The 60,948-nt window shown below is 44.9% G+C and overlaps 1 protein-coding gene across 1 annotated transcript; it reads left to right on the top strand.

Annotated features, from left to right (window-relative positions):
• Positions 1-246: 246 nt before the first annotated feature.
• LRRC74A (leucine rich repeat containing 74A) lies at positions 247-20,913 on the top strand. The gene is made up of 14 exons (XM_054197953.1): positions 247-340; positions 4,010-4,123; positions 5,467-5,642; positions 6,283-6,390; positions 7,127-7,223; positions 7,637-7,686; positions 8,477-8,558; positions 10,262-10,347; positions 10,698-10,892; positions 13,749-13,844; positions 17,423-17,566; positions 18,714-18,821; positions 19,455-19,540; positions 20,838-20,913. The coding sequence occupies exons 1-14, from the start codon at positions 247-249 to the stop codon at positions 20,911-20,913; spliced, it is 1,512 nt and encodes a 503-aa protein (XP_054053928.1).
• The last annotated feature ends 40,035 nt before the right edge of the window (positions 20,914-60,948 follow it).

Genomic DNA, 60,948 nt, shown 5'->3' with positions numbered 1-60,948 from the left:
GGTGAGGTCACAGAAGGGTGGCGGTGGCAGGATGTGGGGTTAGGGTGGCCACAGGCTCCGAAGGGCTTTCTTATGACACCTGGCCAGCTCCTGCAAGTGGAAAATGGGATTCTCTTGTTCACAAGCAGTGTAAATCAAGAACACAGATCTTACAGGTGTCACCATTCCTCCTGGAGATTTTTTAATTGTAGCCAAGTGGCTGTGCTTTTTGCGTGTAGGTGTGAGGAACTTAACAGGGTCTCGGAGATGGCTGTGAACTCTTCATTTACAGAAGAGAAAAACCAAATGAATCCGCTGCTCGCTGGTGGTGAGATGGAGAATGAGACTGAGAAGGACGCAGGTGCGCCATTTAGTTACCAGCAAACTCACTTCAGAATAGTTGGGAATGGCCAAAGGAAAATCTCCAGCACTCAAGAGGGACACAGGTTGCTGCAGGCTGATCACCAGGTGGGAAGGCTTCCCTTCCGCATGCCAGGCAGCAATGAGGAGAAACAGGGTGCCAGTGCCCTGAGACAGGAGCTGCCATCCAGGAGCAGCTCGGAAAAAGTAAAATGCATCAGAAGAGGGCTTGTCAGTACCAGCTGCCAGGCAACTCCACCCAGCTGCCCCTAATTCCTACAGGAGATGTTGGAGCTCAGCACTTTCTGAGACCAGATCCTGTTTGAGCCCTCCATCGCCCCAAAGGACAGGCAGGGATCGAGGGGCAGAAGAGTTTTCTGAACCAGCTGCTGTCAGGCCATGCTTGTGCATAGCAGAGTCCGCCTCCGGGTCTGCTCGCAGCATTTTGGCCTGACTTCCTAGCTTAGCATAACGCTTCCTCGCAAAACCCAAAGCCTTCTTTGGCCTGTCACTCAGTCATTACAAATTAATTTCTTATTTTCCTTCATAATGCAATTACTGTAAGGTAGTCAGTTATGTGGGACTTCTCCTCTCTTTGGTTCTTATTTTTCTGTATTTAAATAGAATATAATGCAATTTATGAAGTGTCACATAATAATTTTCCCTAATAGGTTGTTCTAATAGATTATATCCTTTATCAGATATTTTCCATTGTTTCAAAATATTTGTCTAAATATCCTTTCTTTTTTTTTGTAAAGGTAGCTCTGGGGGGTTTTCTGATCCAGCAATAATAATTCATTGCCTATTTGGGATTAGTCGCTTTTAAATAGCTTTTCTGCAAACAAGGTTTCTGCTCTTGGCTATGAACTCATGAAACTTTCACTCCTTAAGTGGGATCTGACAAAATTAATTACCTGCTATCGAGCCCAAACAATTATATTAAAATTAGTATTTCTCGTGGGTTTTTGACACTATTAAAAAGTATTATCACTAGGAAATACCTGGTCAGTTAATAGTTGGTTGGCATTTTCCCTTACATACTGGATTAAATAATTGTGGGAAAAATGCTGGCTGAATTTGACTGACAGTAGCAGTGAGGAGAATGGTATCATTGTTAATTCTACCCTATTCCAGAGGCAAAATGTTGTCAAAATGTTTGGTTGGTTTGCTTTTTTCTTGGTCTAAATTATTTATATTAGGATGGAGAAAAAAAATATGCATTCTATTTCTTTTTTTCCACAGATGTCTAACATATTTGTTTATAATTTCTCTAAAAGTCTTTTGGTATCCACAGTGGCATGGCTTAAAATAGGAGATAAAGATGCGATATTCTTGACCAGGTGACCAAGCTAAGGCACACACAGTTTTTTCCAAACCACAATAAACCTAATTTCTCAATTTTTCAATAAACGACAACATTTAGGATATTAATTCCTAAATACTTTGCTCAGATACTTTTGCTGTATCATTTTGTCTGCATACTGCAAAATACTATGTATGTTCCATTTTATGAGTTGCCCCAGTTGAGCTGTTATTCTGATGTATTTCTTACGCCAGATGTTTAGAATGAAGAAGTGAGGACAACCTTCCTTTCACAGCTGAAATTCCTTAGTATATATCAATTAGATTTTATCCTGGTGGAGAAGAACAATTTGTTAAAATCTTCATCTGACCTTTGCTCCTAGTAATGAGTGATTCTAAGAGAGACCACTTCATTAGTTCAGTGCCACGAACTAGGACCTTGTTGCAATGCTAGGCAAAAGATAAGAAACATTTTCTCCACCCCACAGAGCTACTGAAGTATAAATTGCTATTGTGATTTATTGAGTATTTGTACAACACAAATGAGGGGACAACCTAAAGCAACATACCCAGACAACAGGCGTTGTTAACCTAGCACGAGAGGAGGGATTTGCAGTTACCTGGATGCATCCCTCACAAGTCACACATCAAAACATGGAGTGAGCTCCCCTCCTTACTCTTGGTTTGCGACTGGTAAAAGCCATGCATGAAGCAGGCTGACCAGAAAGCTGCGTCTGTAGCCCCAGCACTGGGGAAAGGAGAGGGTGACAAAGGAGTCGCCAGACCTATCACTTTCCACTGCATTGGTTTTAACACCAACAATCATGATTCAACGCTTTTCAAATTTTTGCTTGAATTACAGTATTATTTTCTGTATCAGTGCCAACTTCTATAGCTTCACAGCGATGGAGGGACCACTTCTGGATCTATCTCAGAAGGCTCAGCCCACACACTTGCAGGACTGGCTGACGTACTGAGCACGTCACAGACACGTTATTGGGGGATGATACAGTCTGGATGAGCTTTGTATAGCGTAGACAGTCTGTTCCCCAGAGTGGGAAGTTTATTTTCATCAGGATGTCCAGCACTGTAGAGCCATTAAGCAAAGAGGATCAGTGGGTACTATCATAATGTCCCAAATCTTTGGTTCTACTTGTTGGTTCCACTTGTCTCACGAGTTCTTTACATGGGATTTAGACCTATTTGTGCCCTTTCTTTTGTCTTTCTCACACTAAAGTAATGCAAGTAAACACATCATTTGAAAAAATAAAGTCTGGCAGAAGGAAAAGGTCTTAATCATAGAACCATAGAATCACAGGGTTGGAAGGGACCTCTGGAGATCATCTAGTCCAACCCCCAATGAAGGAGCTGCAGCTGCAGGGCTGGTTGAAATGCGGTGATGTGGGTGCCGGCTAGCCAGTCTTTCCCTCACATAGGTCTGAATGAACAGCCAAACTGCAAGCTCCATGTCACACATCAATGCTAAGTGACACCCAAGAAGGGTACAAAATTACAGGTCAACAGCCTGGAGCTCTAAAGGGAAATAAGGGGTAAGGGAAGAAGGTAGTAAAAGCAGAGACGAGGGATGAAAAGGAAGATTCAGAGTAGGAAAAAATATGTATTATGTTATTAGCCAGAAATTATTTTGGCAAAATTACTCTTCATTATTTTTTTATGGATTTATTCCTCTTAAAAAGGAATTTTCCAAATTCTCCTTCTCTCTAACTGTAAAATAAATTATGAATTGTGGGCAAGAGAAGCTGTATCACTTCCAGTGGGTCTAGTTACACTCAGTCCCAATATACAATAGCACTCAAACACTTTCTCTTCTGCCATGCTGGAAGAGTACTACAAAGCATTCCCAGTCTGATCACAAAGTCAGCCAACAGTGTCCTGCCTGTGTCTGGGGAAGTGTGAGTCAGTTCAGGACAGCTAGGAGGAACCAGCATGGGTTTGGCTTGTCAGTCGGTGGGGAAATGGGATGAAGAGGGGAAATTTGCTTTGCCCGGTGGGCTCAGAAATTGAGAAAGAGGAGAAAGGCAGCTCATGAAGGAACAAAGACCTAATGTGGGTCAACTGTGAGTCCCCCGCACACGGGCTGCAGAGTTTGGGGAACACTCTTTCCAAAAGCTGCCAAGCCATGGCCGCTCTGCAGATCTGCAGCCCCAGAGCGAGCCCGTCCCCACACCAGGGCCAGCACTGCATGAGTACACAATGCACAGGGAGCGGCAGGCATGAAGCGGGGCTGGGAAAGGGGTGCATCTGCAGCATGTCAAAGAGGGGCATAGGCTTCAGTGGGAGGTCTGTCACATCCAGGGAATCACATCTCTGCTGGGCTTGCATTGACAAAATGAATCTGTTTGGATAGCAGACCAGAATGAAGAGGCGTCCAATACCAGTGAGTCTCCAGTGTCTGTGTCGCTGGCTGACGCCTCAGCAGAGAAGGACATAGAAGGCTCTGACACCGACCTAGAGGTTGAAGGTGAATGTTTTCTGACCATGTGCCCTCACTAGCCTTTCCCTTACAGTCAGAGCTGCACCTACCAACTGGTATGTAACCAAAATGGAGACCAAGGACACACCCCTGCCAGGGTCCTCATAACCACACATAATCTGGCAATTCATAAAGGGGGGAGGGGGGTGAATTTCCCTCTAGAATCATAGAATCATAGAATTGCCTAGGTTGGAAGGGACCTTTCAGATCATGTGGTCCAACCATCAACCTAACTCTGACAAAAACCATGACTAAACCATATCACTAAGCAATAGAATCATAGAATTATAAGGGCTCTCCCTTTGATGTCAAGCATCTTCCTTCAGCTGCTTTCTGTAGACCATGGCTATTCCTTTGTTCCTTCTTCTCTCCTCTAGTCCCTAGTAACCAACATTGCCAGACCAGACCGCTGAAACCAGTGGTGGGACTAAGGCCCTGGTTTTGTGCTCCCGATGAAACACTGCATAACAATTGTGGTCTGTGTACCATAGGTTTGCCACAACTGTCCTAGCCTTTTCTGGTGTCTCTCCTCTTATCTCCTGCCTAGTGAAGTCAGTCCTCTGGCTAAACAAGCCTTGCACTCATTTTCTTAGCAGTAGGATTTGACCATAATTTAGGATAAGAAATTTTTAACTTATTATAAATGGAAGGAAAATAAAAAAAAAACATAAGAATGCAAGAAAAAAAGACTGTTCTGTTAGAGGCCTCGGATTGAACTGGAAAATGGCTTTGACGAGAGGGGAATTTGTCTTGAGGTCAGACCATTGAATGCATATAACAACATCGAGAAATATGAGCTCGAAGTATGGGGTTTGATGAAGGAATTCCAAATGACAGGTTTTTGTGGAAATACAGCCGCCAGCTGCACTGATATGTCTCACTGCAGCTGTGTCAACAACACCCAATGGCCAAGATGAGAATGCTGGGATTCTTTCTGCTGGTTGTAAGCCAAAATGTTCTGAGCTGCCCTAGCTCTGTTGGCAATATCATCTGTGTGCTTCAATTAAGAGTTTTAAGGAAAAAAAAAAAAGATGAAAATGTTTCTGCCTGATGTCAAGAATTCTCAATTACACCAAGAAAGGTTTAGTCACATTGCAGACTGGTGAGAAGCTACAGCAAGTCACTGGATGCCAAGTGGAGAAGCAAGGAGGATACATTAACTCTTGGAGGTCTCGGATAAAGGGCTGGGGAGAACCAGGGGGACGATAACCCTTTAAGAGTAAAACCCTATTGTTGTTGCATGGTGTTAATTTTATTAAGTTACTTAATTTATTTAAAAGAGAAGGGAGGATACTGAATGCACCACTCATCAATACACATTTTCTCTGTAGATCCTGAGAAGACCTTTGTGTACATTATGGGCACAGAGCTGTACCTGGAAGCATGCAGGCTGATGGAGGTGGTGCCTGTCTCACACTTTATTCAGAACTTGGCCAAGCCTTATATAAACCTGAACCACCATGGTCTAGGACCCAAAGGTGTCAAAGCCATTGCTATTGCTCTGGTGGTGAGTAGCCAGTAAGAGTGGAGCCACTGTTCTCAAGAACGATAGCCATTTTAGGACTCTCTCAGGCCTGGAAGCCATCACTGAGTACACAGTGTGGGCAAGAAAGTCATATATCTTCCCCATAGGAGCTCTGAGCATCCCTAATGTTTCTAATCCCCTGCACAGGAAAGCCTTGTGTGGCAACTGCTGGCCCTTGCTAGAGTTACCCCCAAAAGCAAACTGATGCTTTTTCATGGGACACAAGTCCCCAGTGCTCCTAACCCCTACAGGGCCAGAAGTAGGGCTGGAGGGTTTGCTATCCCAAACTCTGAGTCCTGCATAGGGATGTGCTACACTCACCAATGGACAGGCCCAGGATGCTTGAATTGGAGCTTGGATCTGAACCTGGGTCTCCAGGCTGGCAGAAAGCAATGGAAAGTCCTACCCACTCAAAACCTCTCCAAAAAAGCATCTCTCTTGTATGCCAACTCCCACTGCCATGGCTCTGCCACGTCCCCTGATCACTGTCCTACTCAGCACCTGGAATGCTTTCTGAGGTTTGGAGGAAATGTCCAATGTCTGTTGAACTGAGGAAACTATCCCCTTCGTTAACTTTTCAGCAGTTTTTTGTGTGTCTTTGTTTACCTTTGTGTCTTCCCAGTCCAATACAACCATCACCCATCTAGAGTTGGAAGACAACTGCATTCTGGCAGAAGGAGCCATATGCATAGCAGAGATGCTACGAGAGAATTCCTCCCTTCAAAAACTGGTACCCAATCTGACATAGTTTGTAGCCAAAATTATTGTTCACCAAGTTCAATCATCTAACAGAAAACCAATTCGTTCCATTACGATTTTAACCAAATAACCATTGTTCCCATGCAAAAATATTCACATTCTGAGAGTCATGATATTTTATGCTGCTCCATTTTTAAAAAGTACAAGCTTCTGAAAAGCAGAAGTGTGCATGGAATGGCAGTCTGGTGAGTCTGGAACTGTTCTCTTCTTTAGCAGATGTGACAATAATTACCATAACTAAGTCTTTCTAGTTCATGCTTAGCCAACGGAAAAAATGTTTTGGTTAGGAACTTTCATTCTCCAATATGACATGGGGAAACTTTTCTAAATAGATTAAGGGAATAATGCAAAACTTTCAGTTAGGAACTGGTAGGAATGTTCCTTCGATCTGAAACTGGGGTATACAAAATGCATTTTGATAGTCTATGGGATCTGTGTTACACTGGAAGAAAAGATTCTTGGCCAAATGCCTCTTGGTTCACTGAAGACAAAGACCTACGTGAAACTTGTGGCTGTAGGGCTTTATTCCTGCTAGGAAGGATACAGGGTTAGACGAACCTATAACTCACATGTTAATTACTGTCTGGCTGTCATTTCTCATATTGCTCATCTTGCATTATTCCCTTGATAATTTGAGCATTAAGACGACAATAAAGCTAATTCATTCTTTGCACTTACCCTTTTTATCCTCCCTTCTTTCCTTCCAGAACATCTCCAATAACAACCTAGACACAGCAGGAGCTAAAGCCATTGCCAGTTTGCTTTTGGATAACATGTCCAGCCTCCATGCTCTTCAGCTCTCAGGTGGGCCGTATGTAACAGTGATGGCGGTGGAAGTGAAATAACACGTGTGTCATTCCAGTCTCTCATCCTGAGAATATTTGTCAGATTTTGGGCAAAATCAGTCTCTCAGGTATGTCTCTGATGGGAACCCAGAGTAACAGTGGAAATCCAGATTTATAGTGATGTGATTAAATATTTGGCTGGTTCAACCTCCAGCACCTCTGAAAATCAGTCCCTGACTAGAAACTTAGGTAAGTGCTGGAGTTTGTCCCACATCCTGGGGTAATTCTACTCTATGGAGTGAAGTGCAATAATGACTAACTTCTTACAGCCTGATTAACTGGAGGTTCCACCTAAAAGCACAGCTTTCTGCAGACCCCTGTACAGGACCAAGGGAGAGATCAGTGCACTGTTAACATACTTTTCCTCCCCAGGAAACAACTTTGGAGAGGAGACTGCACCATACTTTGCTGAGGCATTAATGGTGAGTTACCTGAAATCCAAGGTCATTTGCAGCCCTGGCTGTATAACAGGCTCTCCTCATCTTGAAGCTGCTGCTCGCTTGGCATGATTTCACTTGGCAATGCCCATACGATTTCCTGGCATAATTCTGCTAAGTGCCTCTTGCTTACTTCAGAAATGAGAGAGGCTGGGAGGACACAGAGCAGGATGAACTTCATTAACGTTTTCTCAAGACAGCTGTGTGAGTCTGGCTGAGAGAGAAACCTTCAGGACTGCGTAACGGAACAACAGAACAACATCTGGGTGACAGAAAATTTTCAAGGAGCATAAGTAACCCAACTTCCTGTCACTGTGCAATTCTCCAGTAAAAAGAAGACGCTTGACTTCTCTGGTTAATTCCTGCCTCAAAGCCTCTGCATCATTCGGCACCACCAGAAGCTGCCCTGAACAAAGGCCTGGACCTGATATCCGAAAATGCTCTTGGTTAGGGTGCAATGGTGGGAGTGAAACGGGGGCAGGAACAGCAATGCAGGATGTGTTGCAGGCCAGACATGAGCTGCGTGAGGGAAGTTTGCACAACACAAAATCCCATTGCTTTTGCTGTTTTGGGAAGATAAATGCTGTGATGTTATATGCCTGACAAAGCTTTGTTTTGGGACATGCAGTGCCACAGTCTCCATGCTGGTGATCTCCCATGCACTAAAGTGTGTCTGATATCCCTCTGTTTCAACCCCATGTGGGGGCCTTGGGGCGGCAGCTGGTTACAGCTGGCTGGAAGATCTCATTGTCTCTGCACATTTGTCTCTCTGCAGGGCAATTACCAAGTGAAGGAGCTGGATCTCAGCCACAACAAGTTCTCTGAGAAGGGAGGCCAGCTCCTGGGACAGATGCTTGGTAACTTAATTTATTACTCCCACAAAGCCAGGAGTGCAGGCACTGGGGGACTTGATAGTATCAGCACAGTGTACATGTATTTCCTTCTCCAGCAAAAATGCCCCATGGCCTGGTGGGTCACTACAAAGGATGGGGCGCCCAGATTTAGAGCTTTCTGCCGGGTCCACAGGCTTGCCCTCATCACCACAGGTGACTCCAGCCACTATGACCAAGGTATCAGAACACAAATGCAGGGAGAGAAACCACAGTAACAGAGCAGTCTGGGTCAGAGAGAAGAGGCCTGAAAGAGAAGTCCCTCAGGGAGTATAAAGCAGAAAACTGCATTTTACTAAAATCTAATAGGATTAGAACTGTTGCTTGTTTTAAGCTTGCTTTTTTTTTTTTTTAATTACAAAGTTCAGGTGGGATTTAAATTTTTCTTAAGTAGCCCAAACCCTAATGGTTTGAGCCATTGCACAGCAAGCAGCAAGGGAAACAGATTAGGAAGAAATAAAATTAAGCTGCCTAATTTATCTGTTCAGACAAAATGTGCTATTAGCCCTGAAAAGGGAAAGCAAACAAAACAGTTGCTGTGCTTCAGTAATCTCAGGTGCTGTTAGTGCACTGGGAAAGACGAATGAATATCTGATGGCTCGTCTTCCCTCTGAATGTCCAACATGCCTGCTACCATAACAGCCACAAGCCTGTTCTGTGGGCATCCAGTGTTAACACAAAGCCTTCAGTTTAATTAACGCTTTCCTTCTCCTGGTTCAGTATTTCCACTGATATGAGCCTCTTTCTAATTACAGTTCATGTCTTTAAAAGATGGATCAATTAAAACTGCAGGGAGGACAAGGCACTGTGCCCCTGTATCGGACAAGCCTGCAGGCAACGCAGAGATCAGTACTAAAACTTGTGACCTTCCTCACCCAGAAAAATGCCTCTCAAAACCTAAAGGTCTTACAGCTTTTCTCTCCTTCCAGCTCACTTGAGGCATGAGTAGCAGAGATTACTGCAGAATCTGTTACTTTTCTGTTTTGTTTCTTAAAGGAATATTTTTAAGTCAGCTAAACTCACCATCTGCCTCCATCCAACCTCCCATCCATGGAAAATCTGGATAAGAAATTCTCTCTGAAAATGAGAAGCAAGTGTTGGCAGCAAGTGCTGCCCCTCCCAGTGTCGCAGTAGACACAAAATTAATTCACACATACCCTGCTCTAAGTAGAACTTACACTGCGAGGTGTGCTATGCATGTGAATTGGCACTGGCACATATACAGCTGGGCACAGCTACCATATGAAGCTGAATTCCTCTCTTCTGCTAATCGAATATACGCAGAGTGAGTCTTGATATTTTAGATGTGTCAAGGAGAACCCAGCCATTTTTCACAGTGAGAAACACAGACAGTGTCTATTAATATAAGAAACTCTCCCTCTCCCTACCTTCCTCCTTCACAACTTATTTTTTGATTAAGCCAGGAAAAAAAAAACCCGTGTTCCCTTTCTGCTTGTGATCAACAGCCCATTCTCTGTTCTTTGCATGCTGTGGACAGCAAAGACTCTGTAGGTACAGGTTCCTCCTCCTGCAATCAATGAAGGCTGTTGCTGCATCCCCAGCAAACTTTCTCTGAACCCCCAGCAATCTTTCTCTTAGTCCCTAAGTGTGTGTCAGCAGCTGTGTCCAGACTACTCTCATGAGCTAACATCTCAGTTTCTGTCTCCTAGCCAGCAACACAACACTGGAGATTCTGGACCTGAGCTGGAACCACCTGTGGAGGAAGGGGACAGAAGCACTGGGCAGAGGTCTCAGGGTAGGAATGCCCCTGTTTTGTGATACCCTTCACAGTGATTATTACCAGGAGCTGCTTGAAACACTGATTGGAAACTCAAATCCCTGATGTCTGAGCAGGATTCAGTAGCCCTAGCAAGGCTCGTCCTACTGACAGTGGCAGTAAGCAGCATGAGAAAGACCAAAGCAGTGAGTAGGTCTGTTGACTTATGTAGATGGAGAAACCCTGGTGACATTGCAGAGATGTTGGATTCATTGGGATGCCTGGGTGTGACTTGAGGGATGCTCCTGTCTCAGCCAGGCAAGAAAGGATAGAGTGGTACAGAAGATGGGCAGGCAGAAGCTAAGATCCCTCTTCTTCTCTCCCTGGAGGGCAATGGTGCACTGAAAATACTCAACCTTTCTTGGAATGGTGTTGGCAATGAGGGAGCGCTGGCCCTAGGAGAAGCTCTCAAAGTCAATAAAGTGCTGGTTCACCTGGATATCAGCAACAACCAGATCAACAACGAGGGAGCCAAGAAGCTCTGCAGGGGCCTTGAAGTCAATGGAAAACTCCAAATCCTGAAGGTAAAATAAAGACCAGGCATGACTGGAGGAATAAACAGAGGGAGTAGAAAGATCTGAGTCAGGAGGGACAGAAGACAGAGGTGAGCTGTCTGAGCTAGAACTGGAGGAAATTAATATTGCTCTGCATTGAAGGTGAGAAGAGCAGAAGGAAATTCTATCCCGTGAATTTCTTCCAGGGCAACTAAGTTCCACTCTTCCCTCAAACAAAACCCCAAGGACTGGCTTGGCATAACCCCACACCCGTTATCACCCCAAAGTGTCCTATCACCTGTTACTTGGGAGAAGAAAGCGATCCCCACCTCACTACAACCTCCTTTCAGGTAGTAGCAATAAGGTCTCCCCTCAGCCTCCTTTTCTCCAGCTCCAGCACCTCAATGTCTTCCTTCTAGTGAGGGGCCCAAAACTGAACACAGTATTTGAGTGTGGCCTCACCAGTGCCGAGTATAGCAGGACAGTCACTTGCGTAGTCCTGCTGGCCACACTATTTCTAATACAAGCCAGGATGCTGTTGGCCTTCTTGGCCACCTGGGCACACTGCTGGCTCATATTCAGCCAGCTGTTGACCAACACCCCCAGGTCCTTTTCCATCAGGCATCTGTCCAGCCACACTCCCCCAAGCCTGTAGCGCTGCATGGAGTTGTTGTGACCCAAGTGCAGGACCTGGCACTTGGCCTTGTTGAATCTCATACATACCATTGGCCTTGGCCCATCGATTCTGCCTGTCCATATCCCTCTGTAGAGCCTTTCTACCCTCAAGCAGATCAACACTCTTTCCCAACTGGGGGTGCACTCTATACCCTCATCCAAGTCGTTGATAAAGATATTAAACAGAACTGGCCCCAATACCGAGCCCTGGGAAACACCACTTGTGACTGGCCGCCAACTGGATTTAACTCCATTCACCACAACTCTTTGGGCTGGCCATCCAGCCAGTTTTCTACCCAGCGAAGCGTACACCCTTCCAAGCCATGAGTAGCCTTTTTCTCCAGGAGAATGCTGTGGGAAATGGTGTCAAAAGCTTTAGTAAAGCTTAGGTAGACAACATCCACAGCCTTTCCCTCATCCACTAAGTAGATCATCTTGTTCATAGAAGGAGATCAAGTTAGTCAAGCAGGACCTGCCTTTCTTAAACCCATGCTGACTGGGCCTGATCGCTTGGTTGTCCTGTATGTGCCATGTAATGGCACTCAAGATGATCTGCTCCATAACCTTCCCCAGCACTAAGGTCAGACTGACAGGCCTGTTATTCCCCAGAACCTCCTTCTGGCCCTTCTTTTAGGTGGGCATCACATTTGCCATCTTCCAGTCAGCTGGGACCTCCCTGGTTAGCCAGGACCGCTGATAAATGGTGGAAAGCAGCTTGGTGAGCCCCTCTGCCAGCTCCCTCAGTACCCTTGGGTGGATCCCATCCTGCCCCAAAGCCTTGTGTGTGTAAGTGGTGTAGCAGGTTGCTAACCATTTCCTCTTGGATTATGGGGGGTTCATTCTGCCCCCCATCCCTGTCATACAGCTCAGGGCGCTGGACCAGGGAACAGCTGATCTTGCTATTAAAGGCTGAGGCAAAGACAGCATTAAGTACCCCAGCTTTTTCCTCATCCTTGATCACTGTGTTTCGCCCACATCCAATAAAGCATGGAGATTCTCTTTAGTCCTCCTTTTGTTGTTAATGTATTTATAGAAACTTTTTAAATTGTCTTTTACAGCAGTAGCCAGATTAAGTTCCAGTTAGGCTTTGGCCCTTCTGGGGGCCAAATGCATATGTACATGTAATATGCATTTCAACCTAAGGCAAAGGTTCACACTGAAGTTTGCGGGTGGGCAAGAGTATGCCTTTCTCAGTGTGTTAATAATTTGCTAAAAATTTATTCAAACACAGGACAAACTGTCATTGTCATATCAGGGCAATGCCACAGCACTACCTAAAGGAGAGGAATATTATCAAGTCCTAGAAAAAGAAAGCCAAAACTGCCTTCTAGTAAACTAGGCATCAATAATTCTGGAAAGGGCAAAACTGAATGGCTAGCCAAGATGACTTCAGGGGTTAGAGTTGAGAGCTAACATATCTTGTCAATCCCAGATCATTCTCTAGGAATTCATCTCAGAAAAGTCAGCTTGCTTAAGAGTTGCATTCTTGGCTAGATCTAACATCACCATCCTGAGAGTCTGAAAATGGCAGTATGGTGGTTGAGGGGGCATCTTTAAAGCTGTTCAGGTAGGTGTGTCTTGGGACACCCCTGTCCTTGTAAATCACTGCAACCACACTAGTCTTTGGGACTGCTGTTTTAGATTATGCAAATAAAAGCGTCTGTCTGCTCTTAACCCTACTTTACACCAAGGTATTCCTCTCTCTGTGTAGCTGCACAGATTGTTTTAGGAGCTGGTAACACAAAGGACTTAAAGGAGGAGCTTGAGCTCTGATCTGCTGTGCTGCTAAAAGGACCCAAGGGTATGGGAAATGTCCCGAGGGCACATCCCCATCCAGAGGGCCCTACTAGCAAGCACACATTCAAATGCAGTCCATTGCCTCAGCCTCTCCCCATCACATGACTGAATATAATCCACATCACATACTCCTGGGTGACAGATATAAGGGACTTGGTATGTGAAATTTCACACAAGGAGACAGAGAGAAGCTGAGAGGGCAACTCCACTAGGAAGCTGTATTGTAGAGTTTTGTGGGACAGAGACAAGAGGTTGTCAGATAACAGACAATCCCATCGAAAGGATTCACCGTTATTCTACCGCCCTGCTGAAGAATGGGAAGTAAGGGTCATCCTTGAAGTTACAGCATGCCTTGTACCAGGGCATGAAATCCTCATTCTCACCATGTCTGGATCTATGTCTCTTCTTCTACAGATGGCAAATAATCCCCTGACCGTGGAAGGTGCCATTGAACTAGTCATATCTATCAGGAAGAACCCCCAATCCATGATGGAGGAGATCAACATCTCAGTAAGAGCTTATGTGCTGGAAAGCCTCCAGGACCATAAACAATACATTCTTGGGAACTGGGTGGATCACAGAGCTGCCTCCTGCCAAAACTGTTTTGAGACTTACTGTTTGTTTCATTTATGCACAGCCATTAATAAAAAGAGGCTATTATTTGACAGCCCTTCTAGGAGACATGTGGAAATTACAGGACTTTGGTCTAGCTCTAGAGAGAGGTGCCTCTAGTATCACTGCATTTCACTCCCTTTCATTTTGCAATAGCAGAACAAGAACAAGGAGTGAATTCCCACTAGAGGATGAATTCTCTTCATCCCCTGAGCCATCTCCCTCCAGGGTAGCCTAAAATGCTAGATACTGTGAAGTGCTTTGATACCCCATCAGTATGTATGAAGAGTAGAAGATGGATGCCTCAAGGCATTGAAAGCAAAGCAATTTTATTAAAAAAAAAGAAAAACAAAAAAAACCCAAACACCCCAAAACATTAAAAGGCTGGTGTGGAAGGAAAAAAAAACATCAAAGCGGCCAAATCTTAGTATGCTACTGCGTAGCAAGTTGTGAACACGGCACATATTGTTGTAACCTCACGTGCTGCTTCTAAAATAGGAGACCCAGAAATGCTTCTGAGCTCCTGAGTGAGGGCAGGGCTTGCATTCCAGACCAGTGCTGGGGAGAGACCTGGCCATACACCAGCCCACTCCTGACCTTCCCATCCATGCAATGGTGCTTCATGGGAGCAGTTACAGAAAGTGTCAGGGGCCTCAGGGCCCTCCATCTACCTTTGGGACCATCATAGTTAAAAGAAAGAGCATTTTGACAAAGATTAGGTTTGGGAGTTGGAACATAAATAATATGTTCACACTTGAAACAAGCTAAAAAAACCTTCATGGGCAGTTTTGGAGACTGACGTAATGGGCTGTAATTAAGTTACATCTGCTTGTGTATCTTTGTCTTGTGGTTACTGTATTAAAGAAAGAAACTAAACCAAAGCAGAATAAATAATGTGCATCTATGGTCTTTCCTGAGATTATCGAGGGCTTTCAACAGACATCATCTGAAGAACAGGCATTCCTCTAGGGCAGGCAATTTTTCCTGCATAAATTAAGATCAAAGAGAATTATTTGCCAAATCTGCAAGGAGTCAGGACTCGTTCTGCAAAGGAAAACTAAAACGGGCTGTGTGGGGGTAAAGGAGGACTTCATTACAGTATATGTGGTTCTGCTAGTTTTATTACTAATAACCTAAACAATTCATAAACTTGGAAAGAGTAATATATTTTAGCTAAATTCTGAGAAATTAAAGAAATTATTGAAATGCATTTATTTAAAAGGAGACACTCAAGGAATTTTGAGGCAAAGAGTTAATTAACATTAAGAATCTTCAGTCCAACCTAAATCTCACTATGCATTTCTGCTTTTTAGAGTTAACAGATGCTCTCTTCACTTCACCCTTCAAGAAGCCTAAATTACCTGGCATTTCACAAGATAAATGGTCAATGGCATAAATTTACAATGACATTTCAGTATCCCAATAACATGCTTGTAGGCAAACATCTAATCTGTCTGACAGACTTCATTCCACCTGCGATGTAGGGAGTCTTGCATTTCAATTCAGAGTATTTGCAAACATACAGCTCCAAAGATCTTATGCTGTCTTAAACCTTTAAGAAATTAGTAAAGGTTTTAATCTTTTATAGGAAACTTAAGGGAAGACATAAACAAAAGCCTCTTCTGCCCCTTTTCCTAGTGATAAAAGTTTATCTTGACTTTTAAAGAATGAATAATTAATGTGTCTGTAAGAGGAATTTTGAATGAGGATCATATCTAGAAATCTTTGCCTGGTTTTGACAGCACCTAGCAAAGGCGAAGCAATAGAAAGGTACATTTTTAACAACAGTTCATTATTTCTGACAACATATCTAAGCATGACTGTTCCAAACATTCTTTTCATAATCTACTCTTTATAGGGTTTCAATTTGCAGATACTACCAAATACTTTACAGAAGTCATAAATCAACATAGCCAGCACACGCTCATGTTAACCAGCACAGTGCAAAAGCAAATACCATTGTTTTTCTTTTCTGGACTGTGAACTGACTGTGTGAAAGATGCAGAAACGCACAAGCTGGCTCCCTCCAGGTGCTGCCTGACCAAGGCGCAGTTTCTTAGGCCAGACACGGTGCTTTGGCTATGCTGCTTCTGAGGTCCACTGGCTTTCTCATGGGGTCAAGCCCAGGCTGGCAAGCTTTGGAGAGAGCTGGCAGCCAGCAGGGCCAGCTCGAGATCTCCTGTGCTGAGTTCTGAGGACCAGGACATTCTGCTAGTGGGACTGGTACAGCAACGTCTGACTGGCTTCTTCAGAGAGACACTCTGCATCCATAAAGCTGTTGGTGCTGAATGCAAGATAGTAAGCCCAGCCAGACCCAGACTCATGTCTTCGAGTAGTAACAGTCAAGAACTCCCTGCACAGTGGATCATAAGCTTCTAGATGGATCTTAAGAACTGTAGGTCTTAAGCTTCTAAAAAGAAGCTATAAGAAAGTATTGGGAGACTTTGTATATAAACTTTGGGAAAAATACAGTGCTTGATGCCTTGGGAACCTCCCACAAAGACAGAAAACAGAAGCTTTCATGAAGTTCCTGAACTGCCTTGAAATTTCCAACAATTAAATATATAACTAACATAATAAATGAACAATGGGAACATCATGGGTATGAACAAAATAATAATAATGTTTTTAAAAGATCAGTTAAGGCAAATGCAAGTTTGTCGTAACTTAAATTTAGAAGAATAAATTACAGTGACATCAACAATATTTGCATTGATAGTTCACTTTCTAATATCCCCAAACCCTAAATCAGGACACTGTGCTGCTGCCCATTCTTTATGTGCTAAACCAGAAAACTCACAGTGTGAGCTCTGAAATGCTGAGCTGTCACTACCCGGTTTGAAATTCTTCAGAAAAAACAAACGTCAAGTCTTGTACTGCCGACTGGAGCTTCCTATTAGGGTTACGCAATGAAACAGAGCTTTACCAAAAGTTCTTTTCATTTGGAGACACCCCAACCCTTTCCAGATAGGTGCATCTTTCTTGTCTGGGCTATAAAGCTACATTCCTGGACATACTAATAATTTTAGCCCTTAGATGATTTTTTTAATTATTTTTGCAGAACTCTATGGTACATTTTAGCCATTGACTGTGCAACTTACAATCTGCATCTTAACCAAATGGAGAGGAGACCCATGTAAAACTGTCTCAGGGATGAATATGAATCACTTGAATCACCTGGCATAAAAGGTCTTCAGTGTAGACATTTACCTGATTAATATATCTAGCTGCATTAAGCTAATTTCTACATAAATTGGTAGGCCCTTTTTTGTCTCAGACACTTGAAAAGAGAAAGCATAAGACTTATTTAGAGTCAGGCCTCCATGGGATTCCTGAAAGCGAAGAGATAGGAGAAGACACCATCCTCGGGAGAGAATGGTTAATGTTGACTTTAGATGGATTTGTGAATACAAACAAGTCTTTGTTGTTCTTTGGGTGTCCACACTGACTGCACTCTCCTTCCTCCTATGTACCAGAATGTGTTGGTGGATGAAACTTTCATCAAATTGCTGAATTTGGTGTGTCAAACACGTCCTGAACTACATGTCATCTATGGTGAGATCGAAGGCTGTATCACCAAGATCCCCAAGCAGCATCCAAATCCCATGAAAGTGATTCAGGTGAGCTGCTGAATTTGGGTCCTGTACATAGTACACACACTCCCAGTATTTGGAGGGATGGAGGTTGGAAGGGGTAAGCTTTCTTCCAAGTGGGAAATTCAGCCAAGTTCCTTCAGAAAATTATATTCACAAAGACTGTCACAATGTTCACATATCTCAGTCCATGCAAACTGACTAAGCAAATCCTTTGATCTTCAGGAGAAGCTAATGTCTTGGGATCTGAAAGCACCGCAGCGGCGGGGGGGAAATCTGAATAGACGGTTACTCACTGTGTAAAACACACCGATTTATTTCAAGTCTGATCCAAATGACTATCCATCCTCATCACAAGCCCAGCACAACAGCTAACTTTCATAGAACCCTTCACTGACAGTTGTGCTTTAGCATCAAAATTAATGTGCTTCATAAAAGTAGGATATGTCCTAAATAGAAATTAGCTTTTCAAGGTCTGTAATTTCCATGGACAGCAGCAGATGGTGCTGTCCTCCTTGCTGGAAGGCAATGCAAGCACTTGAGCACTGCTGAGTTAAATAACACACTTGCACTACCAACTTCACCGTGTTTCTTAGCTGCTGTGCAGATTTTTAGCTAATTGGGTGAGACTTTACTGTAGATATGGTTTCAGAGGAGCTTAAGCAAAAGCTTGGGCCGTTAGCTCACATCAGACAGTGCTGCTGTGCTTCGCAGCTAGTGACGCTCACACTAGCATGCTTTGCAGTTTTTAACAGCAGTTAAGGTACTCAGATGCATCTTCACTCAAACAGACAGGAATTCAGAGAAGATCAACTAAAGTGATCAGAGATCTGGGGGAGAGGACTGTCTCTGGACTAGACAGCCTAGCCAAGCAGTGGCTGCTGGGATAAGGACCAAATAAGCATATGCAATTATCAGAAGAAACAGGTTTACTACCGAGTCCCGTTCCAAGGTAAGGGGAGAAGGAGGTATAATTGAGAAGAATGGGATTAACCTGAACACAAGGATTTTGTTCTGACAATAGCGTGGCTGCACAAGGAGTTATGGACTGATATATCTCAGTGATAGGCCAAGGAAAGGCGGGGTGACAGATGGAAGAATAAGGGGAGAGCCAGAGGCAGGTATGAGTAGCTGTTGCATGGTTATGCCCATGTTTTATCTCTGCTTCTCTTAGAACTACTTGAAAGAGCGCAACCTACAACTCTGGGACTTTTTTAGGACTATTGACAAGGATGGAAACATGAAGATCCCTGTGGCAGCCTTCCGGAGAGCCATGATGCAGGTGTGCCTCTGGAAGCACAGCCAGGATGCTCTTCTGGCAGGGAGCTCCTCTGCTGCAGCACAGCCACCAGCCAGCCTTGCTGGTGACATTGTTCAGACCGAAAGGTTAAATTCACCCATTGCAAAAGTTGAACCGTGAACAAAAGTTGAGACCCAACAGAAATGCTATGACATTCAATAAATACCTCAGATGGCAACAGTGATAATGGATCAACTTTAGAGCATCACAGGCTTTATAAAATCACAAAGGTCAGCTGTTTGTATAGAATATACAGGATCTTGATAGATAATTACGTTACTGCTATGGGGAAGTAAAAAAGAGGCATTTAAACCCTTGCCTCTACACACTGAGTAGACAGTTCTCTTCCTGCCAAAACCACCATGATGCTCGGGTTGAGGAGCAATAGTCAGCCAGCCATGATGCTGTTTTACCAAAAAAAATGCAAAACACTGTTATTTTAATCCTAAAAGAGTGAAATTGCCTCTCCAGCCCCACTCTGGATTTTTTCCATCCCTTCTTCCATGCACCAGGCCATCTGCTCACCTATTAAAAGATGACGGGTCCCAGTATGATATGGAGTATTTTTCTACTTGAAAATACCCAGGTTTGATAATATTTATCTTATCCTCTTAGCAATCAAGCATTCCACTGAATCGAGACCAAACTGAGGAACTAGTGCGCCAGTTTGACCGGAATCGGACAGGGGTTGTGGACTATAGGTGAGCGAGTGCCTTCACTTACTGTCCTGGCCTGTCTTTTTTTGGTTTGGCTCAACACCAAATAAACATATCCTTATTCACTTTAGAAAGCGAAGGCACATATGTTTTTGGCCAGTCCGTTGCTTACCTAAGTAAAAGGTAAATGAAATAATACCTTGCATGCTTAGAAGCCCTGCTGAGTCAAACTACAAGTCAGTCTAATTTTTCTGTTTGATAAACTTGCTGTGAGAGCGCGGGGATCTCAGAGCTGAATGGCATTTTCATTCATGCTCATAAGCCTGTGTGAGAAGCATCAGCTTAACACTGTCCTCCCCCTGAAGCCAGTGTAAGGTTTGCAAAGAAAGCATATCTGTGCCTTCAGACCTTTTCCTCCATCCTCAGGGATTCTCATTTTTTTTCCTTCTCTCTGATCCTTCTTCTTAGGAGACCTAGTTTTCCCTGGAAACCCACCTTCAAACTACAAAACTTTTCATTCTCTTGAAAGTGCTTCTTCCTTAGTGCCTGTAGCAATCATGTCCAAGTTCTGAGAGCCTGAGCAGTCAGCAGCAAACTCCTTGGAGGTTGTCAGTCGCTGCAGGCTAAACCGCTTGTCATTGGACCCCAAATTCTCCTTAGATTTCCCATCAGTTCTGACATGTGACTAGTCAGCTGAAAGCCGTATTAATCATGCCCAAATATTCCCATCCCTCAGGACATATTGATGGGTTTAAATATATGCTGTAGTCTAGTTTTAAGGCTAGAAGCAATGGGTCAGTTTTGCATATCTCTTCACTTCTTAGCTTCCTAATGTTTTCAAAGAGAAGCAAATTACTTTACTAGATCCGGTCTTTATTCCTTCTTATACATTGGTGCCATACTAAAAGCATCCATGCTCAGACGCTAGACAGGCTTTAGCCTGCTTAATCTTGAATCAGAGATTACATGGGGTTCCCAAGTACTTTAGGCACAAATTAGAGAACTGTGGTTAAGTAGTGAGCAAATTAGGTACCATTAAAACCCAATGGTCAGCAAAGACTGCATTTGGTGCTATTACTGCTGCTGAGTTGATATATGGGGAAAAAGAAGTACCAATATCTACTCTTATCTAGCTGCTTAATGCATTTTAGCACTGTAGAATGTGTGCTAGTGGTAATATTCATCCTACAGACAACAGCCAGAAGAGTTGTGACCTTTGCTGTCCTTACTGTTCCCACCTCAGGCTGTTTCCTCAAGGTCCTCTCAGCAGCTTTAAGATAGCTGACAAGGAAGGTTCACTTTACTAGATTAATATTGCTTCACCCTTTTTCTTTTCAATCAGTCACTTAAAAGAGCAGAAGCCAGCAATGAAGCCTGTGGAAGGGGAAATTGAGGAGGAAAAGAAGGAAGAGCCATAAAAATGAAGCAAGGAGGCAGGTCAGACAATGGAAGACTGTAGGAGAAATACTGGAAGAAAGCTCAGAGTGGCCCTGGTCTTGGGGAGGCCCAGCATTAGGGAGCTCAGAAAGTCTAAGTTATTGAATGTAGAAATAAAGTTGACGTTCCACTACACAGCAGGTCCCTGTACAGTCTGGTCCTTTTGGTTGGGGGCAGAAGAGATTGGTCCTTTGGAGCTGGTTACCAAATCTGTCTCACTGCATGCTGACTACTGCTGGCTTATTTGCAGAAACAAACGAAAAGCAAGAATGAGGAAACCAAGAGAACTCATGACTTTTATTATCCCCTTTTGAGGGAGAGCAGATGGACAAAGAAAGACTGAAGGACGTGCTCTGCAGACAACCCCTACCAGACTTAGCGGTTCTGACACAGGGGTCTTTGCAAGAGAAGAATTAAATTCATACAAAAGTACAGCTAATGTTGCTCAAAACATTATGGGTAATAAGAATTGTATTAAATATCTCCATGGGAAAAAATATGCTAGAAGTGTGGAAGCCATAACAGATTTTAAATGGCTCAGATACTAAACCGCTTTTTTAAAACCAATGTTTAAAAAAAAAGGAAAAGACTTCAACAACTCCTAAGAAAGAATGAAGGCCTTGTATATATTAATATTTCTACAGAAATAGAATTTATAAAATGTAAAAATACACAGATGAGCAGAGCCACAGGAAGTATATTTTGACATGTGCAACTGCCAATATAGACTATGCCACCAAGAAACTTAGAAAACTGTGAAATGTTGTCCCCTCTGGGAAGACCAGCCTTCAGTGGAAAGGAAAAGAAGCTGGTTACCATCTGGTAAGGCTCTGGGTGTTCCTGTGTGTTTCCCAGCAGAATAACCACCTGGAAAAAAATCTCTGAATTAGAGTTGGCTGGTGGCGGCACTGGTGGCTCCAGTGCCTCATGAGAGGTCAACATGACTGTTGACATGATGGTGCTGGTATAACTGCTGAGTAGTTATTCTCAGTACGTGACCAACTGCTGGGCTTTAACTCATTAGTCCAGCAGGTCTGTGCTCTCTGATGTCTGTGACTTCCCGAATTTGTGCCTGCAGTCAGTGTCCCCTTCACATATGGAGTATGTGGGGTTTGAGACAAAGAATCAGAACGGCAGAGAGCATTTGAGATGTTAGGTAGTTTGCACATGCTGGGCATAACACTATGGGGTTTTCTGTTCTCTCTCCCTTTCCTCATCATTCCTAAAATGTAATTAGCTTTTCTTGACTGTTCCTACGTACCGAGGAAGAACTACTTAGAAGTGTACACCAAACCCGCAAGATTTTACTCCAGAATACCAAGGCTTGGGGCCGGGAGGGCTCCGTGCCCATCATTTTACAATTGGAGCTCACTTACCGGTAGTAAAGCCCTACTAACCCACTGAGCCCGGGGCGGCCGTGGCGGTGCCGCCGTGCGGGGCCCGGGGGAAGGCGGCAGTGCCCGCACTGTCCCCTAGGTGTCAGGCCAGCCCCGGCAGTGACAGCGGAGCGGGCTGCGCCGCCGCCTCCCGCCCGATCCCCCCAGCTCTGCGGGGACTGACCCCCTGCGACCCACCGGCCGTGCCCGGAGCCCCCTTGCAGCTCCCCTTCTGAAAACTTCTTCGGTGCTTCTGTCCTGAAATGAACGACCAGCAGGAGCATCATTTTAATTGTTGCGAGACATTCCTCCACCATCCTGCTCCAGAAGCTGGTGGTTGGTGGGCAGTAGATGTGGTATGTTTTGTGCTGGACTCCTGCATCGGCAGCTGAGGGACTGGAGATACCTGACAATTGGTCCCTACCCATGTGGCAACTCTGACATCTCTTGTTGGCCCGCGTTTGGGATGTGTACAGCATGATACCTTCACTGCTGCAGGACCGGTTTAGTACCTCTTGGATCCACTGAAGTTACTGCACGTGATCCATGGATCGCAGTGTAGTCACTCATCATTTCTGGAGGGGGCTGATGTTTAAAACAGGTCATCTTCTAGGATGTTCTTCAGTGGCTCCAAGCCTGTTGACCAAGTGTTCACCACCCAGTGACCATGCCAGTGTAAATTATCTATGCGTCTCTCTCCCCCTCAGTCCCAAGAAATCCTTTTTTGAGTCTTTCAGCTTAAGAGGCACGCAATGTAAATACCAACACGTGCAGGCTGAGAATTAAGGCCAGGGAGCTGGGAACACCTCGTGATTTTATATTCGCACAAAAAAAGAGTGGGGTTTTTTGGCATGACCAGCAACTATTGTTACCTGACAGAGAACAAGATCCCAGATTTTCCTCAAAAACGAGCCTCTTAGTTTATCAGCAGGCACATGCTCTGTGAGTCACTTAAGCTGGATCAGGGGTGAGAAGTTTCTCACTTGTTTTCAGATTGGAAACCGTTTAATAGAGAAGAATGGGATCTTGGGGTACCCGATGGCAGAGAGCAAAGGTCGTGCTTCACTGTCCCTACATCACTGTATTTGTTCTGCAGAAAAGGGTGGACTTCAGGGTGGAGGAGTAGCGCGTATATACTGTTAAATATCTTTGTCTTTTCTTCCCACAGTGTCTTGGGTTTGTGTTGCATATGTTACACATGCATGTTTATCTCATGCAGAGTGCTGTTGTGTATTAGTCACGCATTACTATTCAGCTTAGGTTTACATAGAATTGGCTGCCCAGCTAAACTGATTTGTCCAATTATCGCCCTTAAGATTCTAGATTAGCTACAGCCGTCAAATATCTTCTGTAAAAAAACAACATAATCGAATAGGGATGGGTACTGGCCTGCGGCAGGTGTGGCTTTTATTTATTTGAGTGTCCACTTAAACTCCAGACTCAACAATGATGTAGCAGCTACATCGTACCTCTACACCAGGAAAAACCTACAGGGAGATTGGATGGTTTCTTTCAGCTGAAGAGTCTGAGCCCAAATTTCCATTCCAGAAGGGCTTGATAAATAAAAATTATCTACTTTGCCAAACACGAAATCAAAAGAGATTACATCTCTGGGAAGGAACGAGATGAACCTTCTGTCCTACTTTGTGGCCTGATGCAACTAAAATACTAGCAAAAAACCAGGAGTGCTGGTGGAAATTTTAGTTCTCCAAATTCATACGCAAGCAGCATGGGGGAGGGATGTAGCTGCAGTTTGTATTGTTGCAGAGTCTCTCTGAGCACACTCAGATCAATAAAGCTTTTTTAAGCTTGGTGGCAGCATTTGTCCCCTTGCTGGGAATTCAGGGATAAACTGTGGTAGATATTGAGCAGGGGCGGTCGGGGAGTGGAACATGAATTGCTCTGCTGATCCCGCACCTGTGAAGTGCTGCAGAAGGAAATGGTTTGGCCAGCATAAATTAAGGCAGCTCTGAGACTCATCTAACATACCTCAGGAATTCAGCCTGCCAGCACAAAATTAGACAGTGCAGAAAGCTGGCTAGACATAATCTCTGTATCTTCCATGGCTTGTGAGAGTGACACAGTCGAGTGACATTGTCAGATCGCTTCAATATTACAAAGAAAATAACACTGTTTAGGTATCATGTTTTGAAAACACAGCATGCATACCAGAGTATTTAATGTGTTAGCTAGTTTAGATGAACCTTTGGATCTCTTGCAGGGGAAATAATCTTTTTGTCATTCAGACTGATTTCCTAGGTGCCACCGCAACACTTAGGACAGCATATCATTGCATTAAAAAAGACATTGCTAGTCAGAAATCTCTGGAAATCTCAGAGTAAGTATGAAGACTAACGTTACATGCCAAACTATCTCAGCTTATTCGCATTGAAGATCTTTGATCTATCTAGCTGATCTGGCCTAAAGGTTTTTGGCTTTACTTTCAAAGGAGAAATCTCATGGGCTGCTGAAGTGGGTACACTGATACTAGTCTTCATCTTTTAAACTTGCATCAATAGTTCTTTGTTCCAGTGGCCTCCCATCCATATAATCAGTATATCAAAAAGTGTTCAGTGCGTATCAGTGGATGTACGCCTTATGCAAAGGGGCATTCTGCAGCCATGCACAAAATCAAGCATCATGGGACTGGGAGCATGCCATGCACAATGCACTGGTCAGTGTAACTGAGATGCGTAAGTCCCCTGTCCATTCATTCACTGAGTAAAAGCTCACCTGGATCTGTCATAGCAATGTTATAGAATCTGAAGAGATGATGAAGTGAAAGTTTTCAAGGACAAAATCTAATTTTTTCAGCATAAGGCAGTGGATTCAGGTCAATTGACTGATGCTAATGGTTTTTACAAGACACTGGAAAAGGTCAAGATCATAATGGATATCTCAGTTCCTGAAAATGTATGTTATAGTTGTTCTTTTCTTCTTCTGTGGGTGACTCCTTATCTATCAACAATACTGAAGCTATTTCATAGTTTCTTAATCCAGAGAGCCCAGACAAAGGATTACATTCCAAATTTGGCCCACCAGAAGAATGCAGTCAACCCACAGTCCATTCCTTGCCACCCTCTTTCTTGCAGGTTGCTGAGATGGCAGCCAGACACACATCGCAGGCTGGACAGATTGCTCTGGTAGCCTTGTCTGTTCCAGACACTTCATGAGGACCTTAGTTCCTCCGCTGACATGCTATTAGCTGTGCATCTCTCAAGGGACAAATATGCTAGCTTTCACACCCTCACTGGAAGGGGCACCTGATCATGTCACAGGAGGACGAGGAAATAATGTACTGACAAATAACCTTATTCACAGGATCCTCCTTCCAGGAAATTGGGTATGTGCGGTCCCTGATGGTCTGTGTTTGCATTTGGGGTCACAGTATAAAGTGGTCACATGATGGAGAAGGTCTCCAGGATACGGTCCTCCATAAGGGACTGAAACCAGCTCCAATCGTGATCTTCCCCAATAAGGGAAGATGAAGTCAGTTCAACAGTTTCCCCACCCCATCTTTGGATGGAGCTGGTGTGAGAGCCAGTTACACTGGGTACACGTGCCGAGAAGTCCAAGCAGGGCAGTTAGGAACAGGCTTACCGCTGTTGTACAACTTACAGCATGGCTACCAAACTTCCCATCGAGTCACCTTGAGGGCACTGATGGTGTCGATGCACCATGCACTGGTTTCTCTCAGTGTGCAAGTGCCTAAGGAGGACCTACGCCTTAGAAGCAGCAGCAAGAAACGTGCTTCTCCACCCTAGAACTGCACCTTTGCCTGCTTTTCCTCCCTTCCCACCTAGCAGAGGGCGCTCCGCTCTCAGAAGTGGGTCCTCGGCATACTCCTGGGCTGCAGCTTAACCACTGGAAGGAAAAAGTCCTGCACACACACGCTGCCACACATACACACCCTAGGAGACAAAAAAAAAAAAACAAAACAAAAAAAAAAAAAACCACCCAAAACCTAAGCTCCAAACGAACTGCGCGCTGCGAAAAGGTTTGTTGAAACCCTTGAAAAGGCAGCCAGGCGAGAGGCTGGCGAGCCAGGGCGGGTGCGGGAAGCCCCCGGCTCTGCCCGGGCCAGGGGCGAGGGCTGGCGGGCAGGGCTCGACCCCCGCCAGGCCGTTCCCTGGCAAAGGGCAGCCGCTGCCTCCCCGCCGCCGCTGGGCGGGCTGGTCCCGCTGCCACATTATTGTGCAGCGCAGTGGAAAAGCCACAATGCGAGCTGCTCTCTGGGGGGGTGGAGACAGACACAGGCGGAGTCAGGGCTCAAATTCTTGAACCTTTCACATCCTTTCTGTAATTTGAAACATACTTGTTCCCATTCCAGAGCTTTTTTTTTTTTTTTTTTAAATTCCTTCCTTCAGGCTGTGGAAATACGTTCAGAAAAGAGAGAGAGAGAGAGAAAGAAAGAAAAGAAAGGAAGGAAAAAAGCAAGCCCACTACTTATCAGAGGCTCCAAAACAAAACAGAGAAACGTGAGAGCATATCCCTCCCCAGCACAACTGCTTGCGGGCTCAGATTTCCCTTCAGAGGGGTCATGGCTGCTGCAGTCACGGGTTTGGAACGCAGCTGGTCCTGCCTGCAACAAGGCAAAAAAATCCCGTCTCTTCTGCAAATGGCATTTACCTCTGTTAGCTTTGCAAGTTCTTGGTTTTCAGAGAGGAGGAAACCATTTTCAAAAAGCTTGGGGCACTGGTTTGTGTCTTTACAGTTCCTGGTTATCTTTAGTGGGTAATTCTCCCTCCCCACTCCCAGCCCCTTCCACCCCTGTCCCAGTTGGCCTGGGAGGGAAGGGACGTCAGCATGTCCCTCTCCTGCACACTTCAAGTCACGCACCTCTGAGCACTTCCATGTATCTCCTTCCACAAGACCAGCAGGGAGACAGTTCCCATGTTTAGGGTGGAGTGTACACATAGGGGAGAGGAAAGCTGGCTACTGCGCACTCAGAAAGGTTTTGAACGTCCCTAATCTTTCCAAAAGGCATGGGGCAGCACGGAGCACTCTCTTGCATCAGCCAGGCCATCACTGCCCACTCCTTCCCCCCTGGGGAAACCACAGCAGGTGACTGTGCTGGTGCAGCAGGACTTTTTGTTTGCTTTGTGTAAGTAACAATTACCAGTGACACTAAACACCACCCCGGGTCAAAAGTGATCTGAAGCTCTTGAGTTGCACACAAGCAGTTGCTGTGCAGCTCTGCCTTGCCAGTGCTGGGCCAGGCGGTGCTGGAGCACAGTTGCTAAGGAAGAAGCACCTTCAGAAGCTTGTCAGGAGGAGTACCTACCCCTCTCCCATCCACTCAGACACTCACACCCTGCTCTTTCAATCCAGAAAAACAAGGATGAGAGGAGAAGCTTTCATGTTTCATTGCCATTATCGTAGGTCTCTACTGCGTTAATGTGGTATCATGCTGTTTACATGTGTATGTATATGGATGGGTGTGAGCAACCCTTAAGGAAGGTGTGAGGTTTTCCAGGAGAGAGTCAAGTGGGCACATGCACCTCACCTGAAGCAGCTGGATGACTGCGTCATGAGGAGTCACCTCTGCTCATGGGGGAGGAATCTTCCAGAGGGAAGGGCAGTCTGTGGGCACAGGACATAGCCCTTACATGCTGTATTCTTCTCTGTTGCAGCCCCTGCTCTGCACAGCTGGGGCGAGTTGGGGAACTTGGAGAGTATTTCTATTTCCTTGGGTGTATAGCTAGAGGAGGAGGAGGAGCAGGACTCTCTAGAAGATGGAGATGGGGCAGACACATCTATTTATTTTTTTGGAAGGGACAGTGTGACATTTCAGGGTTTCCCCATAGCCGAGTCATGCCTTTCAGCCATGTGCCCCATGTAGGAAGGCAGCTAGGTTATGCCCACTGGGGAACTCCTCTCCTTAACCCAGCTCCTGGCAGCACAAGTCACCACACTGATACTTTGCAGATTGGCAGGAAACGCCACAAAGCCCATGTGTGCTTAAATATTTCATGTCACACAGCACATGTTATTCTGGCTGCCTGCAACACTGCAGCATTTGGGCTCCCTCCCTTCAAGGAGATAAAGCATCCTGATAGCTTAGCTGTGTTTATCCAGACACCCTCAAGACAGTCTTTGACTCTGAAGCTGGACATTTGGAACTCACAGCATCTTCTGAATGTTGCCCTCAGATGGGAGCCATCCTGCTCAGGGCACCCCCACCATCTCTCTGTGTCCATCCTTTGCCCTCTACCTGGATTCCTGCTTTTTAGCCAATACAACTGTAGCACGGTGTCTGGTTTACCACATTTCTATCACTTATTGCAAATAAGCCTTTGCTATAAATACAAATGTCCTGCTGACTTCTTTCTTAGGCATCTTGGATACGAAAGGGTTATTAGTGCTCTATTCAGGCCCGTGTTGGCGATCCCCACCCTTCTCTAGATTGTCATGCAAGCCCAGTTGGAGTTGCTATTAAATATGAGACAAGACCTCAGTTAAATATGTGTTAAGTTAGTGACTTCTGGGGTGTTACCAACTTTCTAGAGATACCACATGTGACTCACTGAACTAGATGACAGACTGGGTAATAAGTTATTTCACACGGTCATATTTATAAGAGCAGGTTTGTCCTGCCTTTTTTACAGGGATCCCTGTCTCACAGGTAGCAAACAGGCCAAATTAAATCTATTCCTACAGGCATTGCTCTCTGCAGTTTGTTTTTACTCTATTCCAGTCCCACTTACTTAATTCATGGCCTGGTTAGCTAAAATGAAACCGCTCAGTCCCCTCTGATTCAAAGACTTTTGGAGGAAGACACCTAGATTTCTTGGGGTCATTGTTCAATGGGCAAACTCTGTAGATGGGACTCTCATCCTAATCCAAATGGTGTGTTAAGAAGTGATGGAGAAAAATCAACAGTTTTCCAGAAATGAAAGTGCCCCAGGCCATGCGCTTGCTCCCCGGCTGCTTCCCTGTACCCAACACAACTCCTGGGCACCATCTCTGGACCTCTACAGAGCTCATAATCTAAAGCGAGCAGCATGTCAAAGGTAAGGGGGCCAGAGCCTTAGTCTGCAACTTGTCACTATTGTAATATTGGGCACCTCTAAAGGGATATTAAGTGCCTTCAAAACAGTAGCTGAAAATTCTCCTTACATAGGGACATTTCTCTGAGAGGCTAGCTAAGGGAGACATCTTACCCATCTAGCCACACTGCAGAGACAGGTGGCATTTGGGCCATAATCCATGATCTCCTTAGCTGCTCAAAATGGGGACCTTCATATCTGCAAGACTGAAGGAAAGTGAGAGAAGCTCTTACCTGTCTTTGCCCCTATCTCAGATCCTATTCTTACGGGATGCGGCCGGGATAGACATGCCAATATCTGCAGGCAGATAGAAACCTTCTGTTTTATAAATACCAGCTTGTATCCAACTGTCCTTTACATACTAGTCTGGTTATTCATTGCTGAAGTGAGTTTGAGGAAGGGGCTGGGACAGCAAGAGGAAACAGCCCACGGAGAGAGGCAGCAAAGAAGAAAGGACGAACACGGTCTGGAAGAGAGCTGAGGCTCTCTCTGCTGACAGAACTTTGCAGGGGCTGAAAGGACACATGTTATAACTGGCTGGCTGGAGTCATAGTGGTGCTGGGACACGGAAGGGTGCAAACATATGCTCTCCAGTGACTTCAATCCCTGTGCAAAGGCGTATGCACTGCTTCACGAGGGGTGAGTGCGGGGGACTGCTTTAGTAGCCTCGCCTTCTCTGCTAACCTCTAGAAATTGGTTCCTTTTGATGAGATGAGAGCACATAGGCAGACTTGAAACGAGGACAAGAATCCTGAACTCAGTGTGATTTCTAACTGCTTGTCCCAGACACAGGCCAGGACTCCATTCCAGGCTCTGGGAAGCCCAAAGGAGGATTTAGCTACCCAGGAGGGAACCTCCCTCATTCCTGCACAAAACAGAAGCAGGGTGGTCTCTGGGTGACAGCAGGGTGCGGGGAGGCAGGGATTGCTGAACACCAGCCTCTCTTGATACTGATTTGCAATGAAACATTTTGCCTCCCGAGTCTGTTTCTCCCTCTGATTTTATCTCCCTTTTTAGAAAATGGCGCAAATAAAGCTGAGCTGCCTCATAGCTTGTGGATGTCTGTACTATATTAAACAGCCCTCCAAGGAGAGGAGTAAAAAAGGGTAAAGGACTAACATGAGTCTTTGCAAGAACCTGTGTCCATGCCAGGAAAGGGTGTGATACATAGTTCTTCTCCTGTTCCATTCCCCAGCCTGTTCCAGTCGGCTGTGACTTTTGTTAATCCCCATCCTGGGGCTAGAAGAAAGTGGGACCAACAGTTCAGTTTGCTCTGACAGGACTGAGCCCTGCTTGAAAATACTAGGAAACCTCCTGAGTCAGCAGCTCACTTGCTCCTACTCTTGGAATAGCTGAGATTCCCGGACACAGTAACTTGACTCTACTCCTGGCTCAGGGCAGCCACTAGCTGAAAGGCAAAATAAAATCCCCTCCTGGCCCATTAACGAGGCCTATTCTGGGTTCAGGAGAAACCAGTCTGACTGATGAACTCCCCTGGCTCAGGGGCTCTGGCTGGGGCTGGGAGAGTTATTCTTTCCTTATTCAGCAGACAGGAGGATGTTAATGGAGAGCATATGGGAGGGGAGGGAGTACTGTGGATATTGCTGGAGGACAGCCAGACTGAATCAAAGCCCCAAGAAGCCTATTCTCCATCCGGGCAACGTTAAAACAGGCCATGGAGAGACGAGAAGTCCAGCTGTGATATGGGGGAGTTGGGAAAAACGCCTTCCCCAGCGTTTTTCCTCCCACTCCAAGTGGGACAATGGCACAGTATTGTCACATAGTCCTGTAGGCATGGTATTCACAGTGGAAGCCTTTCTGGGGAAGAGCGTGCCCCAGCCAGGCACCCCGTACTGACAGTCCTGCTATAGCCTTCAGGGAAGCAAGAACTGCCTCTGTGCTTGCAAAGCGCCATCTAATTTATGGTGCTATAGAAATGATGAATTACAACAGTCCTACAGGCTAGAGATGGAAAAGCCCTGTTAACTCCTCCAGCCCATCTCCCAGAGCTCACGCAGGACTGTTGCCTCTCACACATTTCCTCAGTTTCTGTCTGGACATGTTTTCAACAAGCAAGCAACCGAGGTTCCTGTATTTTTCACCTCTTAATTCTATTTTTAAAATCAACCCCGATGTGATTAATGTAGTATGGATTACCCAGCTGCTTGGATATGTCAAGCAGGATGGAACAGGGTGCATCAAAGGCAGCCCACATCTGCCTTACCTTAAAGATAAAATGGAGGACTGGCTAGTAAAGACTTGATCACAGCTTGAACTAAGAAGCTTCCTATTAAGTAGGAGGGCAGTTAGAATCAGCTCCAGTAAAAATTAGGTGTGTCCTTTTTGGCTCCTGACGATCTGTTAATGTAGCCCTGATTTTGGGCATCCGCGATGCTTGGCCTTGCATCATTCACCAGAGCTTAATTAACTAAGGAGCCTGGCTTGTTTAGCCTAGCAAAGGGGGATATAATTGCAATCTATAAATAAATACTTCAGGGGGTGAACACATGGGGAGGAGGAAAGAGCTATTTAAAGATAAAGGACAATGTTGGCACAAGAACAAATGGGTATAAACTAGCCATGCATACATTTAGGGCTAGGGATTGTCAGGTTTCTAATGCTGAGAGCACTGATGTTCTGTGAAGGCCTCCCAATGGGTTTAGTAAGGGCAAAACCCAAGCTGGTTTTAAGAGGCAGTTAGACACATTTACTCAATGGATTTTATGAAATGGCTGGCTGTGCAAGCAAGGAGGTGGACTTGAGAAGCCCAGAAGGAATGTCCTGAGGTTCTCTGGGCTGCAGTAAGTGTAGGATGAGTTTTGGCTAACTAACTGCAGGGCCCGGTAGGAGCAAGTTGCAAAAGAACTGGAAGACTAATAAAACCAGGGAAATTTAAACTGCACCTTCGTTGCAGAGCGGGCAGATTATCAGCCCAGGTAAAACTGCAACCTGAAACTAACCCCTCTCCAATGACTAGGCTGGCTGGCTTGGTTTAAAGAGGTTTGTGGGGGCAGGAGAAAATTATCAATAGCAGTCAGTAAAAGGAGTCTGTGATTAGTTTTTGTAAAGATATAGGCAAGAGAAAAGAAGAAAAGAAATAACAATTGATTTTGCTGTGAGCAGGTTGAGGTTGGGAAGCCCATAGTTGTGTTTTGCCATCCTCAGAGGCAAAAAAGATCTCATGAGCCAGAAAACCTTCAGCTATGAGAACATCTTGTCATGTTCTCCAGTGGAGTTACAGCTCAGCCTGACCTTAGACTGAGACCACTACATGGTGCCCCTGCACGCAGTAATCCTTCTCTACCAAGTCATTTGCCAAACAGACAGTGGGTGTCTTTCCACATGGCTATCCTGCAAAACAGTTACAATAAGAGAGACCTTGACCCTTGACTAAGGCATGCTGGAGAGGCAGATGTCCAAATCTTAGCCGCCTTATCCAACTGGAAGCTATAACAATAAATCACATACTCCAGTTTACACCACCAGCACAAACAAGATAATGGACCTTATACCAGAGAAAGATCTGTTGTAATATAGCACTTTGTTTCATCCTGCTCCTGCTGGGAGTAGAGGGATGAGGGACAGCCAGCAGAGATGAGACAGCTATACAACTGGCACAGACGTCCCTTGTATTAAGGGAATTTTCCTGTGGGAATCTCCTGCCTGTTTGAGTTCTCTCTGTGCTCCATAACCAGTGCAAAGCAAATTTAGCAGAGACCAGAGAATCCATCTTAAAATGCCTTAGGGGGGACAAAGAATATGGTATAAATGGAACTGCAGCAATGTCTCTTCTAATTCTTGTAATCTGTCACCTAGCTGCAGCAGTGATAGGTGCTTCAGAAATCCACAGACAGTCTGAGTATGATTTGATCACATTAGTGGTGGCCCATGCATCATGAGATTCAAAGGTTTTATTCAGAAAGACATTAAAATAAAGATGGTTGTGCTTCCAAATCTCTTTTGTCTGGGAAGAGGATATCTCCTAAGGCTGGCTTTACTCCTGACATTTCTCATTTCTTGCTTTTCCCTACAGATCAGAAATATAACACGAAATGCCTTGCCTTGCTATTTTCATCATTCTGCCGTTGGTCTCAGCAGGAATGTGAGGCAATGAGGGTGGGAGGTGATGAGCTGAGTCAGGTCTGAAATACGGTTCCTTGCAATAGAAGGATGTAGATGTGGCTTCTGTTCAAGTCACCGGTTCAGGTCTTCTCGATGCTGAAAGGTGACAGCTGTTATACGCTCTCTTGAAATGAGGTACAGGGTTTCCATCCAATTACTAGCTAACTTTATGCAGTAGTCCAGGAAGGTGAGAACTGAATGAATGAAAGCACCAACACGTTGGCTGGGGAACAGCACACAGGGGAAGCTTGTCCTGTCACTACTCGCATTTTCCTGGCTGTTGTGAAGCTTAGACATTTTTCATCCTCCAGGTCTAAAGTTCTAGGCTTGGTAACCTTCATCAAGTTGAATCAACTTTAAAAAATAGGAAAGAAGATGAGGTAAAAAAACTATTTTCCTTTGAGGGGGGGGTTTATTTGAGATGCAAACTAATACTTTTTCTTTTGACCTCCCAAAACTGAAGAGAATTTATTGGTCATTTTCACATTTTTAACTGACATTCTAATTTTCTTCACAAAAACACTTCAAACATAGAAAACCTCAATAAATCTCTAAAGCACACAGTTAAAAGTGTTCACACAGGCCGTAAAATTGTAACTCTGGATTTGTACAATTCATGCTTATGGTCAGTCATGTCAAGCTTTAAAGAATCTACCACTTCAGCCATCTCGAAAAGGCAGTAAATCTAGGTTATGCATTGAAAGTGCTTAGGGAGTCTGGGTATTTATACCAATGAAATGCCAAAATATTTTACTGACACGGTCCATTTTTTACATTCTTTTACTAGCAGTTAATTTTTTTATGTATATATATATTTTTTAATGCTGACAGTTATATTTTGGCTATTCTTAGTTTGCAACTGGCTAGGCCTCCTCTAGTCAAAACAGGAGTCCGAACAATTTCGCACACATGGCACCCTGGGCAGAAGGCAGTGGAAACCTCACAGATATGTGCGCGGACTGGACTGAATATAGTTAGAGCTACATCTTTGGAAGCTCTGCAAATGTTTCCATAGGAGTGATTCATTGGAGTGCTGCTGCTAAAGAGTCTGTGTCAGTCCCTGGTGTCCCCACACAGGACCAGAGCTGTGGCACTGTGGAAGTGAAAGGGGTGACTCAGTAGGGAGTATTTCTTCTGCGTCAGAAGCACTTTAAAGCACCTGAGGGATGTACTCACCTAGAAAGGTAAACTGAAGCCTCTAAGGGGTGTCTACCATATAGGGCAGTTAAGAGATGTCCAAGTCAACATTAGTACCCAAAGCAATACACTCATATTAACGTAGCTCTCTCACTGGGCTCCTTATCCTCTCTTTTAAATGTATGCACCTAACACAGCTACATTTCTTCCCTGACCCAAATTAGCTCTATCTAATTTTGAGCATCTCTGTATGATACTGCTTGGTGCTACACCAACATCACCAGTAGCTCTCTCTACTGGAAGGGTTCCAGGACCACATTTTATTTACAGATGGAAGTCACTTAGAAGAGGCCAAATTCCTTCTGAATTGACAATGAAGCCTCACAAAACTGGTTCATAAAAGATTTAAATGTAATTAACTAACTCAGACCAAACCCATTCAGACTAAAGGAAGAGTGGGAGCATGCTCAAGGAGCCCAGATCCAGCCCCAGCCACTTCGCGACCCCAAACCAGGCAAATGGCATGAGGTTTCTGATGCTGTTTTTAAACTGCTTATGGTGCTCAATCCTGACTGACAAGGCCCCGATACCCTCACCTGGGGCTCCCCCCACCCTGCCCATGGCCCAGGACCCAGTTTCAGTCCCCTCAGGGCCTTCAGTCCCTGTGCCAGTGACAACGTAGAATGTTGGTCTCCAGCTCCCTACAGGGGAGCTGACATCACACCCTGGCCTTGGCCTGTCCCCATCCCCTGGGAGGTCCCCAATGCCCAGGGCTGTGGCTGCCCTGGTGGCCCTGGCTGGGGTGGTGGGCCAGGCCCAGGCTGTCAGCCATGCCCTGCCACCCCACAGGGTTCCCTGCAGCTCCCTGTGCCCCAACCCCAGGGACCCATCGGCCCTTGCTGTGCCCTGATGCCAACTCCTCTAGACTCAGTAACTGCTGCCTGGTTCTTTCTACAGGTCAGGATGTTAAGAAGAATGGACAAACTCCAAAGATGACCAGTTAATGCCACTCCTACTACACCGCAAAAACAATCTAATGATCATAACCATGGTCTCCCTCCTCCTCCTCAGAGCCCAGACTGTGTACTGAAAGGCATAATTCAATATAAGATATATATTTCATTCCTGGCAGAAACAGAAACTGCTTTTGGATTTGAAAGACCAGCTACCGTCTCACTCCATGACGAAAGTTTTGTCCATTCACTCCTCTGAATGGCTCTCACTTCCCGCTTTGTGTCCTTCTGGCAAGTATCAATATGCTTCTTCCTTGCTATGAAGAGGATACCATGAACCTGTCTTCCTACAAACTGTTTCTCAGCCCACCTTTTGCTGTGGTGTCTTGATGAATTAGGTACCAACTCTAATGATTTAAAGATAGCGAACCCACTATGGGTTTTTTTTGTTTCCTATGTATTTACAAATACCTGGCGTAGCAAGTGAGACGAACTCATACAAATGACATTCCTAGGTTTGGGCCTTTCGCCAAGTATGATATGGTAGTTATGGATGACTTTACTCCGCACCCTAGGGAACAGTTCAGATACCAAGCAGTTTTGGAAAAAACCCACAGAAATTCAGAGATTATAAAGCATTAGAAAAGCCTGCTTCTGCCAGAGGCAGAAGAACATTATGGCACTAGAGGTCATGCAGTCAACCCTCCCTTGCTCTTCCTCCTTATCTGCTCCCTTAAATCCAAGTTGCTAGAATGAATCAGCAGATCAAATGGCAGATCATGACTGACATGCTTTCTCCAGGCAAAGGCAGCCCAGGCCAGGCCAGAAGCTATACTGGTGAGGTTTAAGGGGAGGCTTCAGATTTACCCTGAATGTCTTTCAATACAATGCTGGGCTGTGGAAGATTATTTTACCTTTGCAGCCAAAAGCCAGAGGGACATTATGCTCACCTAATGTTATACATCAAAGGAGTGACACAGATGGAAGACAACCAACCGTGTTCAAGACCTACAGTATTACAGAAATGTTTGAATAACAGCATCATGTGCTACTGAGCCTGAGAAGAAGACTACTCTGGCAGCAGGAGAGCTCTTAGGTGCTGCAGTAACATCAACAGCAACAGACTCGTCCTGGGGGGAGGCAGGTTTGGGTGCTTTCTCACAGCACTTCCGAGTGACATTAAAAATAAATCCCTACTGTAGCAATGGCATGGAGCGCAGGGGTGCTTGTAAGGGATCTGTCTTCATTTTCAGGCCATAGCCATATGATCTGGGCCAATATGGATGGCACATATAGCCATGTGGAAGATTCCATTCTTTCCAGCTGCTCCTCATTACCATTTGCTTTCAGTAATTTCAAGGAATACTGTAGCTGCCTTTTCCAAGTCTCTGTCAGACTTTCTTCCAGACAGAGGGATTCAGGTGGCTTTAGTTGTTCCAATTCTTTTCCAAAGAAATTGGAGTTCTTCTAATACAGTGTAATAAGGGCACAGCGTCCCCAGGAGGGACTAATTCTCTTTACCTGGCCCAATGCTGGAGGTAGGTAAGTTGCAAACTAATTCTGCAATCTGTGGCTACTGTTGCACGCCAGAGCTGGCACTCAGGGGAAGGTTTAGAAACAAATTGCCTATTTACAAAGGAAGCCCAGTGTAGTCAGGACTGGCTTGTTCCGTAAGGAGTACAGCAGGACTCCTGCAGCACTGCTAAAATAACAGGAAGAGGAACAGGGACTGCTACAGGAATGAGCTGTAGGCGTCCAGAAAACCCAAAGGAGGCACTCATTTTTTCGGCTGCACAAGGGCAGCTGTCACCTCCTCCCGCCGGCCATTCGGGGAGCGGACAGTGAGCCATGCACAGCCAGCCATCTTGTTTCCAGTCAGACTCAAAAATCCATGTTTGCCAAGTAAGAAGGAACAAAAATGTGTTGAGCAAAAGATTTAATTTCCCAGTGTCTACGGGGAAATCAACAGACAATGGGAAGCAACATAAAAAACATATACATGAAAGACTGCTATTTAAAACCAGTTGACATAGTCATTTTCAGTGGAATCTGGCTGGCTGTAGCTAGTATTTAATTCAAAAATTCCTCAGGAATGAAGGTCTTTTGCAGGCCAGCTTTATTTGGCCGGGGTTGGGCTTTGCTTTTTCCCACATCCCGCCTGCTGAAGTTAGAGGTTGATGGCAGGGAGCCTGATTCCTCTGCCTCTTCCTGTGCCGGACACAGCCAGCCAGCATCACCTCTTTTTTAAATTGTCTGCTAAAACTGCTGTATGCAATAGAAGCTGGAGTGGGGCAGGGAAGGAATAGGAACATCTGCTCTCCCTTCTGAGAACAGAGCAAAAAATTACCTGAAGTACGGTCCATAAGGGGTCAAAGAAGTTAAAGAAACCATCTACAGTCCAGAATGGACTATGTATGGTCCCATGGCACTAACATCTCTTCTGCCTGATACCCTGTAAGATGTTAAGTGCTGCAAAAAGAGACTTTCTCGCACAGCAGACAGCAGCAGCAACATACTTGCTGCCAGCACTCAACAAAGAAAATGAAAATAATGACATATCTAAAGAACCTTTTTAAAGTGCTAACCAAAACAGATGATCATTTTCTACCCTCTAAGACATGTGCAGTTGAACTAGGGGCACTTAGAAACTCTGGATCTACAAGTGCAGGATACAAAAATTAGTCCTACTAAAATGTTCAGCAACACATATCGCAAGTAGAGAATACACAGCAGGCTGATGTGGTTGAGCTATTCCCATGTAAACCCCCCATACGACAGTAGGAAGGTAACTAACCCAAACCCACTCTTAAATCAATAATACACCCCACTACACTTCTCCTCTCTCTTGTACACTTCGCTCACTCTCATTCTGCCCCCCAGGGTGTTCAGCTCTAAGCCTGCTAAACCCAAGGTATTCTCTCTTGTTGACTCTAGCAGGCTGGGGGGTGGGGGGGTGGGTTTGCAGCTGATACAGCAACCCCAGATGTGCTTTTTCTATTCTTTGAAACTGTTCATCAGAAAAACAAAAAGCCCTGCGTTGCTATGGAGACAGTATCTCTGGCACTGATGCACCCAGTGGGCGGCAGCAGCTTCCTGGCTGGGGAGACGCCCAAGGCCTGGTACTTGTGCAACCTCCTCACTGCTGGGTGTGCTCTGAAGCAGAGGGCTCAGCTCGGATGACAGGCAGGGCTTTCTTGAGGTGTCCAAGAAAAATAGAACTGGTGGACCCAAGGATCTGGGGATTTTACACCTGAAAAGATATGTCAAGGTGAGACTAAGGTGAATTTGGAGGCAGGTAAAAGCTGTACAAAACCCCGAGAGGCAGTGTGCAAAGAATACTGGTAGGCTCTTTTGAGATGAAAACACTTTCAGATGTTTGAATTATTGTATTTATAGGGATAATACTAGGAATAGTGGAGAAACTAAGCAAGACCTTTTTGCAGAAGGAGATTTTTTTTTCCAGGAAAGCAGTGGAAACACCATCTTTTGGATCATTTAGAACTTATATCTGCACTTGGTAAAGGAAATGATCCTCTGTCGGTCCCCAGGAGACACGTGAAATGAGACCAATTAGGGCTTCTCCAGCTCTATATACTAGGACTGTGCAAAGACATACTTTACCCTTATTATCTTTGAAAGTGAAAATGAATAGGGTGTGCCCCAGCTGAATTAAAATCAGGGCTTGCATTATGTAAAAAGCCAGAGTAGATGATGTGCTCTGTCCTTAAAATATCTGAAAACATGAACACAGGGTTCCCAGATTGACTGGGAATATCTGTTCATGAAGGGCAGTCTTAACAGTGTCCACCTGATGAAGCCTCAGAGGACAGTGAGAATCGCAGGTAACCCATCTGGCCAAGGGTGTAATTGTGGTATACAGTGAAAGAAATTTCCTTGAACCAGGGGAACGACCCCTAAAACCTGAAACTTCTATCTGTTTCAAGTGTATATCGTGTTTAGCATAAGTGTATATTGTGCCTAGCATATCTGACTACCACTCCTATCCCAAGCAGATACTGCTGGTGATCAGAGATTATCCAGACCATTTTACAGCCCAGATCTAATAAACGGGCCACTTTCATTCCTGGCATAAAATGGTGCATCCTAATTGAACTCACAGAAATCACAGAAATGTAACGTTACTCTGACTCTTTGGATCTGCAGCGGGCAGTAGGCCAGGGATCCACAAAGTGGACAGAGTAACTCCACTAATAAAGATTAGGCCATGGGATTGCTAGAAGAATGGTGTTGTGGGTTGCCCCATGGCATAGATGTAGATGTGACCTTCTGGATGTGCTCACAAGAACCCTGGGAAAGGTCTGGAGTTTTGCCCACTCTCGTCTACATTTTTCTCCCCAAAGCAGTTTTGCTTCATTACTGTTCAAGAAACTGAGAACGGCTGTTGACAGGAAGAAGCCCTATTAGCAGAGACACCCTCCTGGAGGTGGTAAGGAACAGACATTAGGCTGCTGTCTAAATCATGCAGCAGTCCAGCTGGCTGGGGCTTATTCCTCCTGACATCTGCTTTCTGAGGTACTGCCATCCATATTAGATTCCGTCAAAAGCCATTTTGCCACCAAGCTGCATAGCTTCCTGGGATGTGTGTTGCTGCAGGGGGCCCTCCATGCCCCATCCATCGTCCTGGAGAGATGACATCCACCCCAACAGCAGAGACTAGGGGGATTACAACACCTTTATTCAGAAGCATTGAAGATCTGCCCCCCATGGAGATACCCTGCATTTGGCTGGCTAAAATGGAACAAACTCATAATTTGCTATTGCAGAATTAGAAATGCAGACACTTGTGACATTTGCTCTGATGCCATCTAACTCAGGACAGTATTCCCACTGGAGCTCAGCTGCAGAGGTGTCCGACTGGACGTTCTCAGAGGAGTCCAAGGTAAATAGGTGCTATAGGATGGGGCACTGAGAGTTCAGCAGGTGGTGAGGAGTGATCCCACAAACCAGTGCTGTGCTGGGCACGTGATATAGCTAGAAGACTCATCTTGATTTCAAGCTTGAAATTCTTTTCCTGGCCCTGAAATAATTCATGGCTTTGCTGGAGAACCATGGTGTTAATTCGTATTCCAATTTGACCAATTTCCTTTTGCTTCCTAAATTTTCCATATATTAGTTTGCTGGATGCAGCATCCTGCTACTTTAAATGTTGCATAGCGTTGCTATGCTCTGTTAAATAACTTCCTTCTTCCTTGCCAGAAATAGCTACATTTCAATAGCGACTGAAGAGATCCTAGTATTTATAGTTTCTAGAGCTTCTAGTTGGGATCACTGAGATGTATAAACATAAATCTATGGTTTGATTTTGCTGTCTGGAGAAGAAGCAGTTAATAGGTAGGAGCATCCAGTATGGTCAGCTTAGCCGCTCTACCAGAACCTGCCAGGTAAAGGACATTTCTGCCCAACTACTCTCTCCTCAAACCTTTCTACTGATCTTTATATTCAGACAGCCTCAGAGGCACTCCTCCGGAGCCTGAAGAAGACAGGAGCTTCACTAGCACTGTTGTAAGCTGCATTTTAGACTCTGTGACAGAATACTGAATTGTTTTAGAACTTCAGCAGGCTGATGATGTTCCGCTTCCTTGGGAGTCAGACCACTGAACAATAACAGGCAACAGGATCAGTCAGAGTCACTGGTCGGGCTACTGGGAGGGCACTGCTGCAGGCAGGAGTGTCTGGGGAGGTGGATGTACATTCACCCGAGGGCTGATTTCGCTCAGAGGTGGTACATGAGACCTTGGCCCCTCTCTAGCTCTAGCCTTCCCCCTTCTTTCAGGAATAGCGGCACGGGTTAAAAGCAGGACTGAAGAAAGCACCGCCTCATTTAACCACACATGGAAATATAGAAATGTCTACAGCAATATGGGGAATCAAGGGAGAGGAGGTGAAAGGAAGGAGGGAGATCGGAAAAGAAGGAGGGAAGGAGAGGATGGCAGGGGATCCTTTCCAGCCCTGCTTACAAGGTGCTGGATAATTCATGGCTCTTGTTTACACTGCTCCAGACCACATCACAGACATTCCCGGTTAATGGCTTCCATCTGGAGCAGCCATGTGCTGCCCAACCTCCCCCTCACCATGCTGCGGTCCCTGCCAGCAGAGGAGTGTCTCCCTCCAGACCTTCCCACCCTCCTGCCTCTCAGACGCTGCTGTCACCGAGAGGACTAGTGCATGCGCCGTCCCTCCCTGAGACATTACTGTCAAATTTCCATGACCCAAGATAAGGGGGCTGGGATATACCTCAGACAGTGGAAAGCCCCGTTAATGAGGGGCCTACAGGATATGCTGGAAATGCGATGCAGGGACACCCAGTCGTTCTGCACAAGCTCAGCCTGAGTCCAGCAGGGATTATTAGCTCTGGCTCAGCATCAACCCTGCTGGACCTGGGCTGCTTCCCAACAGGACCACTCAAGTGTCTCCACATTGTGCTTCCCAGCACTCTGGGTTTGGGAGGGTTTATTAGCTTGGGCATTTTGCCAGACATGAGCTGCCTTTTCTGCATCTATATAGTGCTTGAACTAAGAGAGCTTCACCATGCTCAGGGACAGTGGAAAGACACCTGCGTGGCTCTAAGGGAGCCCAGGTCTGGCCAGGCTGGTGCTAAGCCAGGCTTAACAGGCCTTGCTGGATCCAGCAGGATTTGTGCGAAATCCCTCAGGTGTCTTTGCACCATGGTTCCCAGCCCTTGCAGCTCCAGCAGTGTGGTCCTGAAACAACCCCACTGGTTCTGCCTGGGGTGGGTAAGCCACTCAAATACCTAGACTGGTTCTGGAAGCAGAGTGGCCATAGTCACACAGTGTAGCACAAAGCCTCAGTTTCTGAGCCCTGCCAGACCTGGCCCGGCTCTCCTTTTTCTACATCTGCGGTGAGGACTGAAGTACAGAGGCAGAGCTGTGTGTGGGCTCCAGGACCAGAACAGCAGGGATGCTGGATGACAAGGTACACAGTGGAAGTGGAATGGCCAGAGGAGACAGTAGCAAGAAGGGACTGCTGCAGATCTGGGTAAGCTGCATCCAGAGGATCTAGCCCTCAGTCAGTTAGTAGAGTGGGCCTGGAAACTGAATTTAGACTGTCATGATAGGCAGAAAATTCAGTGAAGTTGGATTCAAATCCAAGCTACCAGGGCAGTTAAAGCTAATGTACTTCCTCTGAGTGTCCTACAAGGTCTCGGAGGTGTGTTCATGGGTTAAAGGGAGAGACACTGGGAGATGAGCTCCTCACTCCGCTCTCTTTGTTTCTGTCATGGTCTCTCTCGCAGTCTCTCTCAGCTAAGCAATACATTCCCAGCATCTGTCGAGTCTGATCTGCACTGAGCTCCAATGAGAGGCAGGCGAGGAGCTGAGATGGGAATGAAACAGATTCCCGGTCCGTGACGAGGCACTGAGACTCCTTACCGCGCCCCATGCGGGTTGCCCTGTCATAAATCATCGTTTGTCAAATTCAATAAGCATCTTTAACACAAAAATGATGCTATCTCCTGGGAGCCCCAAGTGCCTGAAATTCTGCACAGATGTGGAGATACCAAAATATGAGGGAAGGGGGGAGGACAGGGAGGGACGAGGAGGGAGGACAGATTTTGCATGGCAGAAAGGGGATTCTTGTCTATCCTCTGCTCCCTTCCCATTCCCTCACCCCCCACCCCACCACCACACATGCAGCCATGTACGCTGTCTTCCTGGGAACACTGCAGACCCAGCCCCTGGCACATGTTTTGCATCCTCTAAAAGGAGGAAGCAGGCTGTGTACGCAACATGGAAAATGCATCCACTTTGGGGGTCCCAAGCCTACCACAAAGAGCCTCCCTGCTAGCCCAGGGACACGGGGATGGGAGGAGGCCCCTGGGGAATGGCTTCCTGCTTTGGACAGAACAGGTCATGGGGTACATTTCATTAGAAATCCCTCTACTGCTGTTTCCACTCCCCCGCCAGCAACATGAGAGCTGAAGTCTCGGTTAGACACCCCATCCCTTATTGTGCAACAACAGGAGGCAGGAGAATAGGACCACCTCAGGGGGTTCAGCTGTGAAATCTCACTCCTCGCTGGAATGCACTGCACGCCGGCCAGAGCTGGGGACCAGCGCTATTGTAAAGAAGAAAAGGCTGAGTGCATGCTGCTGTGTGCGCTGAAGCTGAAAGCAGGCTCCATTTATGCACATACAGGTTGCATTGCACTGAACATTATCCATGCCTAAAACACCACGTATAAATAGGGATATATGCAAATACCCACAACAACAGCCATTTTGCCTCCCCCTCAGGATTACAGTGCTGGTCTCCGAAACATAAAGTAAGAGTTTCTAAAGCTGCTCGAGCTGAGGTAGCAGGCAGAGGAGAGAGACCAGAGTCCTCTGCAGATCAGGCACCCGGGGGACATAGATCACGACACGCTGTCAGCCAGCTGAAGCTCAGCCCAGCTGCCTGAGATGCATCCCAGATGAAGTCCTGCTTAAGTGACACCCACCAGCCTGGCTGACACCTGGTCCAGGGGGGATAAAGCAGGCTCAAACAGCCACGCTCTGGGGCTTTTGCAAGCAGGGTTTGGGCACAGGGGGATGTTGCAGCATTCCCTGGCTGACAGCAGGCTCACAGACAGGCTGAGCTGCGTGGCTCTCTCTGCACCCGCTCACACACACCCCTGTTGTCAATGAATCATTCAAATCACTGCAGACAAATCTCTAACCACCTATCACCATTTATTCCTTCTAAGATATGTGTGCTACAGAGCAGCCATTTTAGAAAGAGCGTGAAGCTTTCTGAAACCTTTTACAGAGGCTATTTTAAATCCCTCTACTTGCTGAGCTGCACAGATACCCTGATACCACAAACCTAATTGCTGAAGGTGCAGAGGGGCAGTATAAAAACACATTAAAATTCAAAATAAGTATTAAAAAGATCTTCAGTACATAAATATGCCTTGACTTTGAAGGTCAGAGTATTGATCCATCTGAAGGCTAGAAGCAAGTACTTTGTGCTGCACTTGTGATCCTCCCCTTGCTGTTATTATCATTATTGGCATTATTGTCGCAGTAGTGACACCTCAAGGACCTCTTCAGGATCCAGATGCCGTTACACAGGGGACACTGAATTCAAATGAAGAGACATCTGATGAATAGCCCGATTCAAAACAAACCCAAACCTATACATGACAAAGCAAACACAGCAAATTCTTGTGAGTCAAGCTCCATGCTGCTGCAGCCGGACTGCTCCCAGCTCCCAGGTGAGTCTGTTAGAGGGGCTGTAGGTTCCCTGCACTGTATTGCAGTCCCTCCTGGAACTGGGCTATACCGGGGGACTAAATCCATCCTGTGAATAGCACATATATCACAGATCTGTGCACTTGAAACACCTTTGGGGCTGTTCCTCAACATGTTCCTCTTTCTCACGCAGAAACGTTGCACAAGTGAAAAGAGATGAAGAGAAGAATTTGTCTGGGAGCAGACCCCTGTTCCCACCACAGCCCTGACAATGTGCCTGATGCCAAGTGGTCCCGAGCAAGCGGCCGCTTCACCCACAGGCAGGTGGAAGGCGCGTGCCTGGGTGCTCTCTCCAGGCATGCACAGATGGAGAGTATGTGCCCTGAGCCGTGGCTCCGCGCATGCACAGACGGCGAGCGCGGGCCTTGTGCTATCGCTCTGCGTGTGGAAGATGGCGAGTGCCTGGCCGGGCCACTGGCCCCCACATGCCCAATGCGCTCGCCCTGCCGCAACGCTCTGCCTTCTGCCCTGGCAGCTGCGGAACTGGATCTGCAGAGTTGCAGGCAAATGTGTTTCTGACCGAGAGAAATGCAAGAGGCCTAATTTTAACTGAGCGCACGTGGGGAGGAGGACAAGGGAAGCGCGGCAGGACAGGTTGCTGCAGAGGCAGCGGGAATTCCTGGGAACTGGGTTAATTGTTGAGGCAGCTACCTATGGATCACATTTCTGCAGCAGCAGCGGGTTAACCTGAATTAACCCAAGGAAAGCTAGCTTGGGTGTGCCTCTGTGTTCTGCAAATGCACTCCACAAAGCCAGTTAGAAGAGTATGCCCAGAGAAAACTGGGGAAAGACAGACTATGCTATTATATCGGTCAGTTATTTCAGACATGGAAATGATTATCTGAAACTGGGGTGGGGGGAGGTAATCTTAAAGAAATAAATCAACTCTTTCCCCCACCATAATTCCTTAGCTTGCCAACAGGATAAAGCTGTCTTTTTTTTTTTCCCCCTGCAGGAAGATATCAGACTCAAAGACTGCTGGTGTGACACGCCTGAATCTTGCCTAACTTCAGTCTCAAGCTGGGTAAATTTTGCTTGGTTAGAGAAGTAAATATTCTTCTTTAGACTACACTCCCAAGGAAAGAAAGGTTTTGTGAGCGTGCTGCCTACACACCTCTCTCCTTTGTTACCTTTTTAACAACGTGATGAGTTGCAGTCCAATTCGCAGAATTCTCAGGCAATTAAATCCCAGGAAAAATCTCACGCAATAAATTTAATGAAAATGAATGGCTGAATGAAGTAGTACAATCCAAATTAGTGTCTCCACAGAGGGCGCGGGGGCACAATCTAACTGTGGTACACTCTGGTAGCAGCCAAATGACCAGTCAGCCTGCCTCTACTGGTGCCCAGTCAGCACACAGGCAACTTGCGTATGTGCAGCTTCCTACCCAAATGGGGTGTTGTAAAGATGTAGAGATGACAAGATGACACGGGCTACTCTACGATTTAGGAAAAAGGGCCTGAGTCTACAGGAGACAAAGCATCACTCACTCATGGAAGATTCTATCAGTGGCACCTGTTCAAAGCTGCTTGAGGGTCTGCACTGCCAGAGGCAATCTCGATAAAGACTAATTGCTAAGTTCCTGAGTGTCCATAACTCTGAAATTAATGCAGGAGAGGAAAGGAAAAGATGTGTGTAAATATTTTTAGCATGTGGCTCCACAATTAATGAACAAGATAGTCATATCATACACGTACCCATATATCTGCTCATATCCTTCATTTTTCCTAAACCTCTAGGGTACCGGTAGTAGAAGTTCACAAACACAAAGCAAAGGTCACGATGCTGACAAGATATCTTTATTGCTAGACAACTCCCCAACCCACCCATGATAAATTAAGGCCCTTATTCCTGCTTAACCCATAACCTTTGCAGTAGACCCTGAAGGTCAGCCATTGCAAGTTTTCCAACCTGGGAATGGGGGCAGGTATGACATCCACATTCAAAGGTCCCTTCTCTTCCTATCTGATGCACAAATCGGTTCACACAGCCTCAGCAGCACATCCATACCCCCCCCAGAGCACAGCCAGACAGAATACTTACACAAACGCACTGCAGTGGAGATAAAGCTAATAGTTTACATGCAAACACACGCCCAGACATGTGTTCCTTCCTCGAGATGCCCCCTCCCCCTTGTGCTTCACACATTATATAAGAATTTTATTCTGTAGTATGCTCTGAGGAAGGCGGCATTTTGCCAGATTTCAAAATGGCCTCATTTATCACCTAAATCCCCCATGAAAGCTAGGGAATAAGGTTTGTAAAACAGCCCAGATTAATGAGGCTGGATCTACATCTTAATAGCTTTTGTGTGTGCACAGTACTTCAATCTGCGCTTGTGAGCAGTGTGTATTTCTGTGGTTTATGGACTCTCTTTCTTCATCTTACCTGGCATATTTGCATGTGCTGGCGTTTCTGTCTAATTCTCTCTGTGTGCACTGCCGGTGTGCAGCACATAAAACCTCCTTCTGCGACTGTAGCTGGTTATGCCGCACACAGGTGAAATTCTCCCTCTGAGTACCTCCCATTTTGCAAATGTGATCTCTAGAGGGAACCTATTTATGCCAGGGTTTTGATATAAGTTGGTATACTTTTGTGCATGTTAAAGTCACCACTTCAATACCGGCTCCTTAGGCAATGGAGGCCTATATTTCTTCCCTGTGTTGGGGGAATTTCATTTTGCTGCTATATATAAGAATTCTGGTGAAGTAATTAACAGAAGCCTCCAGAGGCCTGGTTACGAAAACAAGGCTCCACGTGCCAGCTTCAGAGGAACCTTGTACTCCTTGCAAACTCCTCCAGGCAAGGAAGATATTGCAGCTGCAAAGGGAACATAACCCAGGGCAGGGAACGGCAAGCACCAAGGAGGTCTGTTTCTCAGTCCTTGAAAACAGCTTTAGCAGAAAGCTGGAAAACGCAGCAAATTAGAAAAGGAGATATCAGATGGGATCACAAAAGAAAAGGGCATCGGTTCCATCGACTGTGAAGATTCATTTCTAAATTACCTACCAAAAAACCCCTCCAAAAGCATTTGACCTGTGTCAATCTAGTGGCTCCAATCATCTTGTATGTGGGACAGAGGGAATATTTGGAAATTCCCCTTACAGAGTTTCCCCTACGGCTCTTTCTTAGCTGCCTCTCCCTGGATTTCTTTCATCCTTTCCTGATCCATTTCTCCTTACATCTCTCTGATGAGGAACTGCTGCTGCCGCTCCTTTCCTCCCCTCTCCCTCCCCCTGTCTGCTGTCAGCCATTTCACTTGGCTTTTTCTGCTCTTGCATTCACCAGAGCTGAATTCAGTGACAGCCCCTTGGCAATTTCCCTTTGCTGGTGACTCAGGTAATTGGATCTAGTGCCTTGGGGAGCTGCCAGGCATGATGTCACAGCTCTGCAGAAAAAAATACCCTATGTAATTGCTTGATACACTAGCTAATGTCTCATCCCGGTGGAGGGAGGAACTCTGAGTTTGGGGGTTGCCAAGATTTCAGAGACTCAGGACTCTCTGGTCGAGGTGAATAAAGAATTATCTTTATTTTTTGTTTACACAGGCTCTTACTTGTTTACTACGTGCTCATTAACTGTCCCCTGAGCAGGGAGTCTGAATGTTCATAATAAATACCGCAGTCCCTTTATGAAAAGGGAAGGACTGTGAAGCTTTCATTAAACAAAAGAAAATGGGAATGAAACATCAATACAGCACAAGAATGAACAGCTCTACACACAAGGGTGTAACCCTGCATTGGGGTTTATTCTGTCCTTTAACAACATTTGCCTACCAGCATTTAAATGCACTTGTATCCTTCAGTTCTTCCAAGATTGCAGGAAGACGTCTCTCTTTTCCTAGATGCAAGGAGAAGATCAGGAGGACAGGCTAGGGATCAGAAGGGGTCAGCGTTAGTCTCAGGGTAGACATCAGAGCGTATCTGAAATCCATTAAGTGAAGCAGCAGGATGAGAATGAGCTAATGGGTGATTCTTGCTAACGCACTAATAAAATGGAACTGAAGGTTTCTGGCTCTTCCCTGCACTGCCCCATCTTGTTTGGAAAAGAAACTCTTGGGAGTGGAGTATTCAGAAGAAGCTGACTGTTCCAAGTTCTGCTTTTCAGATGTTTTATGTTGATCTTCCTTCTTTTGTAGAGTTAAGGAGTCCAGCCAGCAAGGATCTGGCAGGGCGAGATGTTTGGGCCTCAGCTCTCTTCCCACAGTTCATCTGCAAGGCTGAGTCCATTGCTAGAGGTATTGATTGCTTTGCCAAGAGGAGGGGATGGGAGTATGAGAGTTCAGAAAGGAAATCTTTGATTGTCTTCACTGCAGGAATCATTTTCCCCAAGGAAAATAGGGCCTGGATGTAACAAGGCGCTTGCAAATGCTTCAAAAGACCTCACAAGAAAATTGAAGCCTTGTGTCAGATATGACCTGCTCTGGAACTTCAACTTGAACAGACGGGTTTGCTGCAAGAGTGTTTTTGTCCTCTCCACTACTGCAGTTGAAGTGATGTTGAATAACCTGGAAAACTCAGCAAGTCCTGAGAAACAATCATTTTTGGAGAGGTCACATTTCCAGCTAGAAGAGATCCGTCCTGACTTTCCACCATGCTCTGTCCAATTCAGCAGATGATAATAACCATTCCACTGCGCTGGTTCTCACACAAGCACAAATATCATATTTCTCAGCTCTCTGTCATAGCTGTTTGTTCAGGCAGGTCACCAAAAGCTGGATTAGGTCTCTAACACCCTTGTATTTCTAATCCTGCCAGTCCAGGCCATCCCCTGGTCTCCTGTGGCTTTGATGAAGGGATGAAGTTTCCAGCTTTGCTACCTTAGTCCAACCCTCCTGGAGTGACTCACTATTTTAGTTTCCTCTTTAGATGTTAAACCTGTGCAGTATTTCAGGCTGTTCTGGGTGGCTTGGAAATGGATTTGTCAGAGGCTGGAATAAAGGCAAGAGGGTTTCAGTTCCCATTTTTCCAGACTTTTACCTCCTCACACTCTGCCTCCCTATGGCACACCGGTATATGGGGATCTAAGTGGTATTACAGCTGCAGAAACCTTCCAAGCTCATGGCACCATTCCACTTCTGGAGAAAGTGTTAGAGGTCTTTCTGGGGAGAAGAGGCCACATCTATCTCTAGCCTCTCTTTAGGACCTCAGATAGATAGCCACATTATTTTTAGCTGGCTTGTCCCAGTGACTCCACTCAGACTCTGGCAGCATGGCAGATATCAGCAAGATACAGTTCAGCTATCTAGCGGCATAGTTAGGTGAGAGCCTCTTCAATTGTTGAGGGACCAGTAAAGCCTTAGAACGATTTTTAAAAAGGTAAAAAAAGGGAGAGGGAAAGGCAAATAATCCACCCATTCTCACTGTGGTTAGTATTTTCATCAGTTCTGTTATTAGGGGAATTTAAGCGCTAAGTAGAGAAGCAATTTGCTCTGGAGAAGCCATTTGCTCAGGGTCTGGGGAATCTCTCTCTGTCCCTCAACACTGCACAGGGAATTCATGCAATCTCCACTGACATTTCCAGGACTGCACATACAACTTTCTCTGACAGTGCATCCCCAAAAAAATGCGCAAGCATAAATGATTTGTGACATGAAACACAAATACATACCATTTTATCCTCTCAGATTTCCTCCTTGGATCACCTGAGATGTTCAGGCTAGTCATTCAGAGATATTTACTGCTTCTGATTTCTCCCCCTGAAATCCCCAGTCAACCAACAGAAGTTGTGTATGGATATTAGGACTTGGAAGTAACAAGTGACCCATGAAAAATCCATATATTTGTCAGTGTAAAAAACGCTGCTGTATCATGACAAGGCAGCAGCACAGCAGAGAAATCTGAACACCTTATTTGGGAGCTGGTGTGAGCACTGAGAAAGGTATCACTAGCAGTAGAGCATACAAGGGAATATAAACTATTCCCAATTGAAGGACCGTATCCAAAGACAGCCTGGCCAACTGCCCTCAAAACCATTTTAGGAGACTCCAGACTACCAGTCTGAAGGCAGGGTCAGCATATAGGAGGGGGCACCGAGATCAAACCACCAGATAGCCCAAAAAGCAACCTGACTACACACTCAGCCCTAGGGCAGAGAACAATTGCAGCAGCTGACTGCCTCAGCAAGCCCAGAGATCAAAGAACAAAGCATTATTAATTACTGCCATTATAATCATTAGCATAGTACCCAGTAGTCCTGGTCATGGACCAGTACCCCACTGTGTTAGCCTGTGTGCAAACAGAGAAGAAAAGAATGGGCCCTGTCCAAGGAACGCAGAGTTTAAATATTAAACGTGAGACGGCTATAGTGGGAATGGAGGGGACAAAGAAGCGATAACTACAATGGGAATGAAGGGGACAAAGAAGCAATAGTGTCACAGGCAGAGGAAAACTGCTAGGAATCCAGACCAACAACTGCTGGCTACCACCAGGGCAGCCTCTGAATTATCTATCTGGCAACAAGCAGGTTTGCTTAAAGGTCTTTATAATGCACTCTGGTTTTTTTAATTAAGTGAAATGGTTCATACAGGTGCCAGATATCCATGGTTTGCCTCTTGAAACACAGCAGCTGAAGGCATGTTTAGGTTACTCAAAGTAGTGAGGGGAGAATGGATGTCCACCTGGAAAAAGGCTGGTTGAACTCTGGACAGTGCGAGTGCTCTGCAATGTCCTCACCACACTTTCCAGCACGTGTTGCCTATTGTAATGCTGCCCAGGAGGACAGAGACCACAGGCAATGTCTCCCTGCTGACGAGGTGAAATGCACTATCTGTTCTCAGTGTAGTTCCCATGGTTCCTACTTTCCAAAAGCCACATTACACCTGGCACTTCTTGTCAAAGGAGCAGTCCAAGGCCGAATAAGCTATTCATCCTCAGGTGGCTCCAGGACTGGCCTGGCCTGGCCTGAGGCGCAGCTGGAGATAACAATTTTTTCTGTCCCTGCTTTATGGAAAAGGATACCACATACCTCTCACCATCTGAACTCTGCAGGGATCAGATGGGTGATATGCACCTGCACCAGAACACCCATCTCCGTGTCACTTCTCTGTCATCCATCAATAACAACAGCCACCCTATTTTCAAAATAACAACAAATAGTCCACATTCTTCCAAATTTTTCTAGTCGATGTTATGACTAACAAATGGTGGTATTTTTGATCTTCCTCTAGTATATCTCCATGAAGAGCTTACAATGTTTCAGACATCAATTAATGTAACCTTCCCGTTTCTAATCTCACATCTCCCTGTCAGGGCCCCTGTTTCCCCTGTGTCACCAATGGAGAGGATGGTGCCTCATGCATGGTATGACTTACTCAGAGCCATATGGCCAGTTGTGACGTTGGAATTTGAAAGCAGAAAAGACATGCTTGTCCACACTGGGTCTTCCAGCTCTGGGCAGAATTCTCCCACTCCCACGTGATTCCCATATAACCACATCTGTGAAAACGTCCTGCTTAAAGCTTCCTTTTAATCTTTCTTCTGATGTCTCCACATTCTTATTTTGTAATGGTCATGGTCACATTTTGCTCATTTTCCCGATGCTGTAACAACCTCCTCAGATGGTGAATTTTCCCCTTTAAGAAGAGATTCCAGCCACTTCTTGGAAATCAGGTCAGATTGTTGGATAGAGCCTATTTCTCAGTATCTGAACAACTCAATAATCTTTAAAATATTTATAATGACAACATCTCATGAAGGAGGCAGATATTATTCTCTGCATTTTAAAGTTAGGAAGCGAAGGCATTGAGGGACTAACTATAGCCACTAGCCGGTGCTAAGCATTCATACACCAAAAGTCAAGGACTAAAACAATGAGACATTTTCAAATACCAATGTTGCTGTTTGTTTTCTAAGTCTGATTTCTGAAATTGTTATGGGGTCAATTCTTCCATCTTCTATCTGCTGTCATGAGGATATGTCCATGAATCCTGAAAGCGCAGACTCTCATGACTCCAGGAAGAACAGCTTGAAGAACAGCTGCACAAAAGGAGACTGTCCCATGCTTTCCAAAATGTCCACAAGGAGATATCCCAACAGCAAGTAGGAGGGCAATTGCCTCAGCAGTTTCCTCCCCAAGGTGGCCCACAAGGAATGAGATTTGATTAATAAGGCAACACGGATTTGTATAATAGTTCCTTATATCAAATACTCATGTGCTTTCCTGAAATACAGCCTCCAGTTAGCACTGCTGGAAGCAGAAAACTAAGTTAGGTGGACCATTAGTCTGACCCAGTAGGATATTTCTTATACTGTTATGTAGGTTTGGAAAACTGTAAAAACCCTTTACGTTTATTAAATCCATTGCTACTGGATTTGGTTAACAGGGAAATTTAAATCCAGATAAAAGAACATGTCTTTTTTTTGAAATAGCAATCCATGAAATGTCAACTTTTTTGTAACCATTCTTTATCCCTTTATCTTTTGCTGTATACTGTACTGGAATAATTTTCACTGTGTCTCCTTTAGCTTCCTGATGCCGCCATTGGTAACAATGTAGGAACGGCACATTGGCCTACGCCATACGATGTGTACAGACCAGAGGTCTGCAGCCCTTCTTTGTATGAATAGTCCCAAAGCAAGGGCCATATAATCTCCTTCCTTCAGTCAAAGGTTGCAGGCTCTGTCCCTAAGTGATCAATTGCCTCACCTGGACACCAAAATATCTCAGCAGAAGTATAACAAAGACATATCAGTGTATCTATCTGTGTTAGTTTATGGGATAAAAATGAGGAGCTGGATGCCTAGCTGAGGAAGTATTTAGAGTCCACATGGTCTGATCATATGAGTAAAAATTATTATGCGTGTCTGGGAGCAAGACTGTTAGAAGAAGGAATGAGAAACTTTCTGAGGCATCTCAACTGACTGACCAGGTACCCAAAAGATGAAATAAACTGTTCACCTCATGCATTTCATAACCAAAGAAACAGAATGGCACCCCAAAGGAGATTTCATCCTCTGGCATTTCATCTCACCTACTCAGAAATATACCTTGCAAACAGGCAAACTGCCCTCTTAGCACAGACTATGGAAGACGCCTAGATGACTAATTTACACAAGGTTCTAGGGTTTAGAAAGCTAATGTTAGGTGAGGTGTATGCCACCCTGAATCTTTAATTTTGAATTCCGTTTAATAAACTTCAGAATATCAAGACAATTCTGGTACACTGGAGAAAACAACCTGATGTGTGCAAATATTTGCAAAGCTAAATAGCATGCTGTGTGGCTTCTGGGCTGCTTAGCCTGGCATTAATTCTGTGAAACTGGGAAGCAGTCAGTGAAGTATAAAAAGAAGGTGGCATGACTGATACCAAACAATGCAACAATATGGAATATCTTGTCCCACCTTAACATTGTTTGTGCTGCATTTACAAATTTGGTTGATAAAGTAACTGGTACTGATATAATATATTTAGGTTTCTGTAAGGCAGCTGACTTTGTTTGTTCTGGCATTTGATAAAAAATAGCACTACACAAATCAATGTTGCCCTTATTAAACAAATTCAATTCCCATGCAACTGACATATCATAAAAAAGTAATTGTAAATGGGGAATCATCGTTATATGTGAGTTATTCTACTGAGCATCTAAGAAATCTGTTTTGGGTGCAAAACTACTCAATATCTCTATTAATTAACTAAAAGAAAAACAGAGAATCCATTTGTGTGACAGAAGAATTGGCAGACAAATAAATAATGATGGGACGTAGTAGTTATAAAGATCCATCTGGCAAGCTTCATAAGATGGGCTTATCTGAACAACAAGTGTACAACTACAGTCAAGTGCAAAGTCATGTATCTAGCACAGGAGCTTCCAAAATGGGAAAGTCTCCAGGACTGTAGGGACCTGGAAAAATATTTATGGATTATGAGAGGAAACCAAAAACACACATCTGAAGAAAGGATGCTGATCAGCTGGAAAGGGTTCTGAAGAAAGATACAGGTATAATATGAGAACCGTAAAACACATCCCTCCATGACAACTGGGGTGCTTAATCTGTTTATTTAAGGTAGTTTGTTTACAGTCTCTAAGTGGATATATAGGAAAGAGTTCTGAAAGTACTTGACTGTATCATTTTTAAGAAAAAGGCATATCAATATTTAGTGATTTGAATCAGGTACCAGGCAGATTTAGATAAACACCAAAAAACATTTAACAGTGAGGTCAATTATCTTGTCTAGGATGCAGGAGAATTCTGCTGTTTGAGTTCTGTAATTCAAGAGGGAGCTTAAAAATATGCTCCCACTCAGCCCTGGATCATCCCTTACATGACTGATCCAGAAATACCTGGTGAGGATCTATGGTTTGTGCTACACCCAGCACATAGTGACCTCTACGATCTTTACATTCTTCAGCTGGACACTTGTGGGACAGTTAGTATTAAAGAACACGGGGAGAGGGGTGGGAGCTAGGTGTCCTTACACCACCAGTTCAGTAAGTTGAACAAGGATTCAGAATAGAGGAGCATCGAATTCAGGAGAACTCAACATGGTCAGAAAACAGACTGATCCCCTCTCCCGCCTTGGGCTTCACTGCATAACCCCTCTCTAACCTCTAACCTGACTAAGCCCTGCCTAGTGATGTCCCTGCTTACTGCAGGGGGGTTGGACTAGATGACCTTTAAAGGTCCCTTCCAACCCAAGATATTCTATGATTCTATTCTATGATTCTACCCTGAACCACCGTCACAACCCAGCTGCCGTGGATTTGATGGAAATGCAAAGCAGAGCAACACCCAGCTCACTCCCTTACCAACACTGGCTTATCAGAGTAAGCAATTATGCCCATCAGTAAATTCACTCAGAACACCTTTGTGTTCAGTAGCGAGAGAAAATTTTTACAAAGTAATTTTTTCTGAATCTTTTAATAGGAGTCTTTGTAGTAAGTGAATAAGGACCCTTACTTTAGGGCAGTACATTAACCTCTTGTAGCCCTGTCCCATGCCAAAGACAACATCTTTGTCAAGAGGCGTAAACATGAATTTAGGAACCTCATGTTAGATCACAAATATCAAGCATAATTATCTGAGATGTGGATTTTTCACATTTTAATAAATCAACAGCTATTTCAGTAGCAGAAGGCACAGCTCCCATCTACTTGAAGCATCTGTGCTAGAACCAGGCCCTGCGTGCCCATGACCGCACACAATTTGGCTGGGGAAGAAGGTGGCAGAACTGCAAAGCCTCTGACTTGTGGCTTTTCCACAGCCAGGACTTGTGCCCTTATTTACTGTGAGGACGACGCAGTGAGAGCTGCAGCCATAGAATTACACGGGAGGCTATTTAGGAGGGAAAATAATAAAACTTCTATATAGAAATGCATCAAACATTCAAAAGTAACTCGGGGGAAGAGGGGTTAAGGATGTTAGCAGTTTTTTACTTGTGTCCAGGGGAGAATATTCACATATACTCGTGTAACTCTTTTTCCTCTCGGAATACCTTGATGAGTATGTGACATGAAGTGTGTGCGTGTGTGTGTACATGCAGGGATTTCTTCTGCTCCTTTTATGTTTTATAGAGCCTGACTGTGACAGCTCTGACTGCTGATTTGAAATGACCCTGAGTCTGACACTGCGCAGCCCTTTGAAATGAATGCATCTTTGCATCACTCTGATTCTGGGATTTGATATGGGATGGATTTTTTCAGTTGTTATTGCTGTTGTTGTCGCAAGCTCCAGCGCACATACTTCATTTAGTCTCCATTCTCTGTGTGACACATGACACTCAAAATGATAAGTGTGTGGCTACAGGTTTTGGCAACGAGAATCTGGGACACACATCAAGGCAAGAATCAGTCTTTCATCCCTAAGACTGGCTGCTGCAGAAAACTTGATGGCTGCTGGTTCACGTGTCCTTAATCCCTTTACCCCTGAAAACTTTCTTCACCCATCTTCCCTTCAGTTGCCCAAACTCCTGTCTTATGTTTGTGCTATACACAAAGATAAAACTAAAAATCTAGTGCCATAGACAAAAATATATTCCTTCTTCCAGATATATTATATTTGCGTACCAAAATCAGTTCGCATATACAATTTATTAAACATTTTCTTGGACTAGAGACACAGAATTGGAAAGGCAAAGCTTGAGGCATAAATCTTGCCATAGTAGCTGCGCAGAAGCAGGCAGCTCAGGAGTTTGGAAGACTGCTCAGGCTCCATCCCGGCCCCCATGCATACAAAAGCGTGAGTTACCCTCTGGTCTAACCAGGAGAGGGTCTATATCATTTTGAGAGACAAGTCAACAACCTCAGCTTAACCAGTTCACATGTCCCTGCTCTGAGGTTGTAAGTAAAGTTATATACGGCTACTGGAAAGAAAGCAGCCTTACAAAATTGCCACTTAATAAAAACATCAAACAGCAAACTCTCATTTCGGTCAAATAGCTAAGTAAATAGAAAATAAAGACATGTAGGACTGGAAAGGTTCTCAGAAATCGCTCTCGTTCTAAGGCAGTATATCTTAACAAGTGCTCACAGAGCTTTGTCTAACCTATGCTGACACAAAGAAAGGGATGTGACTTGCCTTTACTGAATCAGGTTTTGTCCATTTCTCCGTTAACCAGAACCTTACAAATTCTGACCTTTGACTAGGACCAGCACAGACCTGTATGGAGGCTCCTTTTTAAATGCTAGCCACCCATGTGACAGCAAACTACTTACTGAGAGCTCTTCCTTAAAAATATATCTGTACAAGTGTGCTCCTATTTCATGATGATTTAATTTACATCACATTTCTGCTGTACGCCTAGACGAAGGTCAGATGAGACACTGTTGAAATCCTTACTGAAATCCAGACATAAATACCTACTTTTTAGCCATTCACTGTTAGGCAGTTACACTGTCAAAAAGGGATTTAAATTGCTTTGACATTATTTGTTCTTAACAAATGAACCCAGGTTGTCCTAGATTACCTTGATATTCTCTAGGTGCTTATGAATTGATTATTTGATAATTTATTCTGGTGTTCTTTCAGATATTGAAGCTAGCTGACTTGCTTACAACGTCAAAGTCTGCTTTTGCCCCTTTTTAAGCTGGGTGCTTCCCTGCCCTCTATTAATTCTCTTTAACCTCTCCATACATGTATTAATGCTGAGCAAGTGATTAAGTACTCTGCTCAACAGTGATGCTGCCATCAACCAGTATCTCACACTCCACTGTGAGGCATCACTTGTTAATGCATTCCTGACTTAGAGACCTGTTGTGTATTATTGTTGTGAGTTGCTATGCCTTCGGAAACATCTTTTGCTCATTTATTTCAGAACAACAGTTTAGTTTCAAATTTCTCTCTAAATGTAGTGCAGTATGGTCTGTAAAACTAGATCTTGCTAACATTAAAATTCACCAAAGCATTTTGCAGTTGAATCCTTGCTGAGGAATGGGGATGCACCCTGAGTTTGCAAGTGGACTACTTTATATATGGAAGAAGAAAAGAAGTTTCAGGTGGATTACAAAATAGTATAGCAAAAACAAAAAAAGATGGTCCTACCATAGGTGAAATAAAACCTGCTAATAGTTTATGCAAAGAAAATCTGGAAAAGTATTTTGTCTGTTGGTATGGCTAAAGTGCTACAAACAGCACTGTCGGGCTTGCACTGTGTCAGAAGGCGGCTGGACAAAGGAATGTAGCAGCCACTGAACTGCCATTAATTTAATGATCAGCACTGTAAAATGCTGGTGGATATGTGGTTTATTTAGATCTTTATGTTTCAATTTTAATCAATACTGTGTTCTAGTATCCAAACCAATTAATGATTAACTACCATTTTTAGAACCTTTATGACACCGACACTAAAGCAGTGCCATGAGACTTCCAAGAATAACAATCCTATTAAAATCCTATTAAGTCTCTTGGATTAAATGTTCGTGGACCTTCAAAATGATGTGCATGGGAGTGCAGATATCTCTCTCCATGCCAGACCCCTCACTCTGTCATTAACAGAATCTCACAGTGGCCCTAAGATCTGCCCAGTATCTGTAGATATTGGAGGTGTTTAATATTGGTATGTTGAGAGCTGTGGCATGACCTTGGAAAGAGTGTATCACTACAGTGCACTGGAGAAAATGTAATTTTAAAGCTGCAGGCTGGAAACATGAGAAAGGCTAAAAATTACATGACATAGCAGTCTTGTGATTTGGGGTGCGATGCCACATGGGCCCCTGCTGCCACCAAGTCAAATGCTCTTGTGAATGACATCAGAAAACAGCTGGGAACCCTGTGGCACAGGACTTGATTTTGCATATATATTGGACTGAAAGTCTGCACAGAGCTAGACAGGCCTAAGCTGTATAAGCAGGGGCATCATCTATATAAGCATTTCTGTTTGTATTGTGTGGAATTCCTTTCTCCGTGTGCTCATAAACTCTCCCTGTAGAGTATCTGAGAGCAGAGCAATGCATGCCATCCCACTGGGATGATTTTCTTTCCCATATCTCAGGAAAGGTAAAATATTTTTCTTCATTATAACTGATTTAATTGTCATTTTCAAGCTGTTTCTTTCCTCACTCCCTCTCTCTCACTGCTTTAGCTCTTTTCAATCATGCTTTCTTTTTATCTTTTTCTTTCACCTTCTTGTTTTTTCTTTGCTGTTTTCAGATCTGTCTTCAGTAAAGCCAGAGAAAGGAGATTTATATCTTCAAGCAGAGTGATCTGTAAAGCCATGACCCTGCTGTAGAGAATGCCTTGTCTTTCATTATCCCAGGGTTCAGAGGAACAGTACTATCAACATGCAAAGAAAGAGGCTTCTCTAAGATATTCTTGGATATTTTTACAGAAGGCCTTGAAAATAAATGTCAAGACCTAGAATTGATGTAGAAAGTATTGGGGGTAAGGCTGAAACCTTCTGGGGCTCTTCACATGACTTCTTTGAAGGCAGAGGAAGCAGCTATCTGTGACCATCTCATGCGAACAAACATTCTTACAAACAGAAAGGATCCATTTCACAGGCTCGCTAAATATTGCCAGTGTCTGGGGTAAGAAAGTTTTGCTGAGGTCAGGTGTAGCAAGGTCTGCAGGCAGACCCAGAAGAATGAATACAGAAGTCCCCTCCCTATCTGTGGGTTTGAAGGAGTTCATTTGTCTGTGCTGCCAGCACCGTCATTACCATGACCAAGCTCACACATCTGCTGAGGACTGTCCCAGATTTCAGTGACGGATAGGTGCTCGGGCAGCAACTCTTCATGGGCCACTCTACTACCTTCTTCGAATACGGGAGGTTTGACACCAAGTAGTAGCTTGGAAGATCTGATTTCTCCAGAGATGGTATCGGTAGGACTGGCTGAACAACAGTATGGCTCAGAATGCAGTGGAACTTGACCTCTTCTTCAAAGGCAGTGTTAACATTTCCTGTCAGCTGCAGCCTAAGCTGCTCCCAGGCATCCTTTACCGGCCATCCCAGCCATAGCAGACACGACTCTGAAATACCAGTGGTGACTGATGCTTTACAACACATCTAAGGGGTCTCGTGACACCAAAATACCCTAAATTAGAGAATGGGGGATGTTGTATAGCATCTTTAGTTCAGGGCATACTTTCTTCATAGTTTTGTTGATGGTGAGCTTCTGCAAGCAACACCCAACAAAGTTCCCTGTACTATGAAGAGCAAGTCACTCTAGGGGCATAAAAACACTCCTGGGTAACAAAAAAACACGATTCAGATGTTTTAACTGCAGACTTTTTTTAAGGACGGCCTGCCTGTAGCTGCATGGAGTGGAGGGGATGAGCCTCACCATACATGGCTTTCACCATCCATGCAGGCACACTGTCCGAGCACTATAATGCCTTACTACAAGCCAAATGCAGCTTCCAAGTCTGCATATGCAAGTAATTAAGGCAACTTAATGTGTGCAATGCTTTTTTCTCCTCTGTTTTCTAAAATACCTAAACCACTGTATAAATTAACGTTAGAAGAATCCTATCTGATCCCATTTAATCTGTTCCCTTACAGGCGGTACAGACTGGCTTCTTGCAGTGCAGTCCCCAAGCACTTTTCCATTAGCACTTTTGCTGTGTCCCTCAGGCTTTTCTTGCACTTGGTATGATGAAGATTACCCACATCCACTTTGAGCAATTTAGGATTTACTTATTTCAATATTGGTATGTATAGGATTTCTTATCACC

The sequence above is a fragment of the Rissa tridactyla genome, chromosome 4 (genome assembly GCF_028500815.1).
Source record: "Rissa tridactyla isolate bRisTri1 chromosome 4, bRisTri1.patW.cur.20221130, whole genome shotgun sequence".
In the NCBI taxonomy this organism is placed as follows: Eukaryota; Metazoa; Chordata; class Aves; order Charadriiformes; family Laridae; genus Rissa; species Rissa tridactyla.
This window is presented reverse-complemented; position numbering and strand designations above follow the sequence as displayed.

Excerpts from the sequence above, each read along its gene's own strand:
- LRRC74A (XM_054197953.1), top strand. The coding sequence starts at position 247 with ATGGCTGTGAACTCTTCATTTACAGAAGAGAAAAACCAAATGAATCCG. Across the intron at positions 10,348-10,697 it reads CACTGGGCAGAGGTCTCAGG|GGCAATGGTGCACTGAAAAT; the intron begins GTAGGAATGCCC and ends CTCTCCCTGGAG. Across the intron at positions 19,541-20,837 it reads ACAGGGGTTGTGGACTATAG|TCACTTAAAAGAGCAGAAGC; the intron begins GTGAGCGAGTGC and ends CTTTTCAATCAG.